The sequence below is a fragment of the Drosophila ficusphila genome, unplaced genomic scaffold (genome assembly GCF_018152265.1).
Source record: "Drosophila ficusphila isolate 14025-0441.05 unplaced genomic scaffold, ASM1815226v1 contig_47, whole genome shotgun sequence".
Lineage (NCBI taxonomy): Eukaryota > Metazoa > Arthropoda > Insecta > Diptera > Drosophilidae > Drosophila > Drosophila ficusphila.
Window position 1 is genome coordinate 386228 of NW_025064388.1, and position 72089 is coordinate 458316.

The window sequence follows — 72089 nt, forward strand, 5'->3', positions numbered from 1 at the left end:
CGAAATTATCTGGGACTCGTTGGTTAGCTCGGTTAAGTGCTATAGAAACTATATTGGATCCATGGGAGTGCTTGAAATTACATTTTGAAATGGCTAGAGTAAATGAACGTGGCGAGACAGGATACAAAGCTGAAACTCTTTATCAAATGTATCGGGACGAAAGGAATAAATTGTACTTATTTTTCCTCCGCTATTCTTTGAAAAAAGTAATTGAGGTTAATAAGTTGTTCCAGTCAGAAACCGTAGAACCATTGAAACTCTTGCGAGATTTGAATGAATTGTATTATTCAACATTACAGAATATCGTCGTTCCATCACAATTGTGTAAAGTTAGCAAAAAAGACTTATCCAAATTTGAATTCGAAAATTTTGTGATGGCAACAAACTGTATCAATTTTGGCTACGATTTCAATCAGATTAACAAAAATTTTAATTGTAATGATATTTGTGAAGTGAAAGAAAGGTGCAAAGCTTTTTTCATCAAACTATGCCAAGAAATGAGAGCCAGAATCCCAGATAATATTTCGATTTTAGAAAAAATCTCTGTATTTTCACCGAAGATTGCGTCTAGGTTAAGCAGGATATATCTGAAGTTGCTACACATTTTAAAGCAATTTGTCTCGACGTCAACGAGACAACGAGACAATGGAATCTTTTACATCGCCTTGAAATAAAAAACGTCGAAAATTCAGATTTTTTCTGGGGAGAAGTTCTTGATGATTGCGAGGCTTCTGAAAAACCTAGATTTGAAAACGTTTCGAAATTAGCTGTTGCATTTTTATCACTGCCACTATCTAATGCTGCGGTTGAGCGAGGATTTTCAATTTTGAATATTGTGAAAGACAAATTGCGCAACAAATTGGCTACAAGAACAGCAGATGCGATAGTGCGTATCAGATTTCTGGGCAATTGTACAAAATTTGAACCATCGACAAAGATGATGACTATGTTTAGAAGCGAGTGCGTTTATGCGAGCGATTTCGTAGATGAAATTCTTGATGCTTTCAAATAAAATTGTTTTGAATAAAATTGTTTCGGTGTTTTACTTGGTGTATAAATGTATACCTTTTTACTAGACTAGAATTTATGCGATAATGTCCATCCTTGGCTGTTACATTTCCCCCTATTGCTTAAAGCCAACCATTCGAGCGTATTACAAAAATTTAGCTTTCATTCAAGTAATATGTCTTTCTTTGTCTTTTGCATTAAGTCTAATAGGTTACGCTTAAATTTAAGCGCGTTTTAAAAAACCCGCTATAATTACAACTGACTTATAGCTTTATTCCAAATTTAGGAGGTTTTGTAGATTTTTAGGAGGAAACACATCTCCATCTAGGAGGAAACCTTGTAGGCCAATTGGCAACACTGGCTTTTTAGTCAGTGCTTTCGTGCTTGTTGAAGGATGAGCACGCGTGCGGACGAATTTTTTCAGAGTATTAACCCTTGTGCAAAGATGTCGTTCTGCCCTTGGCTGCAAACTTTTTTTTTGTTTTTTGACATGCCGTTTCAGATAATTTTAGTATAACAAAAAATGTAAAGGAGAAACCATTAATAGCTACTAAGAAACATTAATTTAGATATTACAAAAATTTACTTTAATATTTACATTTATTTTAAAATTAAGAACCTAAACAAAGAAATAACTATACAAAAATAAAAACAACCTTTAATTTTAAATTCAAAACTATTAAAATAATTTATAAAAAACTTCAACTCCTATTACTATAAATTAGCAATTTAAGACCCATGCACCATCTAAAGGCTAAGCAAAAAGCTCTTTTGTCGTTTCACTCGCACTTACTACGCAGACTGCTCTCACTCGCACTTGTGGTGAGTAATGAATAAGGGAGTGCTTTTTGCCGACGAGACTACCTTGTATAATTGTACCATGGTAATTAGAAGCAGGGTTGCCAACTCGGATTTTAAAAAAAGGCGTAGGTCAGATAAAGAAAGTTATGTAGAAATGTGAAATTGCCATATAAAAATACGTAGATCTACGTACTTTTTTTCTGAGTGAAATTAAGAGAGTAGGGTAGGTAAAACTAAATAAAATAACAATTTATATTACCCTAAAAGTAGTAGACAGCAAACAAACAACAAATTTAAAAATAAAAAAATCTATGAATTATAGATCTACCAAAATCTCATGGCAAATAAGCCAAACTTTACATGCAAATATAAAATCATCTATTTATTTATTACCAGTAAATGATCTGTTTATATAGATATTTATATATTTGCACATAGAGTATGAAATAAATAAGGCTAAATAATGAATGGATTTTAATATATTTGTGTATAAAGTTTGCCTTATTTGCCACGAGATTTTGGTAAACCTATACCACCTGTAGTTAATTTAAACAAGTTAAACAAGAGGCTAGGGGTGTCCGTTAGTAAGAAACGGAACGTTTATGAATTTTTTTTTCGCGAAAATAAAGGTAATTATGCCCATTCAGTCTATTTTGCAAATTTAAACAATTTTGATAGAAAATACGTAGATTCTGGGACTTAAGTTAGTAGGTTTGAAAGAAAGGCTTAAAGTACGTAGATCTACGTAAAAAGACGTAGAGTTGGCAACCCTGATTAGAAGTACATGAGAATGTGTGTGTTCGTCAGAGTTCTGGCATGTTGGCGATTTGTTGTTGTCCATCAGCACTAGGGTTGCCGGGTCTGCTGTTATTCTGTGGCCAGTGACAGGGGTATGTTAACTATGGCATGTTAACTCCGGGTACGCTGTTATCATGTGGCCAGTGAGAGGGGTATGTTAACTAGGGGTACGTTAACTCACGCAAAATAATGAGCGTCGAAGCTCCGTTAACCAAAGAAATGCTTGTTATGCTTATTTCTCAACTCGCGATACAGAAGTGGAGAAAACGTCTACAAAGAGCAACCCGGCCCCATGGTACATTTATACAAGGTAGTCCACTCGGCTTGCCGAAGTCGTTCGGGTTTGGTCCCTTATTTTCAGTGCGTCCCTTTTTGTCAAACTGAAGCACTATGTAGCCGTTTCACTCACACTTACTTGTCAAAGCTAAAATAGGGGACTATGGATTTTGTCGAGTGGACTACCTTGTATAATTGTATCATGCCCGGCCCTACTGGCCGACGAAAACTCGAGAGCTCGCTCTCTATCATCAGCCCTACTCAATCCAACTCTTACATCTTGGAGCTATCAATGCCAGACCCCACCACCACCGGCTTCTATGGGAGACGCACCAACTACAAGCAGTGCTTCAATTTCTGCTACCTCAGCAAAAGTAACGGAAACAACTAAAGCAATGACCAATATTGCGAAAACGGTGTCAACGGCTCCATCGCCAACTCACTATGGGGCAAACGACCAGTTTTTGTGGCATTATTTAATAACTTGAAAACTAATCAACATTTTTGGGATCTGTTTTTTGATTCGAGTTAATAATAAAATAAGGCATTAGAGCTGGAAAAACATCGATGTTCACCTACATCGATGTTTCGATGTTTTTCAGAAAAAAAATCGATGTATCGCGATACATCGAACTTTTTTAGCGTGTACTTAAAAAATTTTTTTTACTAATATCAAATATTAAAATAATATATTTAATATAAATATATATTAAAATAATATATTTATTTAATTTAAATAAATAAGTAAAATGTGAAAAAGTTGTTTTTTATAAAAAATTACTCTTTGGTTGAGATCCATAGTTTTCATTAATATTTTTTCAAATTTCAAAACGAAGCTTAAACACTATTTAATATTAAAAATGAAACTTAAAACTAGTTTTTCATTAACCGCAAAACTTAAAATAAAATAACAATTCAATTAAAACAAAATTTCAAAAACAACTTAAAGTTCTACTCAAAACAAAAACGAAAAAAAATTAAAATTATTTTTTATTTAATTGATAAAAATTTTTGATGCGCTTACCCAATTTGTTTACCAGCCGAGTAGTGATGAGTAAAGAGGAAACATCGAACATCGATGTTTGTATCCGAGTTTTGGAAAACATCGATGTATCGATACATCGTCGATGTTTTCTCCAGCTCTATAAGGCATGTATTTTAGGAAAAATAGGCGTGGCTTCGCCCATTTTTTAGATTTAAAAAAATTTTTTAATGAATAATATTATTGTCCTAACTTTTTTTTTATAATTATATCTACTTTTTTTTTGTATTTTGCGGAACACTTTTTTAGACCCTGTACCAAAAAATAATACAACTTTACTTTTAGTAAATATGTTTATGTTTTTCAGACTTATTTTTGATGGTCCACCTAGTTCTTAGCGTTTTTGGTAGTAAAAAATGTTTACGAGCTTGGCCAAGTGCCATGTCTTCTCTCAAACTGTGTTAAATTTCTATTGCTAGGTTAGCACCTTAAAAGTTAAATTTTGAAGAAAGTACGCAAAAGTGCACTTTTATATTAACTGAGTATACGAAGAATTGATTAATCTACAACAAAAAACAAGTTTTAGAGCTGGACTCACTTTGTTGCTCTATTTAAAAACAAAAATTTACGATTACGCTTCAAATTTTTGAGGTTAGAACTTACACAAGAATATAGGGACGCCACAATCAATTTTTAGAATTCAAGCTCACAAACACATATTACAAACCATTTTGAATCGACTTCCATTCACACATTTTACATAAATTGGTTTTAAATGCGCTTTTTGAACCTTTTAAAGTTTGAACAAATACAAACGATTTTACAGCATGTGCTTCTGTTAAAAAACAGCTGACTTTGACAGCTGATATCTTAACAGTGGTGCGGTCTGTTAAAATTTGAAGTATGAAACATTTTACCTCAATGTTATCTTTACTCATTGCAATTAACAAAAAAAATTTTTAACGACTTTTAAAAAATGGGTTTTGGCCACAAAATGTGGGCAAATGCCCCATAGTGTACTGGTGTATTGTCTTTCAAGGTTAGTCTCTGTTTGTAAAAGTTATTACATGTAATTTTATCGTCTTGTTTAGCAAATATGTCTGTATATTCATTGCACAAATTGTATATTTCTGTTATCACGAATAATGGGAAGTTCTTTTCTAGAGTTGACATAACCCTGCAGTTCCAAAAGTGCCTTGTCGTGGATGACATGGACGACTACCCACTGATGTCAGTGTCCGAAGCACCTGGATCCGCACTGATGTCATTTCATATAAAGTTGTTGTATGGCATTTAAGGATTTGACATGCATGTCGCTCTCGATGACCATTTTGTCCGAGTCATCGAGCAAGGTATCGATGGCTTATACGAATTTTGTATAGAGAAAATTCGTATAAGCTATTGATGCTTTCGTTGCTGACGTGGAGGCGATGTTGTCATCTAGCCCAATGTCTAAAATGTCATCCCCAAATTCATATGAAAAACAATATATATATATATATTTTTTTATTTTATTAATTAATCTTATTTTGAAACATAAGAGATAAGTACATAAATAATATGAAATTAGAAAGTTTTTGTTTACCATTTATGTGGAATATTTGCAGGACATCGGTTGTTTTGCGTCCATTTATGGTAAAAAATTTTTTTTATTATTACATATTATATATGTATTAAAAAGATTTAAATAAGTTTGTAGTAAAAGACATAAAATTTTTGTAATATTAACGACACTTACATGATTTTTAAACAATTCCGCTGCCCGTTGCGCAAATTAAGTAATTTCACAACTTACTGTCAACGCACAACGCAAAAGAATGAGCAGTTCAATTTTATTTTGCACCCTTTTAGTATACCCTTCTTTTTTGGGTATAACCGACCATAAATGACACGCGAGTTATATTATATCTATATTTGCAATCAATGTTATGTTATGGTTATCCTGGTTCAATAATTTAAATAATGTTGTATATATAAAATATATTATATCTGTATATAACTTTATATATATATTATATTTAATATTTTAAGAACTTTAACATCAAAAGAGTATACATAAGTCGAGCGCCCCTTAGCCGTATTTTCCATCGAAAACCAATTTTTTGTTTCTAACGGAGAATGACAACAGTGCAATTAGAAAAACGAAAGAATAGAAGACAAATTTGGAGTCGGGCCGCCGTCGGGTGGAAGCAACGAGATCATATTCGAAGAGTGAGAAAGAGGGGAAAACTTAGGAATATCCCTTTTCCTTTTCTACACATTGATTGCTTGTATGCCAAAAGACGCCAGGTGACAGCCAGAACTGCAGGGAATGTCCTTTTGATGTTGTTTTGTTTGTGTGTGTGCAAGATTGTATAGTTCGTAGTCAGATAGTTGTTCATTCTTAAGTTTTGTCTTCTGTATTTGGACTTCTTTAGAGTTAGTGTTAATAATGCTGACGAAGGGGCTATTATTTGAAATTATTGTATTAGCTATGAATACACCTGGATGGATTTCTTGGTTTGGGATTAATATTTCGTTTTCTTTGTTGTTTATTGTAATTTGTTCTATTATTTCTGTTCTGGCTGGGATTACTAAAATATTATTTTGAGGTTTTATTAGTATTGGGCTTAATGTTTCTTGATTTTGATAAGGTTGGTTAAGGATAAGTATGTTGTTTTTGTAGTCAAGAAGGCAGTTATAATTTTTTATAAAATCTAGGCCTATTAATCCATCGTACGGGATTGGGAAGTCATCTTTTACTATATGAAAGGTGTGTGGTAATGTTGTGTTATGGGTTGTCAGTTTTAGTTGAATTTCTCCTAATGTGTTTACCGTACTTTCCCCTATTCCATGTAAGCTTGTGCGTTTGTTTCTGTTAATTTGGCTTGAGTTTGGTAGTATGATTTTTTGTGTTATTAAAGAAATGTCAGCACCGGTATCAAGTAATAATGTAATGTTTATTCTGTTTATTCTTAATCTAATACAACTATTGAGGTTTTGACTTAGTGTATAAATCTTATGTGTACTTAATTTGAACTCAGGGGACGTACAGAGTTTTCCTGTTGCTCTTCTTCGTTTATGAATCTATTATTATTGTTAGTGTTTTCATTTTCTTCATTTATAAATCTAATGTTATTATTGTTCTCATGGCTTCTACTATTGTTGTTATATCTATTACTACTATAGTTATTGTTGCGATAGCTACCATTATTATTGTAGCTGTTGTAATTTCTATAATTTCTATTAAAATTTTTTGATCTGTCATTTTGGTTTGTAGGACTTCGTTTTGAAAAGAGTATTGTGTTATCTGTTATATTAGTAGAGCTACTAACAAACTTAGCTATTACTTCGTTCATGTTGGTAAATTGACCAGCCTCCATTATTGTTTTTAATTTTTCGTTTGTACAATTTAGTACAATGGCTCTGACAGCTACCCTAGTCGCGTATTCATTTGCTGTTTCAGGCTTTAACTTATCTATGATATATGCACGTTTTAGTGCCTTTGTAATTGTTTCAATTTCGGATGTATATGCGTTAGCTGTTTTCCCGTGTTGTTGCAGATTCATTAATCGGGCTTCTAGTACCTGTACTGATTCTCCCTTTATATTTCTTTTTAGAGTCTCTATAATTTCTACAATGGTTTTTTCTTCTGTAACAAGTAATCGTACATCACCTTTTAGCTTTGTTTTGATTATTCGGATTGCTGTTGACTCGTGTGTACCCTTAATGTCGTCCAAAAGTTCGAGTGAGTCTATAAAACTTTGAAGGTTTTCAGCCTTCCCATCAAACTCTTGGATCAATTTTGATGCTGAATTAAGGAATTCTATATTTGTTTGTGCCATTTTGTAATTTGCTATGAGAGTTTTCTTAACGTCTGTTATTATTTCGAATCTAAATTCAGCTTGTTTTTCTAGAGCAATTGGGATTGAAGCTGTTATTTGATGTTTACTGCAGATATTAACTAAAAAAATTTTGAGTGTTTCTATTATTTCAGTGACTTGAGGCTTTTCATCGGGTGTTCCTAATTCTGAGTTCTCTCTTATTATTTCCTTTATGTTATTAAAGCTATCGAATAGGGTATCTAAATGTTTTTTAATTGTAGATGGTTGAATATATATGTTTTTGTTGAGACACTTGTAGGCTTTATCAAAAATTTTTTTATGTGATTCTATTTTGTCCTTTATGTCTTCCCACTCCATTGACATTTATAATTTAATGATAATGATGGCAAAAATTTTAAATCAATATAACTTCTCGAAATTAAATTATTAAAATTCCTTTTTTTTCTAAGTGTACATTAATTTATTTATTTTACATTTAAATATTTTATTTATTTATTTATTTATTTTATTTTTCATTTTAGCCTTATAAATAACAATTTTAATGTTGTTTGTTTTAAATTTTAAATTCATTTGTTTATATTTTAGTCTTATATATAAATAGGTAATAATTTTAATTTTGTTTGTTGTTTACATTTTAATCTTATATATATACATAGGTAATAATTTTAATTTGGTTTGTTTCAATTCAATTTAAATTCATTCGTTTAGTTTACATAATATTTTTAATATGTACCTATATTTATATATATATATATTTTATTTTTTTTTTAATTTTATAACACCGGCGTTTTCGCCAGGTTGTTTTTATTTTGTTTTTGTTATTGTTGTTGTTGTTGGTGTCGTCTTTGTGCGTCTGCTTCTTGTTGTTGTTCTATGTCGTCAATTCGTTTCCAAATTGCGCAGGCTTCGTCCCAACATGGTGGTGGTTCGTTGTTGACGATCGCTAACAGCGCTGCTCGAAGTCGTCGTAATTTCACAATTTTCCCGCCTCGCTGTCTTTTTGGTGGTGATGCGTTTGGCGTTTCCCTTACCATGCGTGGTTTCGGGCCGGCTGCTGGGTCGAGCATGCCTTATTGTATTGGCTTGGGCTCTTATTATTTTTCTTGCCGATTGTAGGCAGGATCGCCATGTGATAGGCGAAATGCTTGAATGACTTTATTCGAGCTCAAGGCCCGTCTTTTATACGTTTTGGTTTACATTGGTTCTTATGCATAAGCTTAATCCTAACTGTTCTTATGTTCTTATCGTAATCTTACATTAGTTAATATGAAACATATGGTAATTAAAGGAGCTTTGAAGTTTAGTTACATTGATCGGTCAAAGGAGCTTTGAAGCTTTTGAGCGTGGTTTATGTCTGTTATACAAAGGTTGTTATATTTGATGTTTATATATGAAAGGCTGTCATACGAATGTTACAACCTTTTTCTGTGGGGGAGATGGAGTTAAGTTAGTCGCCTGGAGTGACTTGTTGACCCATTATGGGTGATGCGGGGATAATACTTACCAGGCATCCTAGGTTGGGTGGGTACGCAGTGGCTAAGAACACCGATGGCCACCAAAGATCCAAATTTCCGCCGCCTTGTATTTGAATGTTTACGTTTTTTTGGTTGTTTACATTTTGTTAGTGATCGCAGAGAGTTAGTGTTGTGAGACGACCGTAATCGATGTTTGTATTTTATGTTGTCGGACTGCGGGCATTGGGGAGAACTTGGCCCAAATGAGATCGCTGAACTAGCGGCGCTGCCCACGAAAGAAGCAGTTCGTAACATAATGGCGCCCAATTTAAAAAAAAAATATATATACATGGTCGAGGCGACGACGTCTCGCGAGGAGCTGACTTAGTTGGTCAGTCCTTCGGAACGGTGGCTTGCAAGGAAGTTGCAATTGCATCGGGATGGGGGACTGGCGAACTAAGGAGAAGCTGAGGAAGTGGGAGTCTTTTCCAGAGTGCTGGCCAATTGCTCCCTGGTCGCACAATTAAATTTTGAAAATGGTTGAGTCGACGAGCTGGCCTAGTTTCCGGTCACTCTGAACGGTGGCTTGTAGACGTATGCAATTCCATCGGGAAGGGAGACTCGGGAACTAGAGATCAGCTGAGGAAGTGGGAGGCTTGTCCAGAAATATGCTGGCCAATTGCTCCCTGGTCGCAGTATCAAGTTATTGAGCTGTGATACAAATGTAGTCTGTGATAAATAGTCTCATTTGCTTTGAAGTTTTTGTTTGTCACAATAATTTATTTATTTATACATATATTTTTTTTTGTTTGTGTCTGAATTCGAGGTTGGATTCCTGGGTTTTTCTTCCGTCTGTAGGTTTCCAATTTCCTGTCGGTTTGAAAAACTTAATTGGTACTCGTGGCCCGTGGAAGCTCACGCGATGCACGAGTCCCTCGATTTGCGATGGAAACCGCAGTTGAGGAAGAAGACCAACAGCAGTCCAGAAGCAGCTGGAGTTCTTAACTTGCAGCTATCACTTAAAGTGATAGCTAGACCACTTGACGAGCGGCTGGATAGGGGCGGAAATTTGAAGATTTTTGAAGCGATGCGTAGATGTTTAAACGTCGGAAGTCCACCGGCGACAATTAATTCCATCTCCCCACGGTAGACCTGGAAGATAAATAGAATAGAAGAACTAGTTTATCTGGTGGCTCGAAGAGTTAAATATTTAGTGCAATTTTTTTTTTTGGTATTTATGGTTATTTATTTCAGGTTATTTATTCGGTCGTTTCATGATTTATTTATTAATTTATTGTTATTTAATGCATTATTTATTTTGTCATTATTTATTTATTTTTTTATTTGTTAATTTATTTATTACATTATCTATTTCGTTATTTATCTATATATATAAAAATGGAGGCAAATAAAGTGCGCAATCGCATCACATGAAAACGGCTTGACCGATTTGGCTGATTTGGTAGGGAGATAGCTTAGAACCAGAAGAAGGTTTTAGCATAAGAAAATTTTGGGAAAACCTTCTGGAAAAGTCGCTAGCGGCTCAAAAGATGTACACAATGTTGTATGTAAAAAAAAAAAGATCATAGCTCCGTTGATTTTGTGTATCGATGAAGTCGGTAAAAAATATTTAAACAAAAAATAGAGCGAGCTTAAACAATTTGAAATAATGCCTGCTGTTAGACGAATAGGACTTGGACGGCGTTCGCGTAATGCAATAAATAGTCAGAATTTCCGTAATAGTCGGACGCAAGAGGAACGTGCAGAAATAAATGCATCGACACGTGCCCGAATGGCACAGCTTCGCGCTGCACAAACCCCACCTCAAGCCCGACAAAATAATAGAGGAAGACGGACCGCAAATGAAAACTTGAATCGCGCTGCATTCGCATACAATCCGGAAACACCCTACAAAGATCATAGCTGCGTTGTTATTGGTTCATTGTCTGTCGTATGTCAGCATTGCAATGCACTGAAGTTTCGATTGGAAACACCCGGCTTATGCTGTGCAGGTGGCAAAATTAAATTGCCCGTTTTGGCTCATCCACCAGAGCCATTATATTCGCTACTATATGGAAATTCAGCCGAATCAAACAGTTTCCTAAAGCTTGCACAAAAATATAACGGATGCTTTCAAATGACGTCATTTGGAGCCGAGGTTGTTCATCAACCAGGCTAAAATCCAAGTTATAAGGTAATGGCGTCTCTCTTTTATCAATATGAACAACTCCAATTTTTTTAAAATTGCATCCCAACATTCAGATTCAAGGACAAATTCACCACCGAGCGGGCGCTTTGTTACCACCACAAAACAAAGATCATAAATTCCTTCAGATCTTTTTCATTGGTGATTCGGCAATTGAACTAAATCACCGCTGTGCAATTTTTACTGCAACTTAACGTGAAATTATCGAACAATTGCAAAATCCTTTCCATGAGCATAATGAATTGGTCAGATTGTTCAAAACCGCATTGGATATAATGCATTATGATGAACACAAAATCATTATCAGCGCTGACAAAAGACCCACAGGTAGCCATGCAAGACAATTTGATGCTCCCACTATCAATGAAGTCGCAGTGGTGATTGTTGGCGAGAATGTGGAATCACGCGATATTGTTCTTAAGCGTCGGGATGATGGCCAATTGCAGCGAGTTTATGAGACTCATCGGTCATATGATGCTCTTCAATACCCGTTGATGTTCTGTCGTGGAGATGGTTATCACTTCAACATAAAGATGGTTAATCCAATGACAGGTTTGTTTACAAGCTATTACTTCTTTTTGATTCTATAACTAGGTTTGAATTAAAACTTTAGGAGAAGAAACGAATAAGAAGGTCAGCTCTATGAATTTTTATGCGTATCGATTGATGATTCGACTAGATGTTGACAATCATCTGTTAAGATACCGCCGTTTGTTTCAACAGTACTGTGTCGACATTGTTGGCTGAAGCCAGTTTTCGTTTTTTATTTTTTGAATTGTTAGAATAAGTATTGTTGAATTGAATTTGAAGTTTACTGTAAGTTAGTTTAGGGCGAAGGCGGGAGCGCAATAAAGCTTTTGTTCGCTCTCTGCGAGTTCGCTCCGTCTTCGCCAACCTTCGGTAAGCTAGGCTTAAGTATGATTGTGGAGAATAGAGCATTCGTAAAATTTGATTTGAGTCGAGCGCACGCATCTTTTCGTTTTCGTCGTTTGCCAATAAAATTATTAATTAGCCACCCAAGTTCGGAAAATTAAATATTTAGAAAAACGCTTCTAAATTTTCATGGCGCCCCCGGGTGGACAAATTAATTAATTAAATAAAAGGCAACAAATTTTTTAAAAGTGACAGTGACACAAATAACATAAAAATGCAAGTGATTTGTTCTTGTGTTTTTTTTTGATACAGAAAGTTGCACAGAAATCCAAAACTGCGTGTGAAATACAAAGTTGCCCGCGACGTGTGTTTTAAAGAAAATATTAAGCTCCAGTTATTAATTTAATCGTGCCGGTCGCGAAATTAAATACCTAATTCGACGTTTCTGCCACCGACGAGGGATGCCCTGCGATTGTTCGAGTTGCAAAAGGAAAGTGGCAGCTGGATTGAAAGATCCAAACGAAGAACCGAAGGTATTTGTGCAAAAAATTGAAAGCTGAGTTTTGACAAAAAACTAGAAATATTTGTTAATTGTCTAGTGCTGAAAAATTGCACCTCGCTTTCAATTCTTGGCACATATGTACAATATAGTAGAGCTAAATTGCATGCAAAATAAAATTAAAACAATTTTAATAATTTCAAAAAGTAGCAAAATATTAAAGGCATTATATATATATATATATATATATATATATATATATATATATATATATAAATACCTAATATATTTACAAGTGCTAAATTGATGTATACTATTTGAACCAATTTGGATGCAACTTTTTTTTAATTGTGTTAAATTATAGCAATCACTGTCGCCCTCCTTGTTTTTAATTATCGTTAAAACCTCGCAAGTTAATAGTTGGGAAGTTAATCTGAGCCGTTATACACAAATAAATAAGCCTTATATACAAGCACCTGCAGCGGTAAACTTTTTTTCGTTTTCGCTTTCGCTTGGTCGCCGCTAGCAGCGTTGTTGTTGGGTTCTTGTCATTTGGGCGCGCTACAGGTTAACGGACCGTCAAGTGACGCGCTACCCCGCATTCGGTTGGGTATATTGTTTTTCGCCGTCGTTTGCACCCACTATTAATTTTGATACTTCGTGTCTCGATATTCAATTTAAAAATTATTTTCGTTGTTTCTCACTTTTAAATAATTATTTAATAATAATATGTAATTATTTCATATTTTTTTTTTTCGAACAAATTTAATAATTTATAAATTATTATTTTTTTGTGGTTTAATTCGAAAATTAATTTCATTTAAATTTTTCACACTTGGTCCTTTAATAATTTACTTTAATAAATTTGGTTTTTGATAATTTAATTCAAAAATGAGCCAAGAAAAGCCAAAAAGTAACCTTCTTGAAGACTTGAAAGCCAAGTTACAAAATCGAGTTAAAAGCATTCGCCGATTAAGTGATCGACTCGATTCTGGCGCGATCGCGATTAAAGAAGAAGAATTAAAATGTAGATTAGATACTTTAAACGCTGCAATTAATAAGGCAAATCAATTGCAAGAAGAGATAGAAGATATAGATGATGGCGATGAATTTAGAGATGAGTTGGAGGAGCTATCAATTGTGACCAAGGCAAAATTAATGTCGCTTTTGTCGGCCTTGAAGACAGCAAGCGATCCAAAAATTTCCGGATCAGCTTCTGTAGCCCCAACTCGAGCTCGACTTCCGAATTTGGCCTTGCCAAAGTTCAGCGGCAAATATTCGGAGTTTAAAAATTTCATCAGCCTTTTTGAAACTCTCGTTCATCAAGACGACAGCATTCCAGTTATCGAGAAATTTAACCACCTAATTTCGTGTCTCTCCGGTGAAGCCTTAGGGACTATTAAGGCTTATCAAGTCACCGCGAGCAATTATGAGAAGGCTATGGCCAGCCTTAAAAAAGTCTACGATAACGAATGCTTGATTTTTATGAATAATATCTCCACATTGTTCACTCTTCCAAAAATTACGCACCAATCAGCGTCTTCCTTAAGAAGCCTTATTGATACCGTTTCATCAATTTATGGATCATTGCTATCGATAGGAGATGATACAAAAATATCCAATGCAATGTTGATTTATCTCGTCTTGAACAGAGTAGACCCAGTGACTAAACAAAAATGGGAAAAACAGCTCGATTATGAAACTTTGCCGCTTTGGTCCGATTGTGAGAAGATGTTGAATCGCCGATATCAGCATTTATCTGCTGAGGAAACATCAAAACCAAAGCAAGATAAAATAATTCCGATCAAACATAATCGAAGCTCGTTTTCGTGTTCTTCGACCAACTCTAAGTCCGTGCAAGGTTGTAGCTATTGCAATGCTGGAGACCATGTCCTAGCGAACTGCAGTCCGTTTGGTCGGCTGTCAGTAATGCAAGGTTCGATTTTGTTAAATCTGCTTCTTTGTGCATTAATTGTCTGCGAAAGGGTCATACGGTTTCCAAATGCAAGAGTAGTAAATGTCGAGTTTGTGGTCGCTCGCATCACGTTTTACTGCCCAGGTATACCGTCTCCGAGAATAGTTTAGCGTTGCCACCACCCCAAGAGAGTCTGTCTCCCTCTAAAAGTCAGGATCAGCCTTCCACGTCACATGTTATGCATGCGACATCATTGGACAGGGTGATTTTAGCCACGTCGATCGTAAGTGTCCGCACGAAAAGCGGTGAATACATTTTGGCTCGAGCCCTTCTTGACTCTGGGTCTCAAGCCAATTTCGTTACAGAAGACCTTGCTCGCCGCTTACAGATCCGTAAAGAGGAATCGTGTATCAACTTACTTGGTATTGGCGAATCCAATTCTCAAGTTAAGAAAAAGGTACACACAGTGGTGAAGTCGCGAATAAATGGTAGTGAATTTTCGTTCGATTTTTGGATTTTGAAATCGATATCCGGATATCATCCGGACCAGTCTGTGAATATCAGTGACTGGAAAATTCCAAAGAACGTACCATTAGCAGACCCCTATTTCTACAAGCCACAAAGAATAGATATGTTGATAGGAGCAGAATCATTTTTCGAGCTTTTAGCTGTTGGTCAAATTAAGCAAGGTCCTGACTATCCAACTCTTCAAAAGACCCTACTTGGATGGGTTGTTTCAGGCAGATACAAGGCGTCTGCCCCAAGAGATGTTGTAAATAGTTTCAGTTGTAGTGAAGAGCTATTAGTATCGATTGATAGCACGCTACAAAAGTTTTGGTCACTGGAAGAAATGCCATCTATAAAGAAAATTCTATCACCCGAGCATAAGTTGTGTGAAGAACACTATAGAAAGACCACTCAGGTTTTGCCATCAGGTCGGTTTGAAGTTAGATTGCCGTTTAAATCTGATCCCACTGGATTGGGCAACTCATTCGAGGTTGCAAAAAGGAGATTTCTGTCGCTCGAAAGAAGGTTGTCGCGAGATCCTGAATTAAAGAAAATGTATCTCGAATTCATGGAAGAATACCTCGCGTTAGGTCATATGTCTCCAACAGACAATAGAGTTCCTTTGACTCCACATTATGTTATTCCGCATCAGTGTGTCCTTAGGCCCCAGAGTACGTCTACTAAGTTGCGGGTCGTGTTTGACGCCTCTTGCAAAACGTCATCTCAGGTGTCCCTAAATGATATCTTGATGGTAGGCCCAACTATCCAAGATGAGTTATACTCCACACTGCTCCGCTTCCGGCTGCACAGGTTTGCTCTGACAGCCGATGTTAAAAAAATGTATCGTCAAGTAATGGTAAATGAAGCGGATAGGCCATTTCAACTCATAGTGTGGAGAAGAGACCCCTCAGAATCCTTGAGATTATACCAGCTCAACACCGTAACATATGGAACTGGTCCAGCTCCATATCTAGCGATTCGGTGTTTAAAAAGGTTGAGTGAATCTGCCAAACTTTCATTCCGTAGAGCTTCTGAAGTGATTGGATCCGACTTTTACGTCGATGATATGCTAACTGGTGCTGCATGCGTCGAGGAGCTCAGATCTATTAGGTCTGAAGTGTCTCAGGTTCTTCAAACCGCCGGGTTTGAATTGACAAAGTGGTTTTCGAACTCACCTGAGGTCACCGCATCTGAGAGCACAGTTAAATCCATACCGATCTCGGATTCAGAGTCGACGAAGGCGTTAGGCATATCGTGGTTGCCTAACGAAGATTCTTTCAAGTTTGAAATTGACAATTCCGTCATGGGTCTCAGAGCGACAAAGCCGAACATACTATCGGTGCCATCGAAGCTGTTCGACCCCCTCGGCTTGCTTAGTCCTATCGTAATCAGAGGAAAAATCCTATTGCAGGAACTCTGGCTGAACAAGTTGGATTGGGATGAGTCGATTCCTGTGCATTTGGAAACTGCGTGGAATAAATTGAAAAATACATTGTCTCGTTTGGAAGAGATAACAATTCCGCGGTATGTGCACACCGATCCGATGTCACCGGTTCAATTGCATGCCTTTGCCGACGCATCCATGAGAGCTTATGGAGCTTGCGTCTATATTCGTAGCAAAACTGCAGAAGGTATTAAACTGTCATTACTGACGTCAAAATCTAAAGTAGCGCCGCTCAAGACTAAAACGCTCCCAAGGCTTGAGTTATGTGCCGCTCACCTTCTCGCAGATCTCTGTCACAGAATCAAACCCCTATTAAAGGTCCCTATCGAACGAATAGTATATTGGTCGGACTCGGAAGTTACGTTGCATTGGATTCGATCCCATCCGTCTTCTTTGTCGATATTCGTCTCGAATAGGGTAGCGGAGATTCAGGAGTGGTCAGGAGAAGCTACGTGGCGGCATGTCCCAACTAAACAGAACCCAGCAGATATGGTATCAAGAGGATGTGACATAGAGGAAATTAGTGATTCAATCTGGTTTACTGGACCATCCTTTTTAAAGAATGAAGAAGAGACCTGGCCCAAAAATGCACATTTCGTTCTTGATGAAAAGGTCCTAATTGAAGAATCAAGGAAGACTGTGGTAACGATGGCCGCCACGGTACGGAAGTCGGAACTGGTAGATGTCATCGAGGGATTTTCGTCACACCTCAAGCTGCTTAGAGGGTTCGGTTACATGTTCCGCTTTATAAGGAAATGCAGAGACAAGAGTATAGTTTTTGAAAAAACTCTGTCTCCGAATGAGTACAACGAAGCCTTTTTAAAAATTGTCGAGACCATCCAGAAACACGAGTATCACGAAGTTCTAGAAAAAGTTCGGAAGAACTCCAGAGTTGGCCCAAGTCTTCAACGATTGAACCCATTCATTCATGAAGACTCAGGCACTTGGTGTAATTTTTCGTTGTTGCGAGTTGGGGGGCGATTAGCAAATGCTCCTATAACGTACGATGCCAAGTTTCCCCTGCTGTTGACAAAATGCTCCCAATTTGTACAGAGCTATGTCCGGCATTTGCATCTAACCAATTTTCATGTCGGGCCACGAGCACTTGTGAGTCTCCTTCGACAGCGTATTTGGATCGTAAACGCTCAGGAGGTCTGCAGTCAAATAGTTCGATCATGTATTCGCTGCTTTAAATGCAAGCCTCGACTAATGACACAAATTATGGGAAATTTACCCGCAGATCGTCTCCGTGCTCTCCGCCCATTTACTATCTGTGGCGTTGATTTTTGTGGCCCCGTCTATACGACATTGAAAATTCGTGGAAGGCCTCCTTATAAGTCCAACATAGCGCTTTTTGTGTGTTTTGCGTCCAAAGCGGTTCATTTAGAAATTGTGTCAGACTTAACCACTAACTCCTTCTTATTGGCTTTCCAAAGGTTCGTTGGGCGCCGAGGATGCCCTCGCACAGTCCATTGCGACAACGCGACGAACTTCGTAGGAGCCAGTCGCCACTTCCAAGGCCTTCGGGAGCGGATCGAAAAGGAGGCAGACGCCATACGCAAATTCGCATCAAAAAGCGGATGCGAGTTTGCGTTCACACCGCCTCGGGCTCCGCACATGGGCGGTCTTTGGGAGGCAGGTGTGAAGTCTGCCAAGAACCTACTCCTACGAGCGGTAGGCAGCGCGCTCCTAACCGCAGAGGAGCTGGAGACGGTGCTCGTCGGGATCGAGGCGGTGCTGAACTCCCGGCCGCTAGGCGCGCTATCCAACGATCCCAGCGACGGAGAAGCGCTAACACCAGGGCACCTGCTGACAGGCGGGCCACTATTCCCCATCCCAGCACTCCGGACCCCGGACCAGGCGGGTCTCAGTTGCTTGCGGCGATGGCAACTTGTCTCGTCAGCCAGGCAAATGTTCTGGCGGCGATGGTCCCTGGATTATGTGCTGGGCCTGTAAATTCGGGGCAAGTGGCACCAGGAGCAGCCCAACATCCAGGAAGGACAACTGGTCGTCGTCGCCGAGGACAACCTGCCGCCTCAACAATGGCTGATAGGGAGGATCATCGCCACTCACGCAGGAGAGGACGGCATGGTCAGGGTCGTCGAAGTGAGGACCAGCGGAGGAGGGATTTTTAAGCGGGCCATCCATAAATTGGCGCCGCTTCCAATATGTTGAAGCCGGACGGGCCTTCAACGGGGCCGGTGTTGGCTGAAGCCAGTTTTCGTTTTTTATTTTTTGAATTGTTAGAATAAGTATTGTTGAATTGAATTTGAAGTTTACTGTAAGTTAGTTTAGGGCGAAGGCGGGAGCGCAATAAAGCTTTTGTTCGCTCTCTGCGAGTTCGCTCCGTCTTCGCCAACCTTCGGTAAGCTAGGCTTAAGTATGATTGTGGAGAATAGAGCATTCGTAAAATTTGATTTGAGTCGAGCGCACGCATCTTTTCGTTTTCGTCGTTTGCCAATAAAATTATTAATTAACCACCCAAGTTCGGAAAATTAAATATTTAGAAAAACCCTTCAGATCTTTTTCATTGGTGATTCGGCAATTGAACTAAATCACCGCTGTGCAATTTTTACTGCAACTTAACGTGAAATTATCGAACAATTGCAAAATCCTTTCCATGAGCATAATGAATTGGTCAGATTGTTCAAAACCGCATTGGATATAATGCATTATGACGAACACAAAATCATTATCAGCGCTGACAAAAGACCCACAGGTAGCCATGCAAGACAATTTGATGCTCCCACTATCAATGAAGTCGCAGTGGTGATTGTTGGCGAGAATGTGGAATCACGCGATATTGTTCTTAAGCGTCGGGATGATGGCCAATTGCAGCGAGTTTATGAGACTCATCGGTCATATGATGCTCTTCAATACCCGTTGATGTTCTGTCGTGGAGAAGATGGTTATCACTTCAACATAAAGATGGTTAATCCAATGACAGGTTTGTTTACAAGTTATCACTTCTTTTTGATTCTATAACTAGGTTTGAATTAAAACTTTAGGAGAAGAAACGAATAAGAAGGTCAGCTCTATGAATTTTTATGCGTATCGATTGATAGTTCGACTAGATGTTGACAATCATCTGTTAAGATACCGCCGTTTGTTTCAACAGTACTGTGTCGACATGTACGTCAAAGTAGAAACGGAACGTCTCAATTTTATTCGTTTTAATCAGTCGAAGTTGCGCTCAGACGAGTACATCCACTTGCGTGACGCCATCGCTACTGAAGGACACGCGGCCAACATCGGTTGTTTGACCATTCTCCCAGCTTCTTATGTTGGAAGCCCGCGCCATATGCATGAGTATGCTCAAGATGCGATGACGTATGTCCGGAATTACGGGCGCCCGGATTTATTCATCACGTTCACGTGCACTCCGAAATGGCCCGAAATTACCAATCTGTTGCTTCCAGGACAAGCATCCAGTGATCGACCGGACATGGACTGCACGAGTATTCAAGCAAAAGATCACAGTACTTATGGATTACATTGTGAAGCAGAAGGTTTTCGGCGCAGTTCGTTGTTGGATGTACTCGGTTGAGTGGCAGAAGCGTGGTTTACCACATGCGCACATTCTGCTCTGGATGTTCGACAAGATCAGACCAGATCATATTGATTCGATTATTTCAGCTGAAATACCAGATAAACAAACTGATCCCGAGCTGTATTCCATTGTGACAACGAGCATGATCCATGGCCCTTGCGGTGTCCACAACCCAGAATCAGTATGCATGGAAAACGGAAACTGCACAAAACGATTTCCCCGTCCGTTTACGGCTGAAACAATCAGTGGAAACGATGGATATCCATTGTATAGGCGTCGTTCTCCAGATGATAACGGCAAATGGATCGAACTAATGGTGAAACGTAACGAAACAAACGTAACAGTAATCGTGGATAACCGCTGGATCGTTCCATATTTCCCGCTGTTGGGTCAATGAGCTTTTTCAAAGAACATTCCCTTAACGGTGCACAAATAAAATAATAACGCACAAATTTCGAACTAAAATGCACTCATTTATTATTTGGCACCAAGGCCTTAATTATACAAAGTTATTGTTTGTTAGCTTTGGTTAGGCAGGCAGACCGAATTGTCTGTGCCTTTTGCAGTGAAAAGATATGTTGGGCAGGAAGACCGATTTGTCTGTGCCTTTAGCGAAAGTATATATAGGCGCGAGCAAGCGATCAGCGGCGTTCGTGCCTTCTTGTATCCGAGTACGAATTGAATTACATGAAGCTTGCCGTGGACGAAGGGCCAGGCAGCGATAAGCGAAAAGTGCAAAAAAGGTAGTTAGCAATGACAATTAAATCAGTGTTGCCGCGCAGGGCAAATAGCAAAACAAAAGGCAAACATCGAGAAAGTAGTTATACGTTACGATTTGAAATTAGTTATTTTATTTAGTTTGCGGCATGACCGAACATTCTCCCTCCGTTGGAAGACCAAGGCTTTCAACCAGATCCTGCTTCGGCAGCACGCACAGTTTGCGGACAGCTCTTCGAGTGACTCCAGTTGAAGTTCGTATCACTGCCACCCGAGCAACTCCATCGGATCCAGGCACCAATTCCATGACTCTGGCTAATGGCCACTTAAGCGGAGGCAAATTCTCATTCTGGACCAAGACGACATCGTTGATTTGCAGCGCAGGTTTGGGAGTGCGCCACTTTGACCGTTGCTGTAACAGGGTCAAGTACTCTTCACGCCACCGTGACCAGAAAATTTGTTGGAAGTAGGAAATTCTCTGCCAGCGGTCCAAGCGGTTGAAGTTCAGCTTTGTGACGTCAGGCTCTGAGTACAACACCAGAGGAACTGTGCCAAGAAAGTGTGCAGGAGTTAGCGCCTCAAGATCTGCCGGATTCTCTGAAAGAGGAAGTAAAGGTCGTGAGTTTACAATCGCCGCAATGTGGCAAACGAGAGTACGCAATGCATCGAACGATAATAACGATGGGCCAACAGAACGGTAGAAATGAAATTTGGCCGTTTTTACTGCAGCCTCCCAGAGACCTCCAAAGTGAGGTGAACGAGGGGGAATAAAACGCCACTCAATCGAATCTTCCAGGCAGAATTCTTCAATCGCTCGAATGTGGGGGCTCGATAAGAACAGATTCTTCAGCTCAGCTAGCTCGTTCTTGGCTCCAACGAAGTTCGTGGCATTATCCGACCATATTCGGACAGGTTTGCCTCTGGTAAGAATAAACCGCTTCAGTGCTCCCAAAAATGCTTGTGTCGAAAGATCCTGGACAAGCTCCAGATGGATCGCTTTCGTCGCGAAACAGATGAAGACGCAGACGTATGTTTTCACAGGCACCTTGCTTCGAACTCCGGTTTTGTAATAAAATGGACCGCAGAAGTCCAGACCAATAACCATGAACGTAGACGTAGCGTTTACGCGATCCTTGGGCAAGTCAGCCATTATGTGTTGAGAAAGCTGTGGCTTGGCACGAAAGCATATGACGCATTTTGAAGTTGCAGCTGACACTGTTTTCCGGCCACCTATCGGCCAAAACTGAAGGCGCATGTGAGCGAGCAGAGCTCGTGGACCAGAATGCAAGTTCCTCCGATGCAAGTCCAGTATAATGGCACGTGTAACTGGATGCTTGCGTGGCAGTATGACAGGATGCTGCGCATTGTAATCCAAGGACGAATTCTGTAGACGGCCACCAACTCGCATCAGACCGAAGCTATCGATGAATGGCAAAAGAGAGGACAACGGGCTGGATGATGAAATTTGCTGCTTAGAATGCACTCTCCAGTAGTCATCAGCCAGGTTGCTTATCTGGATACATCTGATGAGCATCTGAGTGCCCATTTTGACATCTTCGACGGCAAGACCAGGACGTCTTATACGGTGTGCAAATTTGTATACATATCCAAAGGTGTGGGTCATCTTTTGCCAGGAATTCAAAAACTTGCATTTTAAAGTCAGATCCAATTCGGTAGCGACGCCAACCAAAATGCGCTTTCTGAGCTCGGGCAGAGTCTTCACAGGCAAACAAGATTCAGGCCAATCGTGCTGATTCTTGAGAAGAAACGCTGGGCCTCTGAACCAAAGGGCAGATTCCAGAAGCTCAGTCGGGGAAGCACCTCTTGACAAGATGTCGGCTGGATTGCAGTCAGTCGGTACATAGCGCCAATTCATGCCACTGGATAGCTCTTGAATTAAAGAAATTCGATTAGCAATAAATATTTGGAAACGTGAAGGTTCATCGCTTATCCATGATAAAGCTACAGCGGAATCCGACCAGCAATAAAACGGGCAATCGAAGAGATCCATGTTGCGTACGTCCCGCATCAGCTGGGCCAGTAACACGGCAGCGCACAGCTCCAATTTAGGAACTGTGAGAGTCTTCAAAGGTGCTACACGAGACTTTGAACAAAACAGATGCACTTCTCGCTTGCCCTCAGCTATTGAAACGAGATAAATGCATCCACCGTAGGCGTCGATGCTGGCGTCACAGAATCCGTGAATCTCAATAGCACCATTTGGATGCAGCGCACGTCGAGGAAACTTCATTTGCTGGGTACGACTCATGTCGGATGACAACTTCAGCCACGATGAGTTGAGTGCCTCAGGAAAGCTCTCATCCCACTCCAACTTTTCTCTCCAGACTTGTTGCTGGAAGATTTTGGCCTTGGCAACTACAGGACCAATGAGACCAAGAGGATCGTAAATCCGAGCAATTGTGGACAGCACCAGTCGTTTACAAGGCTTTGGAGAGACCTGTATGGGAGAAAAAGAGAAACGAAACACATCCGCTGCAGGGTCCCAAGCAAGACCCAGTGCCTTGGTAAAGTCGCTGCCATCGTCGAACTTCAGGAATGTTTCCTTTTCCGAGTCAGCAATCTGATCAAGGACATCGCGGTCGTTGGAACACCATTTCCGGAGTTTGAAACCACCTCGTGACAGCAAGTTGGTGGTTTGAGACATGACTTCGAGGACCTCCTGTGCTGATTTTCCTCCTGTGATCAAATCGTCAACGTAGAAGTCTCGCAAGATGGTTTTGGAGCCGATTGGAAATGAACTCTTCTCATCACTCGCCAATTGATGCATCGTTCGAAGGGATAAAAAGGCTGCAGGCTTGGTTCCATAAGTCACGGTATCCAGCTTGAATACCTGCACCTCCTGGTCCAGTGAGTCACGCCAAAGAATACATTGGAAGTAGCTATCGGGTTCAGCCACGCGAACACACCGATACATCTTGCAGACGTCACCAGTCAATGCAACAGGGAAAGTCCGAAACTGTAACAGCGTGTTGAACAGCTTTTGTTGAATGGTAGGCCCTCCCATTAAAACCTCGTTCAGCGAGTATCCACTACGTTTTGGCAGACCCATCAAAAACGACTCGCAATTTAGTCGTGGTGCTATCTTCCTTGAAAACGCAGTGGTTTGGCAGAAAATATTTGCAAAGACTCAAGGAGTCTTTGGGCACAAGAGACATGTGGTTTAAATCCAGATATTCGCGAATGAATGCCGAATATTGGACCTTGACATCTGGCTTGCGCTGTAGCTTGTTCTCTAAATTGAGAAAGCGACGATAGGCTTGATTGTAAGATTCACCCAGCAATTCTAAAGTGTTCTTTGCAGGCAATTTTACGGAATATTCACCTGAGTCCAAGCGACGAAAATTGGTCATGAAATGAGCCTCACACTCTAGTTCTTCTTTGGTGGCTGTGACCACGCCATCTCCACAACTCTCAACCTCCCAGAAGCGACGAACTAGCTCATCCATACGACCTTCGGCAGCAACCAATTCACGCTGGACAGCTTGACCCTGCAACGCAGTTGCCTTGATTGAGGAAGATCCTCCTCCGGTTACGATCCAACCAAGTCTCGTTTTCTGCAATAGGGGTAACCCAGCAGCTAACTTAATCTGCCCTACGGATAATAGTTCAAAGAACATGCTTGCTCCAATCAAAAGATCAATACGCTGAGACTTATAAAATTCAGGATCGGCCAACTGAATATTAGACGGAATTTTCTGCGAATTGCCGGACCCTTTCGCTTACCCATTTCGCGATTCAATCTTATTTTTGCAGATATGACCAGCTCCTCAAAGTCATCTCGAACCATGCTTCCGATTTCGTCAAAGTCCAGCTCCTCAAGTCTGTCATGGATCTGAAGAAATGCGGTCTTGCTCTCGTCCAGGGCTTGAACACGAAGTTGCAGTTCTTCCTCGGTCATATTCTGAAGCATCTCGTTGGTCAGGGTCTTCTCGAAGGCTTTAGCTTTCGAAAGCATTGAGCCAGCCTTCAATTTATAAAATTTTGCTCCCGCAACTGGAGCAGCAACCGCTGTGTCCGTTGACATGTTGTTTGTATGGGGTTTTATAACTTTAAAAATTAGTCACTTGCAAACTGATATAGTCCCACTGTGCACAGATTAGCGCCAAAATTGTGCGTCTATTTGAATATATATATATAGATATATATATAGGCACTGAACCCGCGAACAAAAACGTTTGTCGCCGCTGTAAAAACGTTTAAAGCGGGAACGACGGCACAAAGAGGACACGAAAATTCACTTGCGATGCGCGGGGGCGGGTGTGTGCAAGGGTCTAGGTTACAGCTTGCGCTTATGTGCACAGAGCAACGAAACTATGTATAGGCGCGATCACCAACTTTAAACCGAACGAAAATAATAAGATTATTTGTTCGATTTTCGAATTTCTATTGTTTAACGATTACGTCGGGGTCACCAAAATGTTGGGTCAATGAGCTTTTTCAAAGACCATTCCCTTAACGGTGCACAAATAAAATAATAACGCACAAATTTCGAACTAAAATGCACTCATTTATTATTTGGCACCAAGGCCTTAATTATACAAAGTTATTGTTTGTTAGCTTTGGTTAGGCAGGCAGACCGAATTGTCTGTGCCTTTTGCAGCGGAAAGATATGTTGGGCAGGCAGACCGATTTGTCTGTGCCTTTAGCGAAAGTATATATAGGCGCGAGCAAGCGATCAGCGGCGTTAGTGCCTTCTTGTATCCGAGTACGAATTGAATTACATGAAGCTTGCCGTGGACGAAGGGCCAGGCAGCGATAAGCGAAAAGTGCAAAAAAGGTAGTTAGCAATGACAATTAAATCAGTGTTGCCGCGCAGGGCAAATAGCAAAACAAAAGGCAAACATCGAGAAAGTAGTTATACGTTACGATTTGAAATTAGTTATTTTATTTAGTTTGCGGCATGACCGAACACCCGCTTTTATCGAAAACGTTCTCAACGCATTGCAATGTTGAGTACTGCAACTCTATCAAATCCATCAAATACGTTTGCAAATATGTGAACAAAAGGCGCGACATGGCGGTGTTCGGCATTGCTGATCCGAATGCAAACGACGAGGTGACGAAATTTCAACTTGGACGCTACGTTAGTTGTAACGAGGCCATTTGGCGGATATTTTCATTTCCGATTCATGAACGTCACCCGACTGTCGTGCACTTATCTGTTCACTTGGAGAACGGCCAGCGTGTCTACTTTACGGAAGTGAACGCAGCGCAAAGAGCAGAACGGCCACCAGCGACAACGTTGACAAATTTCTTTTCGACATGCGAAAGCGATCCGTTCGCAAGGACTTTACTCTATTCTGAGATGCCACGCTATTATACATGGAACGCTGCATCGAAGAAGTTTCAGCGCCGGAAGAGAGGTGATACTGTTGCTGGCTTCGCTGATTTCTATTCGACAGATGCGCTCGGACGAATATACACAGTTCATCCACGTCAAGATGAATGCTTCTATCTTCGCTTGCTTTTGGTGAACATTAGAGGCCCAACATCCTTCGAGTCGCTGCGTACTGTGGATGGTGTGCTGTGCGCCACTTTTCGGGAGGCTTGCCAACGTTTGAAATTGCTCAAAAACGACGCTCATTGGGACTCAACGATCGCCGATGCCACGGTTTCTGCGTCAATGAATCAAATCCACACATTATTCGCAACAATCATAGCTATGTGTCATCCGTCGAACCCGACCGCATTGTGGGACAAATACAAGGACCAAATGGTGGACGATATTTTGAACAGAGTACGCAGGACAAGTTCTAATTTTAATCTTGGCATTAACGAAGATATGTACAACGAAGCATTAGTACGGATCGAAGACATGTGCATGCTCATGTGCGGCAGTCTACTATCGACATTGGGAATGCCAGCGCCAAATCGTTCAGTGTACGATACTTTCAATCGCGAATTTCAACGGGAGCAACACTACAATCACAATAACCTGGCCGAAAGAGTTCGAACAAATGTGCCGCTTTTGAATGCCGAGCAGAAGAAAGTGTACGATTCGATAATGAAGGTTGTTGACGATGAAACGGGAGGCTTATACTTTATCGAAGGCGCAGGAGGCGGGAGTAAGCCAGTCATTGCGAGATGAGATACGCCAAGGTTTCCTCGAGATGATGAAGCTCTTAAATGAGGCTCTCAGGCCAGCAGATCCACGGCCGTCGCCCGCGGCCAGAGAGCAGACAGATCGGCAACAACTGCCAGCAGCAGCTGAATCCAAATGGGCGTCGTATCAGAGGCAGGGGACCATCCCGAAGGGAAGCAGACCATGTCGGCCACCGCCGAAGCCCCAGCGAAGGATGGACGCATCATCGGATTGGGCCAACAGCAGTCCAGGTTTTCCTCCCGAGGCCGAGCAGCTCAGACGGCAGGATGGATATGGCCGAACCTGGCGCGTGGAAGACCACAGAGCTGGCGAGTTTACCACGCCAAAAACATCCGGCTGTAAGATGAAAAGGATACACAAAGGATACGAGCGCACAGAGATAGATCTATATACTTCAAGCGTGGGCCCCGCGTAGGGCGCCGTACGAACTTCTCGGATTCCTGGTCTCCTCCACAGCTACCAAGCATTTCATCGTTCCGCCAAACCTCGTTGTAGCACCTCTCGAAATCCTTGGTTGATGTTGCAGTTGGAGACGATTCCAGGAGGAGCTATCGATAGGTTAGTTCAGGTAGTTATGATTAGGGCAGCGCCACCTTTTGGGTTATGGGCGAATCATCTAACATGTAAAATGTTAGCATGTAATCTCGGCTTAGGGGATTCTCTTAGATGGCCTTGGAGACGTCCATTGACCCATCGTCGAAAGAGCCTAAGAAAGATGGTAGGATGGTAATATGGCGTGATAAAACGGATCACCGGTTAGTAGTGCCCGGAGAGTAAAGAAGTAATTGTGTGTAAATTCGTTGAAGTGAGTTAGTTTTTTGTCTTGGTTAATTTTTGAAAATGTAAAATATCATTTTTTTTTGTTTAGTGAAACCGGGGTGCCGATATAAGGGGCCTCGGGATTTATTACTGGAGAGGACACGAATTGTTTTTTTGAGGAACAAAAATTTCTTTGGAAGACATCCACATGTTTTTTTGAAGAAACACAAATATATTTTGCTGGAGGAAACCCACATTTTTTGAGGAACCAAAATTTCTTTAGGAATTCATATTTTTTCGTTGAAGACGATATAACCTTTTTTGAAGATTGCCATATTGTGGAAAATCCACATTTTTTTGAGCAACACGTTTAACTTTTGAAGAACACCATATTTCTGGAGGAGGCACCAATCGTTTATTGGAAAATATAGTATTTCTGGAGGAGGCACAATTTGTTTCAAGGAGAATATACATACATTCGGAGGAGAACCAATTTTGGATGTTCTCCAATTGGCTTACATAGGCTTACATAACCCGCCATCAACGACCAAATCCTCGCTACCCGCTAGAGATCTCCGGTGAGTCCATTCCGTGTTGGGGTGCTTCCAAATTAGTGGCCAATTTCCGTCGCGTGCGGTTGGAGCCACGAGGTTGGCCAGCCAGTCTATATACGCCTCCAAGTTTCTTGTGGTGCGATAATCTGGTGGGCTGGGCCCAGCCACCACTTCCTGAAACTGAGAAAAAAAAATTTATGAGATGTATAGTCATTAAGAATTAAAATACCTGATTGTCCAATTTAGTTGTGAATTAGTTCAAAGCTTATCACTTGATCGGCAGTTTGCTAAAAAGGAAAGGTCGCGATTATTTAAGATGAAGGATTTGTTTGTGTAAATCTCCCATACCTTTCGGCGTCCTTTCTATTCCCACGGAGCTCCTTAGGATTAGGTGACCAAACAACTCAGCCGTATTAGTAAAGTGAGTTCTGCCAATACAAGGGGGCAGAACATTTTTGTCGGTGAGTGTCCATTCCTTGTTCTTAAATTTAGCTTTGACCGCTAAATATATTTATCCGGCGGTTGATTGACGATTCCGAGGCCTAATAAACAAATAGATTTTTGATGAAACTTATTAGAGGTGAAATGTTAAATATACATGAACTTACCTGAAGTATTAAGGGTGTTGGGTCAGTAAGCTTTTTTACTAACCATTACCTTTGGCGGTGCCCAAGTAAATAAACCGTACAAATTTCGCTTAAATAATGCACTTATTTATTAACTGGCACCAAGGCCTTAAATTTACAGAGTTATTGTTTATGTAGGTTTGAATTAGGAATTAGGCAGGCAGACCGATTTGTCTGTGCCTTTTAAATAGCCGAAAGTATGATGGGCAGGCAGACCGATTTGTCTGTGCTTTAGACGAAAGTATATAAGCCGAGAGTTGGCAGGCGATCAGCGATCGTGCCTTGTGCAAGCGAGTACCAAAATCGAACTGGGCTGAAGCTTGCCGTGGACTAAGGCCAGGAAGCGATAAGCGAAAGAGTGCAAAAGTAGTTAGAAATGACAATTAGAACAGTGTTGCCGCGCAGGGCAAATAGCAAAATAAAAGGCAAACATCGAGAATTTGAATTACGTTAGGATTTTAATTTAGTGATTGGATTTAGGCTGCGGCATGACCAAACAAAGGGGTTACATGAGTTTCCTCGGGTAAAAAACGGCCTTTTTTCAAACATTTTTTTTGCATATAAAAAATGAAATATTTCAATTAAACTTTTTATTATTTAAAAGATACATATTTAATAAAGATTTTGTGAAATTTTCAAAAAAAAAAAATATCAAAATGTCGGCCATTACGACGCCATTTCCGGCAGTCCCTCGGAGAAAAGGTGCCTCCGCGTTGTCAGCAGAACTTCTTTCAGGATCATCTAAAGTAAAAAAAAAAAAAACGTGTTTCAGTATAGACAATAAACTAGGTATTGGACGAAGAAAAAAAAAAAAATGAAAATTGGATTTTTGGCAGACGTTTTTACAAAAAAATGCAAATTTCGATGAAAATTTCTCGACATTTTTTTTTTAAATAGTTGTAATTGAAAAAAAAAAAATCCTTCGTTCAATACCTTGTAAATGATATCTCGAATACTTGTGTAAAATTTCATTAAGATCGGTTGAGTAGTTCGCGAGAAATTTTGACAACCGACTTTGAAAACATAGTTTTGAGAAAAACGCGTTTAAAGTTTTAAGAGACAATAAAAGTGATCTCAAGCGTCCACCTTCTCAAGGCTGTATCTCCGAGACTATTACTCGGATCAACTTGAAAATGTAAGACAATATTCTAGAAATGTTATAGAATTTAATAAGACAAAAAAAAAAATCGATTTTTTGAAACCGTGAAACCCATGTAACCCCTTAAAGACCAGTTTATAATGATGATGAATTGCTAGACCTTTTTCTGTGGGGGAGATGGAGTTAAGTTAGTTGCATGGAGTGACTTGTTGACCCATTATGGATGATGCGTGGATAATACTTACCAGGCATCCTAGGTTGGGTGGGTACGCAGTGGCCAAGAACACCGATGGCCACCAAAGATCCAAATTTCCGCCGCCTTGTATTTGAATGTTTACGTTTTTTTGGTTGTTTACATTTTGTTAGTGGTCGCAGAGAGTTAGTATTGTGAGACGACCGTAATCGATGTTTGTATTTTATGTTGTCGGACTGCGGGCATTGGGGAGAACTTGGCCCAAATGAGATCGCTGAGCTAGCGGCGCTGCCCGCGAAGGAAGCAGTTCGTAACACATATAGCTGCCATATGAACAATAGTCGAAAACATAGATAATATTTGATGACTACAAGGGTATATAAGCTTCGGCTTGCCGATATAAGCTCGCTTCTTTTGTTGTTTTTTTATACAGTGACTCGCAGCTTATTTCGTGCAGTCACCTAAAAAAAGTTCAAATCGTTATTCCTGCTAAACTAAGAAAGATATCAGAAAAATTTAAATGCAGTATTTTAATATGGAATATTAACTTATTTATTGAACGAAAACGATTTTCTTTTTTCACAGGAGCACATACTTTCACCGATTTTGTTTTGGGATGACTTTATTTTTGGTGACTAGTCAAAATGTGACATTTTTGGTTCAGATGGACGACAGTTTGTGTGGCGGCGACCAAATACAGAGTTGGAAAATAAGCACCTGAAACCTACGGTCAAACATGGCGGGGGTCACGTCATTGTTTGGGCCTGTATGGCATCCTCTGGCGTGGACAACCTCATTTTCATTGATGGCATCATGGATGCCACAATGTACCTTAACATTTTAACGGATAACCTACTCCAAACTGGTGAAAAACTGGGCAAACGCGATCGTTTTCGATTTTACGAAGACAACGATCCGAAGCATTCAGCAGGAATTGTGAAGTCTTGGGTATCTGGAACTGCCCTCATGTCGTTATAACGACAGCACAGTCTCCAGATTTAAATGTGATCGAAAATTTATGGGATATATTGGAAACAGCTATAAGGAAGAGGAAGTTTTTGCCAAAAACGATCTGAAAACTGTTCTTATGGAAGAATGGCTAAAAATTCCAGTGGAAACCACTAAAAAGTTAGTTTGCTCCATGGAAAATCGTCTCAAAGCTGTCCTGAACCAGAAAGAAGGACATACAAAATTGTAGCTGTTAAATTACTAATAATAAGTTAAGTAGAATCTGCTGCACGAAATAAACTGCGGCATGGAAAAAGCCTCTAAACACGAAAAATGCCAATTTGCAGGGTTGTAGGACAAAAATAATTTTTTTATTTTTATGATTAAGAAAATCGATTTCGTTCAATAAATAAGTTAATATTCCATATTAAAATACTGCATTTACATTTTTCTGATATCTTTCTTAGTTTAGCAGGAATAACGATTTTAACTTTTTTTAAGTAACTGCACGAAATAAGCTGCGAGCCACTGTAGATCGATGTGTGAATGAAAATGCAGGGTAAATTTTGTCTGGCTCCATTCTTCTAATAAACACTGGTTAAATAGCATATATGACATCAAAGAGAATAATTACACAAATACAAACCAGTGGAAATACGAAATCTAAATTATTTTGTCATGTTTACTGTATCACCATATTATCTTCACCAAGTAGTTTTTTTTTGTTATTGGAGCTGGGAAACTAGCGATTTTCGATATTTTTGGCGTTTCAGAGCGAAATATTGATTGTATATTTGTTTGCAATATGCTTTATAAATCTATCACTATGATATTTAAAATATCAGGAACTTAAACAAAATTCAAAAATTGACTGAGTAATAAAAAAATATTATTCTGTCCATGCATTTCTTTGCAAAATAGCAATTTGTCTACATTGTTCGCCTTGTATTAAAAGATTAGCCTTGCTGAAAATACGCACAGACTCTGAAGGTGTGGCTGGAACCAGTGATGTGGAAAATGCCCAGCACCATCGCCCATACCACATTGATGGTGGTTCCGAAAGGTGAAAATTCGATACTTCGAACGTGTCATCGATATTTTCCCAGTTCTAGTTGTTATGTCATAAAGCCAACTGTGATCTAAATTAAAAATTAAAAATGAAAGCGGCTCAAAAAGCGATTAGATGGTTCACGAATATGAGTTTAAATATAAGGCCTATCGCATTGACTCGATCACATTTTACCTACTATCCCTCTGTTTTAGGAACTGGAGTAAAAATGAATATGTTCAACGCCATAAATAATGCATTGGACTTGGCCCTAAGCGTTGACAAATCGGCATTGTTGTTTGGCGAGGATGTTGGTTTCGGTGGAGTATTTCGGTTAGTAAAACTAGCAAACTTTATCAAACAGTAACAAATTTTTTTTATTAAATAGGTGTTCAGTTAATCTTCGTGAAAAATATGGTAAAGAGCGTGTTTTTAATTCTCCGCTATGTGAGCAAGGCATCGCAGGGTATGTACATTACATGTATTTTAAGTGACCATCGCCGCTGTTTATTGCTTTAGAAACTTTATAGAAAAATCAACATATGTAGCTTCGATGTTTATTTTTTTTCGACATATTTGAGGTCTGCAAGGGTGTAAATGCATGTGATGTGCCGATTATTGCAGCCGTCTGGTGGCGGATTATTGCAAATATGTATGTACGTTCACTCAGATCCGAATTTGTACTACAAATTGAATTGAATCTTTAATTGTTAATAACAAAAAAACGGTGCAAAATTTTCACTCTCCGCCAACGGATTTCGAAGTTTTAGAAAAAAAACACATCGTTTCCATACTTTACTAAATTTTTTTAAGCTGTATTTACCGTGCACCGCACTTGTAAACAATTACCATATTTTGAGTAATTGGCCCAAAATAAATACTTTTTATTAAACAAAATTTTTTGATATCTCGCACCGTTTACGAGATATCGAGCCTTAAATATCGGCTTATAGTGCGGCCGTTACACTGGGAAAAAAAATTTTTTTTAAAGAAATTAACTCAAAGTGCGCGCGCACTTATGCATTGATACATATGCTATATTATTTTTTGAGGTAATTGTTATAAAAAAACTAAGCTAAAAACTGAAAATTGGCCAAAATTTTATTTTTATAAAAATTATCTCAAAAAAGAATATAGCATATGTATCAATGCATAAGTGCGCGCGCTAAAAACTGAACAAATAAATTTAAGTGTTCGTCTTCGACCGAAAGTACCGCAAATCTTGAAAGTTCCACGAAAAATATGTGCAATAAGTAATTTCGCCTGCTACCAGCCCTCACTATAATCCGTAATTTAGGGCTCGATTTCTCGTAAGCGGTGCGAGAAATCGAAAAATTTTATTTAGTAAAAGTGTTTATTTTGGGCCAATTACCCAAAATATGTCCTCAAATCTTGGCGCCCCGGAAACTAAAATCTCCCCCATTAACGTACATACATATATCATTTACATTTTTTATTTATTTTGTATGTTTACATATACCCTTGCAGAGGGTATTGTAATATCAATCAGAAGCTTGCAACGCAGAGAAGGAGACACATTAGACCCCATAAAGTATTTATATTCTTGATCAGCATCACGATCAGAATCAAAATACGTCTGTCCGTTTGTCCGTCTGTCCCCCTGTCGGTTTCTATGTAAACTAGTCTCTCAGTTTTAAAACTATCTTTATGAAAATTCACCAAATTTTGTGTAGTTATTGCACGCAGTATACAGTGTGCGCCATATATTATGGACCGATTTAAACATTGAAAACCTTTAAAGAAAAACAAAACAAACATATTTTTGAGAATCATTTAACATCGATAAATACAATTCATTTAGACCAATTTAAAAAACAATATCAATTAAAGGCCACCTTGATTGGCCACGGCAAATTATGCTCTTTTTGTCGCATTTTTCATCACTCTCGAGCATATCGGTCGGTATGGCCTTCATTTCGGCACGGATGCTGTCGTTTAGCTCGTCGAGGGTTTGAGGATTATAGGCATAAACTTTGCTTTTCATATAACCCCACAGAAAGAAGTCTGGAGGAGTTAAATCAACAGATCTGGGTGGCCAGTCGATATCGCCATTTTCGACATTAAACGTCCAGAGAAATCTCGTTGCAAATAACCCATTGTATCATTTGCAGTGTGATATGGAGCGCCATCTTGTTGGAACCAAAAGTCTTCCATACCATTTTGACGAATAATCAGTCATGAAAATTTGATTCCAAAATTTAGTATTGCCTGCGACGTTGATTATCCCTGGGCAAAAGTTTTTGTGTTACTTGCACTTTATACATTTTAAAGAATGATATACATTTGTATCATTCTTTAAAATGCATCGCAAAGTGGTTCCACTAACATTGAATTGCTCAGCACGGTGTCGATACGACTCTCCTGGGCTTTCGGCAACATTCTCTCACTGCCTCAACCAAATCAGCTGAGCATCTTCGACGTTCATAAATTGCATGTGGACGGTCTGCCACAGTAACAAATTTAGAAAAATTGGCCATAAGACGATAAATAGTGTCTTTTTTGGAGCAAAACGCAACGATATTTTTGAAGATTGACCGTTCAGTTAACACAATTGACTTGTTATTTTCAATATAGATTTGCACTATTTTAGCGCGTTGTTTCAGTGTGTACCGAACCATAGCACAGTGGATGTTATAAAAATGGGACATATCGTACGTCTATATAATATAGCTGCTATAGGAACGATCGTTTATTAATAAAAACTAGTATGCAAATTTTGTTTATTTATTGAGGTATATTATCTAAACTCACAGACTATAAGATCGGTGTAGTTTTACATATGCTTAGCCAATTTTATTGAAATCGGACATAGGAAAGATCAACTATTTTGGGTTTTTATTATATTTCAGTTAAATCTTATACTTTTAAAACTCTTTCCCCATCTAATCCCCAAGCTATACACCTACTAAAATAATATCATATCAAAAAATCATAAATTAAACAATCATGTTGTAAACCAATTTATTAAGTTGATATTTCCACAGCCATCAACGAAATAATATAAATATAACAAAAATGTATAATGTTTCTTCTAATAAAGTGAACACAGATGCAAGTAACGTTGATTTATCCTTCTTTCCATGTTTTCTTTGTCCAGTTATAAATGGGTCCGACCGTAAAATGAGTGTGTTCAATATGTCTGTGTTTGTTGCAATGCGTGAAATTTTTCGGCTGTGATACAGAATAAATTTTTTTAGTTCCTTATTATTCGACTCAGCAGCTTCCTCCGAAAGCTCTCCGATTGATACGAGTGCATGCTCAATCACAGAAGATCCATGAACTAACACCTTATGGACTGTAGCTGGCAAATAGTACCATGGATACTCCTTTATCAATTCCTTAGCAGTATCGATGGCATATTCATTAAATTTTTCCAAATTTATTTTGTACCCCGAGGCGATAGCTTGAAGTAGTGTGGCAAAACGCTGGATAAGGTTTTCATTAAGCCCTGTGATTTCAGAAGCCAATTTGGGATTTGAGAAAAACTTTCGAGCCACATTTCCATCGTTGGACGATCCTCTACGTCTCTGGGTTTGTCCACTATTATTCCCATTTTTTCACGAAACGCCGCTTGAATTTTGTGCTTTTGGTCTAAAACTATTGATTTTTGCTCTGGACCTCTAGCTTGCCACGTTTTGATAACAGACTTATAGGAAAGATGTAAAAAGTATTCAAAGAAACGTATTTTCGCATGAAGTGGGGATAAACCGAATTCGAAATATTCTCTGTGCACGTCTTTCTTTAAACATTTATCCGAGTTATTCATTTTTTTTTTGGAATTGCTCCACATATAAAACATTTTGTTGAGGATGACTCAGCGTTGCATACTTTTCCGTCTACCATAGTCAGTTGTAAACTATGCTCAACATTTATCAGGCAAGCTCCGGTTTTCACTTTCACAAGATTCTCTCGTTTTCGTTTTCAAAAACGAGAATTGGTGCTCCCGTTTTCACTTTCACAAGATTTTTTCGTTTTCAAAAACGGGCAAGTTTTTTGACGTGAAACGTCTTTAAAATCGCGCCGAAACATACGGGTACCAGGTTTAAAAACTGGACCGTAACGAAATGGTCTATATCATCGTACCTTAATAATTAAAAAACTATTAGTCTTAGAAACAAAAATGTGGTGTAAATATTTCCCTTATATAGTCAGCTTGCTGTTATGACATTGAGTTCGTGTCGGGGTCAAGCGGGGCGGCGGGGGTGGTATACTGCGATAACTGTGCGAAACCGGCGCTCACGCGTGTTTCTATTCAGTGTAACTCGTGACTCCGACTTTATAGCGTGGTGATTCTTTCGTGTGTTTGTCAAGTTTATTTAAACCGATTGATTTACACAAAAATAAGTGTAATTTGGACAGTATTTATATTTAAAATAACCAGAAAGTGACAATAAATATACAAACATTTGCCATGTCGGCCTCAGCGCGTGCAAGAGCCAGCCAGAAATATAAATTAAGGCTGGCGTTACAAAGAGGGGGCTATGGGCCACGCACAGGTACCCCAATGTCTGGCGCCGAGCGAGCGAGACGGTTACGGGAACGTCGCAAAGCCGACCTCGCGAGTACCACTGGAACACCTATACTTATGGACATAACGAATGAACAGACAATCGATATATCTATTGGATCTGCCACGGAACTGAGAGATGTCAATATCAGTAGAAGTGAAACAATGCAAAATCATTGGCGTTCAGCGGACAAACGCTTCAAAACGGTATTTGAAGCCAATTCGTTTGGTTTATCTTGCAGTGTTTGTGATCGTCTTTGGTTCGAAAAAGACTTAAAGAAAGTGAAACATCGCAACATTTCTTTCCTTCAAACAAAATTCCCCGATGAAAATGTGACGGAATTTCGCTTATGCAGTACCTGTAGCAATTTGATAGATGCCAATAAAATCCCAACGCTGCACTGTGGGCGATTTGGTCTCGCTAGCGGCATTTAATTAATAACTTCTAAACTAAAATAGATATCTTCAGTCGGTTTTTTTAACCGATCAAAGAAAAATCATACAATTTTTTAAGTTAAAAAAAGTTTTTTTTAATACTTTTTTATTTTTTTTTTTTTAATTTAAAAAAAATATTTTTTAATTTTAAATTTTGATTTATTTTTATGTTTTTTAAACTTCAATTAATATATTCCATAAACAAACATAATTTAAAAATGGCTAGAATTTTATTCAGAATCATCGGAATCAGACGGCGGCATAGTAAAAATACTAAAATATACTAAAAAAGATCCCTTTTTGCTACTGACATTGTGCCTTAAAAGTACCATAGATTGAAGGCTAGCAGGTACTAGCAGTTCATATTACACACATTGGACGCCACTGATTCACACTTTCGGCTAATAAAGGAGTTAGACTGAATCCACTTGAATCAGGTAAGTTCTTCTCCACGAAAGACAGGTGTACGCTAATCCGGGCTCGTTGTTAATACACTGAATTGCCACTACGTTTTATGAGCTACACATTTATAGACCGGTCACAAACATTAATTTTTTTGTAATGCATACCTTGAAATTAATAAAAAACCAAACTTTTAATAAATTCACTAAAAATTGTAAATTTCCGAGGAATTTGAATTTGATGCGCGCAAACAGGTAAAATTTTGTAAAGTTCTTTGCAAAACCATTTTCTGTGTTTGTCCGTTCACAGCTGATGATCAGCTCATCGTAGAGCTTTTAAAATGCTTGGATAAATCTAATCAAAGTATCTATTATCGAATTGTGAAAAAAAATCATCGCTTTTTGAAAGTTGAAATTTGAATTAAATGCCGCTAGCGAGACCAAATCGCCCACTGTGCGCTGTCGCTCTCAAACGGTTTTCGTTATCCTCCAAAGCCGAGCGGGCTGCCGCTGCTTGACCCGATCAGCATTCGATTGATTTCGCCGCGGTTACCATTTATGCAAATTCGTCGATTACGCTACGAAGGTAACTATGGTATAGTCGGCCAGGTAATCAATGTACATGTCGATGTAAACAACATGGTGCAGCAATTACCGAGGCGGATAGGCGACGATTTTGCTTTTAATGTCAACATAAAAAGTTAGTTTCTATTAAGTACCTGTTCTATTTTATTAAAATACTTAAAACAGCGTCCATCTTGTTTTCATTTCAATCTTTTACTTTAAAGCGATTCGCTAACATAGACGTTTCACGTTAAAACCAACGGCCGTGTGCCCCGACACAGCCCCACCCGATTTTTTGTTTAAATGAAAAGTAAATGCCTTTTTCTACATCAAATCGGTTCTTAATTACAAAAGGTAAAAAATAGTTGACTCCTTGGTCTATTGATGTTCATTTCACACCATCAGTAGATCAGTCTAATTCGTATTTATTTTTTAAATAATTTTTTTCTGACCCCATCATGATTTCATAAATAAAATATTTGCCGTCGGCAACAACAACTTTCGTTTTGCTAAGGGGTCGATAAATCTTTTAACTTTTGGCAATAAAGTTATCGTCAATGCTGCCGTACTTGTAGTGGAACAAAACAACCACTTAAAACTACTTATAAAATGAAATTATGAAATGTCAGACATATTAAAAACACATGTGTTGCATCTAAGATGTGTTAATTTTCTTAAATCAATCAATTTCTGCTTTCTTTTATCTTCAAAACAGGCAATTGAAAATATAAATGCAAACAAGTCAGCTGTTTGAACAGTGAGAAACGATAAAAAAATGAAACGTTCCGATAATGAAACGATGACAAAAAAATTGTGAAAACCGGAGCACCTAAAACGAAAACGTACGTTTTCGCCCAAAAACGAAAACGAAAAAAAAGTAAAAACCGGAGCCTGCCTGTATGTATCTTTTTATTACAAATCAAAAATTCTGTTGGCTTGAGTTGATGTATTTTTTCCCTAAAGTATTTTTCCTCTTCGGTTGACAGTTCAGTTGTCTCCTTTTTGAACTGAAAACGAACTGGCTTGCAGTAACGTGTCGATGAAGGCCGCGGATTCTTCCAAATTATTGAATGGCTACTTTTTGAAATTAGTTGGAGAGGTACATAAAATAATTTAAAAAAAGTGCGTGCGAACAGTACTGTGCAAAATTATAAGACCACCCCTGTTTGAAACATTTTTTTGCGTTTATAGCGTTTGTCTGAAGTTGTATCCCAAAGTTGATATTTTTTTCGTAAAGAGCACCAAAATTTACTTTAGAAAACATGTTTTGCGTGTTTCAGAAGCACTCTTAATATAAAGTTAAAAAATAATAACACTTTTTGCGATTTGCATGAAATCAAACATATTTTATATTCTGTAAAACATTAAAAAAATTATTGACTTTCGTAAGCCTAGTTATTATACGTAAAAAACCATCCGAAAAAAAATAGTACGGCTCGATAAATTCATCTGTTTTCAAGCGACAGCTAAAAAACTGACATTTTTTCCTCATCGCCGATCTTCGTCTGAACACGTCGGATCCCATCGGGGTCTTGAACGTGTACCTGTAATGCAGTGGAGTGTTAAAATGCCGTTTGAATGTACTCCAGTAGCATCGTTTGTAATGAAACTCACCATCTCAGTATCTTGTGGCTCCTCCTTTCGCCTTGATGAGGGCCTCGACTCGTTCCGGCATCGAGTTCACGAGATTTTTAAAAAGCTTGCGATCTGCTCTCAATCCCATCCACTCTTCTGTGAGTCTTCGTTTAAGCTCATCCAAACTGCGAATAATGTGTTTGCGGATTCTTCTATCCAGAAGGTCCCATAATTCTTCAATGGGGCTCATATCTGGTGATCGCGCAGGCCATTTTAATAGTGGAACGCGGCGATTCAGAAACCACGCAATAGCCTTTTTCGATACATGACATGGTGCGTTGTCTTGTTGATATTTCCACTCTTTCCGGCGTCCAAAGAGTTTCTTCTTCGACGGAAACATATAATCATCCATATGTTGGAGATATTTTTCCGTGTTCATAGTTCCGTCCACAAACGCAAGTTCTCCTGGACCTTTTGCATACATACAGCCCCAGACCATGACCGAGCCTCCTCCTTTCTGAACTCGTGGAACGATGCACTGCGGGCTAAATTTTTCATTAGCCTTTCTGTACACACGGCAGGGGCGGTTGCTGAAGAGCTGAAAGCTGGATTCATCCGAAAACAGCACCGTGGCCCATTTTTCTGCAGTCCATGAGCGGTGCTCCAATGCCCAGTTATAGCGAGCCTCTCTGTTTTGCTTGGTCAGCAAGGGCTTGGACGCCGCCACCTTAATTTTTCTCCGTTTTTTGGCTGTGGCTTGAAAACAGATAAACTTATCGAGCCGTACTATTTTTTTTCGGATTCTTCATTGTTTTTTTACGTATAATAACTAGGCTTACAAAAGTCAACAATTTTTTTAATGTTTTACAGAATATAAAATATGTTTGATTTCATGCAAATCGCAAAAAGTGTTATTATTTTTTAACTTTATATTAAGAGTGCTTCTGAAACACGCAAAACATGTTTTCTAAAGTAAATTTTGGTGCTCTTTACGAAAAAAATATCAACTTTGGGATAAAACTTCAGACAAACGCTATAAACGCAAAAAAATGTTTCAAACAGGGGTGGTCTTATAATTTTGCACAGTACTGTACAAACATGTGTAATGTCAGAAGTGAAACTTCTTTGGTGAACTAAAGTATCAGTCTTATCTATATTTATAGAAATCTAAAACTTTAGATTTCCGAGACTTAAAGAAAGGGAAAAAGGAAGATATGTTAGGAATTTAATTGTCATTAATATATTAAAAATGTTGAAAATATATATAAATTATAAATTTAATTTTTATACCCTTGGAGCAGAGGCTAGTAAGGCAGGTTCTCACCTTGTGGCAAAAAAAAATGGATTTTTTTTTTGTTTTGGCTTATCGTATTGATATATGTTCCGAAAATGTTCTCAAAAAATTTCAGATCCAAATTTGAAATATGTATTACAAAAGTTACAGGCCCTTACATGGAGCACATGTCGAGCACCGGCCATTGAAAGCCAAAACTTTAAACGCGTTTATCTCGGAACCACGTTTTCGGACCTTACGGAAGTAATTGAAGGCGTTGGGGTTAACCAATCGTCATCAAATTTTTTTTTAAATGTTCCCAATTGTTTCCTTTAACTAATGAACTAAGATTATCCAAAAATATTCAAAACTGTTTAATTGAGAAAATAATTAGTGAGAAAAAAGCGTGAAAATCGAAATTTTTTTCAAAAGCTAATAACTTTTGCAATTTTCATTTTTTTTCTGATCCTAGTTCATTTTATGCACAGTACTGTACACTTTAACCCTTTACATGGTGGTGATGCATATCTGCATCATGCCGTTCAAATTCAATTATTTTGTCTGAAATCTTTTAATGCAGTTCAGAAACTTTCGTTTTTTATATAACAAGTGTTAGTCAGTCAGAATTCTGTCCAATACTCAAGAGCTGATTACTTTTCTCGCCAATTTGGTGAATGTGGAAATCTGAATTGGTTGTGCAGTTTCTCATCCAAATATAAATAACAAAAAAAAAATGTGTAGTTGATTTAATTTATATTTTTAAACAAGTAAATATTATATTTAATTATATCTTGTCGAGTTTTTGTGTTTGTTGCATTATAATACGAATAAATCAACAATTTCGCTTTGTTGCAGATATGCATCAGATATGCATTAAAAAATACTGCAAATATACGAACTTCACTGGATTCTCCCAAACGGAGTGCGAAAAATGTGAAGTTTTTTTTATGTTTTAATAAAAGAAATAATTGCTTTAAAAAATTTAATTTAAATTGACATATTTAAAATATAAATTACTATATACATATCAATATTGAATGAATGTTATTATCTTTCTAAAACACATATTAAAAAAATTTTCCTTTTAAGACCATTTGATGCAGAAATGCATACCACCCCTTTTTGTAAAAAAAAATAAGGTAAAAACAAAAAAAAATAAAAAACTAAAAAGAAGTGTATTTTTTATTTTCACTTATCTACCAAACAAAAAAAAATCAAGAAAATCGGAGTTATTGCCATGTAAAGGGTTAAGAATCTTTTCGGTTTTTGTGTTTCCGACTACCCGTTTTGGCTGAATCACTTCCGTAAGCGGGACACCTTTTTGCCAAAATGTTGCAACTGAGGAACGCCCCCTTCCGCCCCTTTTTGGATATTTCAATTTTGAAATTTTTTTCGCAAAATAAATATGTTTTCAAATAAAGTTACAAATTTCAGATTTTTATCTTTAACCGTTTTCTCAAAACAATTTTTTTTTACAAAATGTCCATTTTTCGGCCCTACAAGGTGAGAACCTGCCTTAAGCCTATTAAGGAGAGACCTCAGACCCCACAAAGTATATATATTCTCTTGATCAGTATCACGATCAGAATCGAAATGTACGTCTGTCCGTTTCAGCAAGCTATCTTGCTGAAACATTCCCAAAACTTGATTTCTTCAAGATGGCGTTTTCGAACAGTTATTGAAGAGGCCAACTACAGAGACACCTGTTTCAAATGTGGCGAATTTGCCACAAAGCCAAGGACTGTAAGAAGAGTCCAAAATGCATATTATGCGCCAGGAAGGGAGAAAAGGAGACGGACCACACTGCTACTAGTGGCAGGTGTCCATACCTTAAAAAGGCGCTGACCGAAATCCGACAACGATGATCCGCATCTACCAGCTAAACATGAATCACTGTGAAGCTGCGCAAGACCTGCTAGCACAGAGTCTCCGGGAGGAAAGGTCTGACATTGCCATCCTGAGAGAACCTTATCGCACAAAACCCTCCAATACGTGGGCAGGGGACAAACTGCGAAAGGCAGCAACGTGGAGCTGTGGACAACACGCCACTCCACTTACAGACATCATGTCAGAAAAGGGTTTTATAAGAGCTAAAGTAGGCTGGCTATACGTATATAGCTGCTACCTCCCTCCATCGCTAAGCCTGGAGGAGTTCACAGGTATACTTGACTTACTGGTCAGAGACGCGAGAGACAAGTCACGACTGGGGTAGCGTCAGTACAAACTCGAGTCCCAGAAGGGGTTGGGCGGCCGTCGAATTCGCGCTCCCTCGTCGCTTTCGGTCGTCGCTCCTGGGGCTCCATTTCGGGTCGACTCGAGTTGTTTGATACTCTCGTACTCGGTAGCAATCCAGGTTAACTGTTTCAGCGTCGTGAACTCGCTGCGCTTGATATACAGTCGATACTCTGGGGCCATGTTTTCATACGCTCGGTATAACTCCTCCCCTTCTCGGTATCCAGCCTGCTGCATCTTCGTCCTGAGCTCGATCAAGAATGTTTTGAAAGGCTCTCCTTTCCTCTGCACGTACGTCCGTATCTCGTCCTCCAATCTTTCGAAGTATCGGGGTGTAGGACGAAATCTAGGAATTCCTTCCGGAAAGTTCCCCAAGAGGCGGACTGTAGATGGCTAGTGCGAAACCACCGTACCGCCGGGTCCTCAAGGATTTCGGACATAGTCCGAGGAATCTCTTCCGGGTTTATCCTGTACGTCGTCATCTTCTCCTCGAGTGCGGCTATGAGCGTCAATGGGTCTGTGCTGCCGTCGAACCGCAGGTTCCACTTAAGGATCTTCTCGGGAAGCAAATACTGGGCGGGAGTCGTATTACTTCGGGCCTCCCGTCCCTGTGGATCCGTGACCACGCGGAGATATGTCGGCGGCGCCCAGAGACCTTGCGATGTTCCGGGGTGTACCCCTCGATGACGGGCTGGAATCTCGATCGGCACGGGGTCGGAGATGGTCGGGACCCGGAGGGACACCGTAAATTGGTCGATCTCGTTCTTCTTCCATGCTGGGACAGGACTCGGGGCCCGACTGCTATACTGTTCCTGCAGCTCGGCCAGTCGATTCCACACCCGTTTAGGAAAGGATCCTGAGCTGACCAGGTTGGCGAACGCCTTCCTGGCCTCTTCGACTGTGCCACCAGCTTTAAAGCCGAAGGCAAGGGAGTTGAGTTCGTCTCTTTGACGAACGTAAATCCAGCGAACTCCTACACCCGGATTTTTGACGAAGTCGGCTTCTTCGTACTCACCGTCTGATCCCTTAGGAGTGCTCATCGTGTTGTCTTCCAGGGCGTACCTCTTACTTATATCCTCCTCTTTCCTCTTGGCGCTGCGCAAAGCGGGTCGTCGCGTCTCGACCCTCCGGGTGACTCTTCCTACTTTTCTTTCTCAGTGGGTCTTTAGGCCACTTGGGTAAATCCCTAGCTAGTCTCGGTTACCCTGTTCGGGCGCCACTTGTAAGGATGTTTTCTCGGCCGGGGTACAAATCTCAGTCGAGTACCAGAGTCCTTTACAAGAATATTTATAAATCACCGAAACACCGGACTAGGGGTTCCGCTCCGCGAGGGAACGGGTGATTTCGAGTGGGAGTCTTCTTCGGAGGTGGGAGTAGAGGAATACGCGGACGACTTTAATAACGCAGGATCCTGTTCCTGGGCTGCGATTCCTTTGTGTTTCGCGTCGGGGGCGAAAATTCACCGGGCTGGACCTTCGGGAGAGGCCAAGCCGGGAGAATACTCTGCGGATGTGGAAGCGGAGTGGCTAGGTTGGCGAGTCCGGCGGGAATGGTGCCCACGCTCGAATCCCCAAGACTACGGAGGAGGAAAGGGGTTAGTGGGCAGATCCGGCGGAAAGGGTGTCCTTACTCGAATCCCCGAACTACGGAGGAGGCGGGAGAGTTAGTAGGCAGATCCGGTGGGAAGGGTGTCCACGCTCGAATCCCCAGAACAACGGAGGAGGCGGGAGAGTTAGTAGGCAGATCCGGCGGGTGTCCACGCTCGAATCCCCGAACTACGGAGGAGGCGGGAGAGTTAGTAGGCAGATCCGGCGGGAAGGGTGTCCACGCTCGAATCCCCAGAACTACGGAGGAGTCGGGAAGTTAGGTGAGGTTAGGTTTGATCCTGGTCTAAGCAAGGAAAAACGCACGCTTCGAATATATTTCACAATTTATTCCGTATCACTTCAATAGAGTCCGCTACACCGGTAAACACGTATGAGCCTGGTCGTACTAACCTCGACTATCTTGCTTTCAAAATGCTCAAAGCCTCGTTTACAAACACCTGCGAAACACCGTGTGGGTCTTGACTAACCCTCACAGTCGGAACGAATTCTACCAGTAGCCCGAGGACGGTCGCGTTAGGCGTCGAAGATGGCCTATCCCGCAATCCTCCGCCGGCGAGGAAGAAAAACTCGAGGAGCGCACGTCTGCTCCGTACCACGATCCCGGAAAAAGAGATTGAGCCAACCACGCTCTCTCTCTGCGTGACCCTCTTCCCCCTTTTTCCCGCATTCGGGATTTCTAGTATTTTTCTCCTGCCGAAATCCTAACTCCTTTGCTTATCTAGTATTTAAGGTGTCTCGGCCAAATATAGGTTGGCGTTGCTACCCCGGGTCTGGATCTTGGATGTAACTTAATATATATGGTTCAAACTTAATATTTATTGGACTTCATATGATTTCTCTCGAGGCTAGCTTAATATAATATATGTATAATAAACTTCATGATGTGTCTCTTAAGGCTAACTCGATTATTATATATATGATTAGGGTTGTGGCGTACGCGCCCTCTAGGCGGGTTCGTCACACTTCCCCGGCGCGACGAAGAGGCGTCCGTCGCTCTTAACGGTGACGGTGTACCGGTGGACACCTGCTCCAACTGCTATCCGCATCCGACGCCCGCGTCCGGTCCGGGTTGCCACCTTCTGCCGTATTTGCCCTACGACGTGTCGAGGTAGACGGAGTAGGCCGTTACCCCCGATCCAACTTTCCGGCAGCGGGCACAGGTCGTTCCCCGTTTCCGCCGACAGATCCACCTCTGCCGCGGAGGCGCATGACGTTTTCATGTCACTTGTTTCCAGAGCGCACATGAAAGCCAGATTGGTGGTAGCTTTGGGGCCTCCGACTCCCTCATCTGGTTCTCCCAGTCGGTGAGCGGTTCACCAGGCGGGGCACAACTGGGGAATCGCTGTGGGTTCCCATCCTCCCGCGACGCGGTCCGATAAGTGGCCCCTTGGTCCTGGTGAGGCGACACCAGAAAGGAACGGCGAAACAGGGGCTTGTCTTCTTCGTCGTCCTCGGAGTTCGTGTTTAACTCGAAGCCCGCCAGGTACTCGGACCACGAGGCGTCCAGTACGGGGACCCCAGCATCCCGCACAGGACTGTCGTGAGACGCCCGCCTCTCGGTTGACTTGGTCGAGCGGTGCGAGTCCTGCCGATTGGGCGGCGAGGTTTGGGTTCCCTGTGGACAGTCCTTTCCAAGCGCGGGAGACGCCTGAACCCCTAGGGTGACCGTCGCGGGGGCCGCCGAAACTGGCCGGGGTGGGGTGATCGGATGGCCCGCCCCCTTGGTGACTGCCCGTTCTGAGGGGGCCAGGACATCATGCGGAGACCGGTCGGCCTGGAGGTCGACTCCAACGCTGGGTAGGGAGGTGGGGACGGTGGAACATATGGGCCTTGAGCGGGTAGCCCGGGTATTTTGATGAGGACCTCGCGGACGTCTATACGCATGAGGGACACGTGTCTGGCATATCGACCTCGGTCGTGTGGTGGTAATAGTGTTCCACGTCTGGAAATCGCGGTCGTCCAGACCCTGAGTACCTCGGATGGTCGGCCCGGGGATCACGCCTGGTCCACGGACAGTCCTCCTCAGAGCCGGACCGCTGTGACTCGGTGTAATACGCATTCGCGGAAATGCGTCGATATAGTCGTGCGGTTTTTACGAAATTTACTTCTGTTCGTCTGACCGTTTCTATATAAACTGGTCTCTCAGCTTTAAAGCTTTCTTGCTCATACTTTACCAAATGTTGTGTAGTTATTGCACGCAGTATATAATTCAGAACGGGTGGATCGGGAGACTATATCGAATAGCTGGGATGTTGTTTGCCCTTATTCAAAGGTACTTGAGCTCGCCGAAGCTAGCTTCCTTTCTTGTTTGAGTATAATTATGCCCTTGCAGAGCAAAGGGTATTATAATTTCAGTCAGAAGTTTGCAACGCAGTGAAGGAGACACCTCAGACCCCATAAAGTATATATATTCTTGATCAGCATCACGATCAGAATCCAAATACGTCTGTACGTCTGTTCGTCTGTCTATTTGTCTTTAAACAAGTCTCTCAGTTTTAAAGCTATCTTGCTGAAACTTTCCCAAAAGGTGTGTATTTATTGCACGCAGTATATAAGCGGATCGGCCGATTATATCGGATAGCTCCCATTCAAGAGAATGAAATAAAAAATTCTCACGCCGTTGTTTTTGATTAGATCGACTTAGTTTCTTTCAGATGTCCTTTCCTAACTACTACTAAAATTCGGATTAAATTTTTATCAAAATCGGATAACTCTATCATATAGTTGCCATAGGAAAGATCTAAAAAAATATATATAAATTATGGAAAAAAAAATTAAAACATCGTGGTTTTTATTCCCACGAGAATGCTTTTCAAAACATGGATTTTTTTAATAACCCTTGAATCGAGAAAAAATTTCATTAAAATCCGACAACGTTATCATATATCGGTATTATATCGTATACATATATTATTCTTATTTAAACTCAATTACGTTTCATGGTGAAAGAACAAAAAGTAATAATAGGGAAGTATTTTCAAAACGATAACTATTGCAAACTAAAACTATCGACTATTCATTAATGTGATTCCTTTAACTTAATATTATACATAACATTACTTCTCCCTCTTAGGGTGATGATGAGAATATAATTCTGGTTGTCGTATGCGGGATGATCGTCGTAGGGTTGGTTTGTGTCCACCTCCACCTGTGCACTATGGGAAAAAAGTCGATTTTTTTGGCATTAATTAATAACTTGAGAACTAATCAACATTTTATTGATCTGTTTTTTGATTCCAGTTAATAATAAAATAAGGAATGTATTTTAAGAAAATGGGGTGTGGCCTCGCCCATTTTTTAAGATTTAAAAAATTTTTTTTAATGAATAATATAATGAAAATATTAAAAGAATAATAAAAAATTTTTTTTATTTTTGGAATAAAATTGTTAAACAAAACAATTTAAAAAAAAGTTCGTTGTCCTAACTTTTTTTTTAATAATTATATAGATTTTTTTGCATTTTGCGGAACACTTTTTTAGAGCCTGTAACAAAAAAGTATAAAACTTTGATTTTAGTTAATATGTTTATGTTTTTCAGACTTTTTTTCCATGGTCCACCTGGTTCTTAGCGTTTTTTATAGAAAAAAATGTTTTCGAGCATAGCCAAGTGTCATGTCTTCTCTCAAGCTGTGTTAAATTTGTATTGCTAGGTTAGCACCTTAAAAGTTCAATTTTGAAGAAACGTGCAAAAAGTTGCAAAAATGATTAGTTTTGCGATATTAGGGATACATTTGGTAATAACTTTGCGTTTTTACCTTTTTGCAACGTTGTGCCATTTATAAGTTATACACCACGGAACACAAACAAACTTGTTAGTTTTAAGCTAAAAAGATACACATATAAAACAGTTCACAGTTGGACAACAAGTCATAATAATCAAAACATGTAATCTAAGATACATTCATAAATACCTTTGCTACGATTTGCCATAATCAGAAATAATAAATCAATTTGTTGCTCCACAAAATAAACAATGAAAGTTTGCAAAGATTTTTCACTAATTTAAGCACACAACAAAGTCAATCGAACATCTGACTTTGTTCGTTTATCAACATTATAGTGTTGTTAGTAAAAAATCTTAGATAACGGTTCTTGGCTAATTAGGGTATGTAAATTCAAAAAATATATTTTATTTTTGAAAATAATTTGATTTTATGCCAAAAAAAATCGACTTTTTTCCCATAGTGCTGTGGTGTAGATGAATCCATTTGTGGTGCTTGTTGAGTTTGCTCCAGTGCATCCCTATGGTCCAGTAAACGCGAAGTTATTGGAGTGCTGAAAATGTCATCATTATCTTCTTCATTGGTGGTACTGTCAATATCTCGGTGGGCTGTATCACTTGAAGATCCCGAAACTGCGTCTTTGTCTTCGGAAGAGTATCCCAGTAATTTTCTCTCCCTCTCGCGAATGAATCCTATCGTACCTTTTGAGATGCAACCCCGCATTTGGTTGATATGTCTTTTGAAGAATTTTTCGTTGTATAGTATTTCATAATGAAGATCTCCGAGACGCTTTGTAATTTTTCCTTGCACCCATTTGTCTATTCGAAGGTTTCCGGATAAAAAGTAAACTTTATCGTGAGAATTAAACTGTCTATAAGAAGGGTTGAAGTTCATGACTCGTTTTGCTGAAACTTTCTCTGTTACATTTTCTGGACGGATTAAATTAAGTCGGGTACGCAATTTTCTGCCGAAAAACAATTTTGCCGGAGGGTCTCCGATAGTGCAGTGTGGAGCATTTCGGTATTGTTGTAAGAATTCGTTCAGGTCTCTTCTCATTGTTTCCTAAGATGTTCTCATTGCTTTTAATGCCTGTTTTACTGTTTGCACATTTCGTTCGGCTTGTCCGTTTGTTGCACGATGATATGGCGCCGTTAATTTGTGATATCTGATTCCTGCAGATGTAAGGTGATTTTAAATTCTTTTGACGTGTAGTTTGTTCAAATATCCGTAACTAGCATCAGTGGGACTCCGTAAGTGGCAAATAATTCGTCTAAGATGGCGATCGTTGCACCTGCCGTAATTGTTTTTGTTACCTTCACCTCTAACCATTTTGAGTAGGCATCAGTAATAATTAATAACATCTTGCCATGAATTGGCCCCGCATAGTCTATATGAATGCGCTCCCATGGGGTTTTAGGGTATTCCCAGTAGTGGTCGGAGCATTTCGGCGGTAGTTTAGCATTTTTGGCACAGGACTCGCATGCTTTTCCTCAATTTTCTATGTCTTTATCTATTCCGGGCCAATACACAAAGGATCGAGCGATTCCCTTCATTATTACTACACCTAGGTGTGCTCTGTGTGATTCATCCAGAATTGTGTGTCGTAATTTCATGGGAATAACAATTCGGTGTTCAAACGTAAGGCAGCCATATGAAAGGCCGTATATGCATTCTGGGCTTTTATATCTATTCTTGGCCAAACACTGACCATTCTCGAGTAGTTGCAGAATCTTTCCTAAGTTTTGGTCCTTTCCTGTTTCTTGCGATATTCCCTTGGCTGTCACTGGAAGTTGCTTAATTTGTCGTATAATAAAATTGTCTAATTCATGAAGCGTAGAACTGTCTTCTATTTCTTTTATAATGCCCGCTTTGATTGGTAGTCGAGAAAAATAGTCTGCATTACTGTTTTCTTTAGATTTTTTCCTAATTGAATCAAAATCAAAATTACTTATGAAGTCTGCATAATTAGCCATTCGAGAGATGCACAAAGTTGGAAGTGATTTACTTGGGTGCAAAATTTGTGCGAGGGGTTTATTATCCGTTATTAATGTCCAGTGCCTAGCGTATAAATATTTTAAGAATCTTTGGGTCGCCCAAGTATGAGTATTTGAGTTCTACTTGGCTTAACGTGCGGCTCGCATATGCAATTGGTCGTTCATTGCCGTTGGTTGGTCGATGAGATAGGACTGCGCCTATTCCTGTGTTGCTTGCATCTGTTGCTAGTAGTAGAGATAGAGACGGATCATAGGGCATCAGTACCTGTGGGATATCAGAATTAATTTAAATTAAATTAATCAGAATATGGTGCAGCAAACATTCCAGCTATTTGGCAAAGAACGATGGAAACAGCATTACAAGACATTCCAAATGTACTTAATTTTTTCGATGACATATTTATATGCGCTGGAAATATGGAAGAATTGCTAAAAACGTTAGAGAGGACTGTAGAAAAGCTGAAGAATTTCGGATTAAAACTAAATAAATCAAATGTATATTTGCGGCATCTTCTATAGAATTTCTGGGCCACAAGATCGACGCACAAGGAATACACAAATCAACGAAACACATTGAAGCCATAATACATGCACCGAGACCAGCAACAATAGAGCAGTTACAGTTGTTTTTGGGAAAAGCAACATAATATTCGAATTTCATTCCAAACTTATTGACACTAGAAAGACCGCTCCGCAACGTTTTGAAGACAGGAAAATTCTACTGGTCTCAGGAAATAGAATCTGCATACAATCAAATTAATACAGCGCGCGTTGGTCGAATGAGCCCGAGAGTATTCAGTGTAAGAGTGTGAGCGAACTCGTCGTCAATTCGTAAATGTGAATATGCATCAGTAATATCTAATTGTGCGAATATTGGAGCTCCTTTCATCTGGTTGAATAAATCTTCAGCTCGTGGTATACGATGTTCATCGATAATCATTTGGGAGTTTAAAGTAGGTTTATAGTTGCCAGTTGTTCGAATGCCCCCGGTCTTTTTAGTAACTACGTGTGTTTTTGAAGCCCATTCGGAATAATCTACCTTCTTATAGAATCCTGCAGACATTTTCTTGTCGATCTTTTTCGCGTAGGCGTCACGCAATGCATCCCAATTTGCATGTAGGTTCTACCTCTGTTATTGTCTTTTCGCTCACCGTGTTTGCACACCTCAAAAGTAGTTCTCATATGCTTCTGCAAAAGTAGCTGTCTTTTTTGCGATCAACTCATCACATATACTGCGACCCTCCATTCCGAAAAGCATTTGTCCTGTAAGCATTCTGGAACGAACCAAATTCGCAAAAAGATCCTGCTTGTTTTAAGCGAAGTACGAACGTGACCAGTGTTTCCTCTGGCTCTTGTCGAAGTTGACGAAATTTAAAACTTTCTGCATATATGTTTCGTTTGCCATCAAAGTGATTATTTAGCACCTCCTTGATCTCCCTGTACTGTAATTCTTCGGGACACTTTGGATTGATCAGTATACGTAAGGCTGTATTCAATTCTGAGCCCATTGTGGTGCTCCTCCTCTGGCACCTTGCTGAGTTGTAGTGCCCACTCAAATCGACTGAAGTAATCTTAAACTGTAGAATCTTCTCCGCTCTTGTAGCTTGGCATTGCAAACTGCGGCATCTTTGTAGTTCCTGGAATTCCTGCATTTTGGCTACCTTGTGCCACTGCTATGCGAATTGCATCAGCCAGCGACTCAATGATCCCGGTTAGATAATTATTTGAGGTCGATGTAGCCCTTTCTGAATTAGTAGAAGCCATTCCTTTTGACTTCTGACGTTGTATGTATGATGTATTTTCAAAACGATAACTATCGCAAACTAAAACTATCGACTATTCATTAATATGAATTATTTAACTTAATACATAACAAACGGCCATAGAAAAATTGAAAAATCTATTTAGAAATAAGGGAAATAAAATTATAACATCGTTGTTATTCATCAGACAATCATGATTTTTGGAATATAGAGTTTCCTAACGACTCTTGAATACAGAATCAAATTTTATCAAAATCGGACGACTATATCATATAGCCGTCATATGAACAATAGTCGAAAATATGGGAAATTAATAGAAAAATCGTCATAGCTTCGATGCTGTTTAGCCTTTATGTATTAAGTTCCACATATTTGATGACTGCAAGGGTATATAAGCTTCGGCTTGCCGAAGCTAGCTTCCTTTCTTGTTTTTCTTATAAAATATTTACGTAAAGTCAACTCCGTTTTTTTTTTTTTTTTAACAGTTTTGCAATTGGTGTGGCTAATACTGGAGCTACCGCAATAGCTGAAATTCAATTTGCGGACTACATATTTCCGAGTTTTGACCAGATAGTTAATGAAGCAGCCAAATATCGATACCGAAGCGGAGGCCTCTTCGACTGTGGATCATTAACTTTTAGAGTTCCTTGTGGTGCTGTGGGTCACGGAGCACTCTACCATTCCCAAAGTCCAGAAGCATACTTCGCTCACACCCCAGGTCTTCGCGTTGTAGTAATGCCAAAGAAATAAAAGCTGGAAATTGTACTTTTTATTAAGCATACAAATTAAAATAGGTTCCCCGCGGACCGATAAAAGCGAAAGGTCTTCTCCTTGCATGCATTCGGGATCCAAACCCTTGCATCGTTTTTGAGCCCAAAACTTTGTATCGAGCAGCTGTTGAGGAAGTGCCAACGAAATACTACACATCGGAACTCGGCAAAGCTGACATACTGCGGAAAGGAAAAGATGTCACACTCATTGGCTGGGGAACACAAGTACATGTGCTTTTAGAAGTACGTCTATTTTTATAAATTTAAAGCTTATTTATAAACACATTTGGTCTTATAGGTTGCTGAACTGGCAAAGAGATACTTTAATATAGATTGTGAAGTTATAGATTTAGTCTCTATTTTGCCATGGGACACTAATGCTATATGTACAGTAAGTAATTTTGTTGCCATTACATCTTAACTTGCCTCGGATAATAACTATTACAAATATTTTAGTCTGCAAAAAAAACTGGACGAGTAATAATTGCGCATGAAGCTCCACTAACTCAAGGATTTGGCTCAGAACTGGCATCATATATTCAAGAAAAGTGTTTTTTGAACTTGGAAGCACCCGTTATGAGAGTGACCGGCTGGGATACTCCATTTCCTCATGTTTTTGAGCCCTTTTATTTGCCTGATAAACACAGATGCCTATCAGCTATAACAGAAATTTTTAACTATTAACACTACAAGTTACACTACTGGGGTTATTTGTATCGTTAATAACCTGATTTAAAACTGTTTAATTTGGAACGTTTTCTCTGTTCGAAACTTGTAATTTTAGACTTTTGTTCAAAATCGTTGGTAGTAATGTTAAATGAGGCTGAATAAAATGCATTTATTTACAAAATTGTCCTTTACAAGTTCTGCAACTAAAAAAGCTTAATTACAACTAGGTTTATGAAACAATTGATAAATTATATTGTATTGGTATCGAGGGACCTAATACTCAATAAAATGTATATTCTTTTTTTGAAATATATGTTATTTTTTGGGAAAGTGTATACAGATATACAAACAAGAAACGCCATAGTACAGCGCGTCGAACTTTATGCTGCGGTTGACTTCATGAGTATTTCAATAGTGAACTTGGCAATTTACCAATACACACACGTTTTCGACTGGACTACCGGCCTAAGTTGATACTGCAAAAAAGTTTTCGGAACCTAAGAAAGAAATTTGTTTAATAAGGACATTAAACAAAATGTATTAGTATAAAAGGTTGTAAAAAAATATATAACTGGTCCGCATTTTACGGGCTTAAACCTCGATATATTCAAAACTATTAAATTAAACATATAAAAGTTGTAACGCCTATTGAAATTGTCGATAATCTCAATTGTAGCGTTCTCTTTTATTATAGCAAGATTCTATAGGCTTATTAAAAATAAAGCTGTAAACAGGCAGGCAGGACCTTTAAGGGGGGGTAAGGTTTTAAAAATTTTTTTTTTACATTTTTTTTTTTATTTTTTTTCTTAATGACCAATATGTCGAGAACATTGTGTACAAATTTTGAGTCAATTTAAGTCAAACTAACGGAGTTACAGCGTTTTAAAGAACCGTATTTGGACGTATTTTCACGTATAAAAATACTTTGAATCGATTTTACCAAAGACGCTATTTTGAAAGTCGGTGAACATCAGAACTCAAAATCTACTGAACCGATCCTTTTCAAATTTTTAACACAAATTCTCAACATAAATACGCAGGTAATCAGGAAGAGCTTTTTTTAATTTTTAATTTTTTTCTATTTTTAAAAAATAAATTAACAGCGATTTTTTAAGCTAAAATTGCACTTTTCACTTTCAAGTGCTCCCAAAAATAGACAAAAAATAAATTTAAAAAAAACTCTTCCTGATTACCTCGGGAAATTCATTATCTTTACAACGCATATCACATTTTATTTTTAAGATGATCCATTAACGCCCTACGATGTTCACCGCAAAACAACTTTTTCTTTGGGCGCTTCGGAAGATTAACCGCCACAGGCGTATTTCTTAGAATTTTTTAATAATTTTTTTTTCTAATACTCTTTAAAAGTTAAACAATAACATGTAATTAAGCTCAATAAAATAAACTTACTCATTTCGCCGCAAAAAAAAATCAAACATGGCCCTTTTTTTGGCCTTTAAAACCTTACCCCCCCCTTAAACAATAGAAACGCCGAAGGCAATTCGGACGAGACACTTATTGATCAATTGATAGCTCAGCGGTTGACAGCATTACTCGAACAAATGAACCTTAACATTAAAACTACGGAATTTTCTGAAGCTGCAGCCTGTACAATATATCCAGAGCATCGCGCTAACGTTTCTGTTTTGGATCAGGACTAGACGAGTTCAGCTCGTAGAAAAAGAGTGTGAACAGAATTCTAGAGGCATATGCAGACACAAACGGAACACCTAAGTACTTCGGTATCCTGCAGACAATCCACGGCAAGATAACCAGACATTCGTATAATGTGCCCTTAAACTGGGAAGGGCTAGATGCCTAACACTTCATTTTGCGGACAAACGAGACCTCAGTACTTTAGAATATCAACTGACCAGAATGACGCAGAACGGACAACAAATGGTAGAAGCTTTTTAGCAGTGCATTTATAAACATCTCTCCCTCATTTTAAATAGAGTTAGTTGCATGAATTTATGCAAACAGACGGAAATAACCATGACCAAATAATATAGAGATAGAATCATCAGATCGACATTAGATACTTTTATAAGGGGTCTACGTGGAGACTTACTACGACTTTCTGGGTATGAAAAAGAGCCAACAGACTTGTACACTTGAGTCTAAAATTGGAAAACCGGAAATTCAGGACAAAGTATGCCACTAGCAGACCACATAACCCCGCATTTCGGAACTCAGACCAAAGGCAGTTTCAGATATCAATCCAGGCATCACGTACACAGATACCAGTACATCCCAACAATGTAATGTTAAAGTAATGTTTAATTATTTGAATTTAAACTGAGAAACTACATATGTATTTAAACATATGGTGCTATTATTATTAATTTCAGTCAGAAGTTTGCAACGCAGTGAAGGAGACACCTCAGACCCCATAAAGTATATATATTCTTGATCAGCATCACGAGCAGAGTCGGAATACGTCTGTACGTCTGTCCGTTTCCGTGCAAACTAATCTCTCAGTTTTAAAGCTATCTTGATGAAACTTTCCCAAAAGGTGTGTAGTTATTGCACGCAGTATATAAGTCGGAACGGGCCGGATTGGCCGACTATATCGGATAGCTCCCATACGAGGGAATGAAATGAAAAATTCTCACGCCGTTGTTTTTCATCAGATCGACTTGAATTCTGCAAGATGGCGTTTTCTTACTGTTATTGAATTTCGGATTAAATTTGATTAAAATCGGATAACTCTTTCATATAGCTGCCATAGGAGAGATCGAAAAATATATATAGAATTAATGGAAACAAATTAATAACATCGTTGTTTTTTATCCCATGAGCACGATTTTTTTAATATTAAGTTTTTTAACAACCCTTATATTGAGAAAAAAGTTTCATAAAAATCGGACAACTATATCTTATAGCTGCCATAGGAGAGATCGAAAATTCTATATAGAAATAACGGAAATAAAATTATAACATCGTTGGTTTTTATTAGATAAGCATGATTTTTGGAATATAAAGTTTTGTAACGACTCTTGAATTACGAATTAAATTTGATCAAAATCGGACAACTATATCATATAGCTCCCATATGATCTATAGTCGAAAATATGGCAAATGAATAGAAAAATCGTCTTAGCTTCGATGTTGTTTAGACTTTATTTATTTTTTTCGACAAATTTTAAGACTGCAAGGGTATATAAGCTTCGGCTTGCCGAAGCTAGCTTCCTTTCTTGTTTTTTGTTTGCTTTTAAGCACCGGGCACACTTCTTTTACCGATCCGGCCATCCTGGCACTTCTTCTGACGCCTCAATTATCAAGCCTACTGAATAAATTGCTATTTACTTTAAACGGTGTTTTAACTTGAGCGAATAAAACTTTATTAGGTTATGGAACCAGTTTACGCGAGTAACTCAAGTAAATAGTAAAGGCAATAGTGCGCGAAAAGAGGAAAAGCTTTTCTTCCGCACAGTTGTAGTTAAAGTCTTTCGCTTGGTGTGGAGTCTCGTCAACGCAGCATTATTGAAGATGGATTTGGCGAAACACATCAAACACTTGGCTGGGGAAGCGGATTGGCCGATTTGGCGGAGAAAATTGAGAGATATGCTGGACTACCACGAAGGTGCCGTGGACGTCATTGAGGGAGGTTAAAGAAACCCGAGCCCTTATCAGATGATGCTACGGATGATGAAACCAAAGAGAACAAAAAGGCGTGTGATTTTTTCTGTAAGGCAAACAGCTATGCTAAGTCAATGACCTCGAGTTCAGTTACAGACACAGTTTATCAAAAGATCTATCTGTTTCCCAAACTTGTCGGGACCGCGACCCATCTACACAAAAATTGCAAGATCTATATGGCAATTAGTACCCACCAAAAATCTACCCGCGACCCACCAGTGGGCCTAAGTTCGACGGGAAGTATGGTGACTACATGAAGTTTATTACTGCATTTACTAGCATGGTATATGATGACGCTTCTATATCAGCTGTTGACAAATTTAACTACTTGCTTAGCTGTTTGTCTGGACCCGCGCTGAGTGTTGTGGCCCCCTTTCAAGTGTCCGAAGTCAATTATCCAAAGGCGTTAAAGCAGTTAAAGGAGCGCTACGATAAAAAGGTTTTGATTTTCACAGAGCTTATTCGACATTCAAATTATGAAAAGATCTGATCCCGCAGCTTTTCGCTGTATCTTGGATACCGTCTCCGCGCTGCGTGAATCGTTGTTGTCGTTAGGAACAGAAGCAGATGTAATGAACGCAATATTAATTCATCTTGTTTTATCTAAAATTGATGCAGATTCGAAATTATCGTACGATCGGTGTCAAGAATACGAGGTGTTGCCTACTTGGGAGGATTGTTATCGCAGTTTAAGCCGTCATTGTCGATTTTTGGAGAGCAACGTTAAACGAACATCTGATGAGAAGCCAAAGGAAAGGCCCACGCAGAATAGAAGAGCCTTTGTTACGGCACAGGGTGGTTGTAAAAAATGTTCTGCTACTGATCACTCTCTCACTCAGTGCCCTTCATTTGGTTTACTAGACTGGCAGGATAAATTGAATTTCGTTAAGCAATCCGCTCTGTGCATAAATTGTTTGCGCACCGGCCATTTGGCGAGCAGATGTCCACATAGATCTCGATGCCGCGTTTGTCAAGGGTTACATCATACTATTCTGCATAGATCTGCTCATCCAGAGCAACCAACACAAATTGTTTCCAACACATCTCAGCAGCAGCGGGAACCCACACATGCTGTTTCCATGCTTTCGCGTCATTCGAGGCGCGCTTTAATTCCTACAGCAATAGTATTGATTAGGGATAAGTTCGGAATATTTCAGCCATTTCTGAAATAAATTTCATCTCTGAAGAGTTGGCCAAGCTCCTTCAGCTCAGATTCGAGAGACAGAAGTATGACATTTCTGGCATAGGCGATGTCAGAACGCAGATGAGATTCTCGGTCTCAACAACTATTCGATCACGATTGTCTGTAAATGAATGGCATTTACAATTCGCTGTAGCCAAGACAATATCGCTTAATCAGCCAGAGCGATTCGTTGATACTTCACAATGGAACATACCCTCAGAGATTGACCTTGCAGATCCAGGCTTCTACATGCCTCACCGAATTGACCTACTCATCAGCACACAAGAGTTTTTTGACTTACTTTCAAATGGTAGGTTGAGCCGCAACCCGTTGTTGAAGGAGATGTACGTACAATTCATGAGGGAGTACATAGATTTGAATCATATGCAATTGGCATCTAATTTCGAATCTCAGAAGACACATTATGTAATCCCGCATCATGGAGTCCTTAGATCTGAAAGCACAACTACCAAGCTGCGTGTTGTGTTTGATGCATCGTGCAAAACAAAGTCGAATCTTTCTCTGAATGAGTTGTTGATGATTGGCCCAAGCATCCAGCTGAATCTTATCCTAACTCTTCTTGCCTTTCGCTTACATCGTCATGCACTCGTAGCTGATATCTGCAAGATGTATCGCCAGTTTGAAGTATCACCAGATGATCGTATATATCAACTTGTTCTCTGGAGAGAATCCTCAGCTGCGCCTTTAGAATTGTTTCAGCTCAACACTGTCACGTACGGCATGTCCTGTGCACCATTTCTAGCAATCAGGAGCTTGAAATATATTGCGGATAACTTCTCCAATCAGTTTCCCATCGGAGCATCTGTACTGAAAGAAGATATGTACGTCGATGACCTCCTTACTGGAGCAGACAGTGTCGAAGAACTTCATCTTAAGGCTGCAGAGGTCACCAGCATACTTTCTAAGGCTGGATTAGAGCTTGCAAAGTGGAACACAAGCAAAATAGAAGGCGATGGAGCAGAGTTCCAATTCAAAGTTGATACCAAGGATGTGACGAAGACGTTGGGCATGTCATGGCAACCAAAACTCGATGTGTTCTGTTTCAGGTATACCCTACCTACAATATCTGTCATCACCAAGCAGAGCATCGTTTCACTTGTAGCTCACCTGTACCTGGATTTTCAGATGCATCGCAGCGAGCTTATGGATGTTGCCTATATCTACGAACATACATAGATGGAGAGTTTAAATCAATGCTAATCATCGCCAAGTCTAAAGTGGCCCCAATAAAAGCAATTTCATTGCCGCGGCTAGAATTGTGCGCCGCATATTTATTGTGTCAAACATGGACCAAGATTAAGCATAAATTCGAAAATTACATTGATAATATTTTCTTTTGGACAGATTCGAGAATCGTTCTCCAGTGGCTTACCATGCACTCGTCCACGCTAAACTGTTTCGTCGCCAACCGGATTTCTGAGATGCAAGCAACCACGTCAAACATCACTTGGAGGCACGTTCCGGGCAAGGAGAATCCAGCGGACATAGTGTCAAGAGGCTGCGCAGCGTCCGAGCTTATGGAAACTATATGGTTTCGTGGACCAAGCTTCTTACGTCAAGACTCATCTGGATGGCCTCAACCAGTACCAAATTCTTAGGACACCAGTGAAGAGTTGGAGCTGCGGAAAGCAACAGTCCTCACATGTACCGATAGTGGTAGCAAGGAAGATTGACGTTATGACGTTATCAACAAATTCTCATCCTATCGGCGCATTTTGCGAGTCATGGCTTTTGTGTTGCGCGTCTTCAATAAAATCAAGGTCAACAGGAAGGTGAACTTAGTCGATGTAATTCATACACCAGCAACTGAATTGCAATACGCGTTCAAGCACATCGTATCGCATATTCAGCAGAAGGCCTTTTTCAACGAAATCCAGCAGCTGAAGGGAAACAAGATTTTGAAGCCCGAATTTCAAAAGCTAAATCCGTTCCTAGCAGTGACGGACGGATCAAACGGTTCGATAACACTATTACGTGTAGGAGGCCGCTTAGCCAAGGCGCCCATTTCACTCGATGCCAAATTTCCTGTTCTTCTACCAAAAAATCATTCCTTCACATTGAAATTCGTTGAATATCTCCACCAGCAGCACATGCATGCAGGACCAAAGGCTCTCATTGGAATCCTGCGACTTCAGGCTTGGATTGTAAACGCCCGAGAAATCGTTCGAAAGATTGTACGGCGCTGCACTCACTGTTACCATTACAAGCCTCGTTTAATGGAACAAATGATGGGATCACTTCCAGTTGATCGGTTTCATTCACAACGACCTTTTTTTGTATCTGGAGTCGACCTATGTGGACCATTTTCCACATCATACCGCATTCGAAGCAAGGTGCCATATAAAACATACATGGCGGTGTTTATATGCTTTTCTTCAAAAGCAATCCACATAGAACTCATTTCCGATCTATCCACTAATAATTTTATTCTCTGTTTAAAGCGCTTCGTCAGTCGCAGAGGCATCCCACTACGCATTTTTTGTGACAATGCAACTAATTTCGTCGGTGCACGATCGCAGCTCGAGGATTTTAAGCAGCAGCTGTTCGACGAAGCCAACACATCGAATTTGCAGAAGTTCAGCAGCATCGTGGGATTTGAGTTCAAGTTCATTCCTCCGCGTGCTCCCCACTTTGGCGGCTTGTGGGAGGCCGCAGTGAAGTCCATGAAGAGCCTTATGATGAAAAATTTGGGCAACACTGGGCTAACGTACGAGGAGCTTCAAACGATTGCAATCGAGTCGGAGGCAATCTTGAACTCAAGACCAATGGCACCCCTCTCCGAAGACCCAAACGAGGAGAGGCGCTTAGCCCAGCGCACTTGCTAATTGGGTCCTCTTTGATGTCCGTACCGGAGCCTTCAATTGATGATAGCAGACCATCTTATCTTACGCGGTGGCAGCGCGTAACGTACTTGAAGCAGCAGTTCTGGGAGATATGGAGGCGTGATTATTTACACACGCTTCAGGAGCGCTCCAAATGGCTCAAACCCAATGCCAATATTCAAATTGGCCAAATGGTGATTGTTCACGAGGATAATACACCTCCCCAGGAATGGATCCTTGGTCGCATCACCAACACGCATGTCGGAGCTGATGGACGAGTACGAGTGGCCGAGATCAAGGTGAAAAATGGAACCATTCGAAGACCCATCTGTAAGATAGCGCCCCTGCCTGAGCAAATTGGTGCTTGAATACTCCTTGGATCATTCAACGGGCGGAGAATGTTCGATGACATCATAAGTCAACATAAATTTTGATTTCATTATTATTATTTGTATGAATAACATATTTAATTTGCTTAATATTTTGAAGTCTTTGCCAACTTGTTCTATTTTACTACCTCACACTGTAATCATATGCTTATGTTTTGAATTCGCCTTACGCTCTTTTATACAAGCAACTCACACATGTACATACATACATACATATCTCTCTTTTGTTATCTCGAAATCGAACATTAAAATCAGTGCATATTAGAGGCCGAAACAAGTCGAACGTTTTATTCTATTCTAATAACTCTGCATTCGGCAGAGTCCGCACATTAGGGATCCGTAAGAAAATTGCAATATTGTCGCATATGAACTGAGTTGCTACCCCATCACACTGACAAACACGCTACCATAGCATTTTAACTCAATTTTTGTGGTTTTAATTTATCATTTCCAAGTGAATTAAATTTGTTCACATAATTTGCAAACCTTAGTGTTCTCTGCTCAGATAATTTCATGGACAAACGGGTAATGTGTTCACTGTAAAATTGTGAAAAAAAAAAATTTTTATTCAATTTAAGTTGAGCTGTGAAAATTATGTGGTTCGTGCATTTGAGGATAAATTCACCACTCAGTCCATCGTCCAAAATGCTTAGAGGACGGCGTGCAAACATTGGCCGCAGACATCCAAGCCAGCAACAAGCATATTCATAAAACTTAAGCGAAGAAAGACACATGAGCACATGGAGATCATTGGCATCATTCAATCGCTTGGCATTCCAATATGACCCCACTGCGAACTACAGTGATAATGAAAATTTAGATATTGGACCAATGGCGACTATTTATCGATATTGTAGTGCGTTAAAGTTTAAAAGAGAAACGGCTGGATTGTTCTGCGCAAGTGGAAAAGTCAAGCTGGAAAAGTGTTAAATCACCATCTTTCTATACTTTCATATATTTGAAAAATGTTGCAACATTGACTTTTCTGTTGTTAAATTGTGTTGACCAGCGAAGCGGACACAGGACCTCTAGTAATAGATAAAGAGACAGCGTTTAAAGCATGGGAAGCATTAAAGTCGAATTTTGAAGCATCGTCCTAGGATAAGCTGTTCAAAATTTGTACCGAGTTTTTTGCATCAATTGGATCAATGGAGAGGATGTTTCTACACATGTAGACCATTCTACTCCGTTGACCGATATTTGGTATGTTCCAAAAATTTCGAAGAACTTATTCTCTGTTTAGCAGCCAGCAAGACAAGAACGGAAACAGCAGATTTTATTTAACAGCAACCAAGGAAGTAGTGGCTGGAAGTAGAGGGAAGAACAGTACTGTGCGGAAGGCGGGTTCCTGTACAAGGCATCGATTGAACCGGTCATTCCTGACAAAGAAGAAAGAGTCATTGTCGCAGAAGCAGAAAGTTCTACACTGCAGTTGTACCACGAAAGATGGGGTCACCAAGACAAGAGACACGTGAGAGAGATGCTTAAAAAGGAGTTGGGCATTAACATGAAGCTGGTTAAAGAAACTTGTGAGCCCTGTATTTTCGGAAAGGCGCATCGATTACCTTTTGGCTGAAGAGCAAAGACAACAAAACCAGGAAAACTTGACTCCACTGATGTTGTAGGTCCTTTTTGTGAATCCTTCAGCAAAAAACGATTTCTAGTTGTTTTTAAAGACAGTTTCACAAAGTTTCGTTATGGCTTCGTAATCAAACATAAGTCAGATGTCAAAGTCGTTTTAAAACAATTTTTAGCACATTCGAAGACACTTGGACACAATATTAAAGAGCTACTCAACGACAACGGCGGGGAATTTGACTGCAAAGAAGTCAAAAGCATTCTAGCAGAGAGTGGAATCGTTCAGAGACTGACAGTGTCATACACTCCAGAACAAAATGGTGGCGGTGAACGCGAAAATCGTACGATTGTGGAAATGGCAAGGACATTAAAGTACTCGAGCTGCGAAGTTGATTTTCCAGAAAAATCCTGATGGCCACAGTGATAAGTTCAAAGCAAGACTCGTTATCAAGGAATTTAGTCAACGTTATGGCATTAACTACAATGAAACTCTCAGTCCAGTGGCAAAGATGGGAACAATTAGATCGATACTCAGCATCTCAGCGAGTGAGAAGCCGCATTTTATACAGTTTGATGTATCACCAGCCTTCTTGTATGGACAACTCGAAGAAACCGTATTCATGAGACAACCACCAAATTATGTAGATGGATCCAGCAAGGTCTGCAAGTTGAAGAAAAGTCTTTACGGCCTGAAGCAAGCACCCAGGTGCTGGAAAAAGCGTCTTACAGTCTTTCTTCAACAACATGGATTCAAGGCCAACGATGCTGATCCATGCCTGTATATCCGAGAGAAGAATGGACAGAAACTCATACTTGTGGTCAACGTGGATGATGGTCTTCTAGCAGCAACAGATCTCAGCAAGATGGAAACTTTTATTGGAGAGTTGAAATCGGAATTCAAAATCGTCTCAAAGAAAGCAGATTATTTTTTGGGACTTGAAATTGCACAAGAAGAAAAGTGCATTAAGGATTGTCAAAAATGTTACGCACAGAAAATTTTAAAACGTTTTAATTTTTCAGAGTGCCAGTTTCAACTCCAATGTTAAAGGACACAGAAACTTCAACACCAGGGAAACCTGACGAGCCAACCAAATTCCCCCACAGGCAGGCAGTTGGAGCACTGATGTACTTGATGCTTGGCACGAGACCAGATCTGGCATACAGTGTGGGGTTCATTTCGAGAACACTGGAAAATCCTACTCAAGAGGATGTCGTGCGAGTCAAAAGAGTCTTCCGATTTATAGCAGGGACTCTGGACCTGGAAATCGTTCCTGGAGTCGTCATGAAGTATGCAGGAGGCGCAGTTTCCTGGACTAGCCAACGGCAAGCAGTTGTTGCGACCTCAACTACCAAAGCAGAGATTATCGCAGCGAACGAGGGAGCCAAAGAAGCATTTTGGTTAAGCAGACTCTTCAGAGGGATCGTCAAACTTAAAGACGTTTCCATAATACAAGTTGACAATTCTGCAGCAGTCAGACTGGCTCAAAACCGGGGTTTCACCGCAGAACCAAACATTTTTCCATCAAACAAATTATAAGAGAAAAAGTGACAGAAGGGAAACATGGCGTTCAACAAATCTCCACAGAAGATCAATTAGCGGAAATCCTTATGAAGCCGTTGCAGAGAACATGCTTGAAGATTCTATTGATGAAGATAGGACTCGTGTAGATAGAGGGAGAGACTCAGAAATTCAACTCTAATTAACAAGGGAAAGTGTCAAAGTGAAGAAAACAACAAAAGCAATGTCATTGACCGCTTCCGAGAGAGCGCGCTCTAAGCTCAAGCAGCGCTACCATGACCCAGTCGTGGAGCTCTCAATGCCCATCTCCCCATCAGCTCTTGCGCTGACTAGCACGGTGCCCTCTCCTACAACTGTTGTTTCGACGACGACAACAACAAATTCAACGTCGGTGGCAAATCTGTGGCCGATATTATCATCGCAATTGAAATGTGTCTCTGCTGCCTCTCTCCCACAAACTACGCTTGTACAGACCGGGATCGATCGGTATGTACAAATAAAAAGAAAGCTTAGCCCACAAAAAACTAATGCAAACCTGCCGAAGGTATCGAAAACTTCAGGCAACAACAACAAGGCAACTTTTGAAAATAGATTTGCTATACTTGGTGACCTTGGAGAAGATGAGGGTCAACCGCAACCCACCAAAGATATAAAGCCACCCCCTATCTACATTAGGGAACACAATTGCTCGGAGCTTATTAACAATCTTAAACAAAAAATGGGGCCAAATAACTTTTATATTACCAACTTAAAAAGAGGTAATATAATATATCAGAAAACAAACTCCAAATAAAAAACGAAAGGAACTACCGCACTATAACGAGTTTCCTCGACCATGTGCCGGTAAATTACTACACCTACCAGCTCAAAAGTAGCAAAAGACTACAAGTTGTACTAAAAGGCATAGAATCAACCGTCCCAATAGCTGACATAGCCGAGGGACTAAAAGAACAAGGTTTTGACCAATATAATCAACAGGGCAAAAATCCCTCAGCCACTATTTAAGATTGAACTGGCGCCAGAGACTGCACCTCTTAAGAAAAATGCAGTCCACCCTATTTACAAGTTACAATATCTTCTCCACCGAAGAATTGCCGTAGAGGAGCCACGCAAGCGAAACGGCCCGGTACAGTGTACTAACTGTCAGGAGTTTGGGCACACAAGGAGCTACTGCACCTTGCGATCCGTCTGCGTCGCCTGTGGTGATTTGCACTGCATAGATGCATGTCTGAGAAACAAAGAAGACCATGCATCGAGGAAATGTAGTGACTGTGGTGGAAACCACACAGCCAACTATAGGGGCTGCCCTATCTATAAAGAACTCCAGACACTTCTGACCCAGAGGCGCAGCAAACCAACTACCGTTCAACATGTTGCTCAACCAAACAACTTCGCGCCATCAGAAACAACACCCGGAGTCTCCTTTGCCAGAGCTCTTCGATACCCTGGAGCATCGCCAGTGCCAGTAAATTATACTCAGCCTAAAGTTGTTCATTCCCTCCAGCCCATACCAAATCGAAAAGATGACTTGCTGCCAGAGCGAAATACCCATTGAACAACTCAACCCGCTACTCAGCAAAACCAGCATCAACCAGCATCATGCTTCTCTCGGAAACTCATCTAACCAATAAAAACAATTTTTATCTCACCGGCTATGTATTTCGCGCGACCAACCACCCAGATGGCAAAGCGCATGGAGGCACCGGCATTCTTGTCAAACAGCACTGTTGGGGGGTTTACCTGTGGCTATAGATTAGTATCCAGATCGAACGACCAAAAATAACACTCAGATTTTAATTTTTATTTCTTGTCGCTTTCGCTGCTTGCTGTCGCTAGTCCACACATTACTTAACACTACTTTTTTTAGAGTTACCCTTCTTCATTTTTTATATTTTTTTTTAGCACTTAATTTTTAAGGAATTTATAACACTGAGTTGTTTTTCGTTGTGGATTTGAAATTTAAAATAAACAAAAATAAGAATACAACATCCTCCTCCCAAGTATTGCCTTGTAATATAATTCAGTTTTTGGCAATACTTCCTTTCTTTTACATAGTTTTCTTAACATCTAATTTAATTAACTTAACAATTGGTCTTTTATAAATGTTACCTTTTATCTTAACGTCTACGATTCGAACAAAGTTGTCTTTGGCAGGATAAGTTTTAACAATAATGCCTTTCGGCCAAACATTTCTTGGCAAATCTGCATCCATCACCAGCACAATATCACCCTCTTTCAAATTATCAAATTTTTTAACCCACTTGCGGCTACACAAAAGATATTGTCTGTATTCTTTTCTCCACTTTATCCAAAAAATATCTGCAAGTCTCTGAGAAGCCTTCCACATGTTTAACAATTTCATGTCTTCATCTGATACATCACAGTGGAAAGATTCTCTATAGTTTGGTCCGATCAACAAATCATTTGGCGTAAATAAGTCTGAATCTGGTAATTCGGAAGACATAAACAAAAGAGGACGACTATTTATCATGAATTCAATTTCACAAAACAAGGTTTTAAGGGTATACTCTTTTGGAAATCGTTCCTTAAGTAAAAAACATAAATATTTCTTAATCGATTGAATTAATCTTTCCCATGCTCCTCCCATATGAGGCGACAAAGGCGGGTTGAATGTCCAGGTGCAATTTTTGTGTGCCAAAAATTGAGTCATTTCGTTTTTTGACCAATTATCTATAATCAATTTAAGATCCTTACTGGCTCGCTTGAAATTGGTCCCATTGTCTGAATATAGTTCTATCGGAAAACCACGACGGCAACCAAACTGACGAAAAACATGCATAAATGCATTGCAAGACAAGTCCTCTGCTATTTCTAGATGAACAGCCCGGGTGACCATACAAGTGAAAATTACTCCATATCGTTTTACATGACTCCTATTTACCAACACCTCGATAGGCCCAAAATAGTCCAGTCCAACTTTTAAAAAAGCCCTTTCAGTTGGTTCAATTCTACATTTGGGAAGCTGTCCTATTAAGGCAGTCTGTGGTTTGGCACGTCTATTCTTACAAAATTGGCAGTTACGAATTATTTTCTTGACGGTATTTCTGCATCTCACTATCCAATATTTCATTCGCAAATTAGAAATGACTGTTTCGGTACAAATGTGACAGTATTGTTGATGATAGAAATATATTAGAAGTGTAGTTATTGGGTGATCATTACTCAGTAGAATCGGATTTTTGGCATTCAAGTCATACTCATCATCATTTAAATTATCCAATCTACCTTTCAATCTTAGTAACCCATCAGTGGATAACTGCAGTGGCAATGATTTTAGGCGACTTGAACTCCCTATGGCTTCTCCTCTTTGTACACTTTGAATTTCAACTTGAAAGGAATCCGATTGCATTTTTTTATAAATTACGTTTTCGGCCTCCATTAATTCCTTTGCCGTTAGTTCGCCACAAGTTCGGTGTTCTTTATTAGTTTTAACATTGTTTATAAATCGTAATAACCAAGCTGTTGTTCGTAAATATCTCATCCAACTAGAAAATCTGTTTACATCAGGTAGGATAGGTATATGTTTTGCGTCAGTCATTACATTTACATATTCGTTTGAGTCTTCTTCCAAGGTTATTTTATTTGTTGGCCACTCGACAATCTCTTTGTAGAGGAATTCCGGTCCATTTATCCATGAATTGTTTGTATTAAAGTCAACCTTTGTGACCTTCGTTGCTTCATCAGCAGGATTCATTTTAGAAGGAACGTATCTCCAATTGCCGACATTCGTTATTTCTTGTATTTCACCTAAACGCTGAGCTACAAAGGTTTTAAATCGCTTGCTGCTAGACTTTAGCCAATACAACACAATTTGAGAGTCCGTCCATAAATATGTCTTACTAATTGGTAATTGTAGCGATTCCAAAAGTGATTTGCTCATTCTGGCTCCTAGCAAGGCGCCCTGTAACTCCAGCCTTGGGATTGACATAGGCTTAAGGGGAGCGACTCGTGACTTGGCTGTTATCAACATGCAGTCAATGGTATCATCTTTTTTGAAACGAATGTATGCACATGCGGCGTATGCATTTTTGGAGGCGTCAGAAAATATGTGTAGTTGAATGTCACAATCATTTATGGGTAATTTTGTCATAAGTCTTGGTATTGTAAAATTTTTGATTTTTAGGAATGATTCGCAAAGAGTTTTCCAAATGGCAAAATGTTCGTCTATTATTTCCTCGTCCCAGCCAATACCACTGTCCCATATGGCTTGTAAAAGTATCTTATTTGTTATAAGAAGGTTTGACAAGAAACCCAATGGATCGAAGATAGACATTGTAATCTTTAGGACCTCGCGCTTAGTTGGACGTCTGCATGTGCTTATTATCTCATTATGTGACTTGGTAAATTGCAGATTATAGGTAAATGTATCGTTGTCGTGATTCCACATTAACCCTAAAACACGTTCTTCTGTTAGTGTTTTTATTTTGGGCGAAGCCTGAGCTTTGTGACAATTGACAGGATCAATTTGGTTCAGAACCTCTGCTGAATTCGATATCCAGTTACACATCTGGAATCCGCCTTGTTGGTGAACAAAGGATACGTCTTCAATCAGTTGAACGGCGCTGTCAATGTCATCTGCTCCGCCTAAATAGTCGTCCATATAATGATTTGTTAATATGTCCTTACAGGCTTTGGGATACTTTTCCTTAAACTCGTTAGCGTTATGATTTCTTACTTGTTGTGCAATACTCGGACTACATTTGGCTCCAAAAAACAGCACTTGGATTTCATATACGTCCGGAGGATCATGTCTTTTATTTCCTCTCCATAGAATTCTTTGAGCCTGTCTATCTTTTTCTGGTATTTTAATTTGTAGAAACATTTCTTTGATATCTCCTACAAAGGCAATTTTATGTTTTCTAAAATTCATGAGAACTGAAGATAGTTGAGTATAGAGGTCAGGTCCGGGTAATAAGAAGTCATTCAAGCAGTAGTTATGAGTTTTAGAAGCGGCATCGAACACTATTCGCAATTTTTCTGGTTTATTGCTATTTTGCACACCGAAATGAGGCAGATAAAAGGTCAGTTTTGTTTCGTGTCTGGCTTCGGTGGGATTTAATTTTTTTAAATACCCTTTCGAAATATAAGATTGCATTACTTCGTAATATTTTTGACCATACTCAGGATTTTTGTCAATCTTGCGTTCACATGTCAATAGCCTAGAGAAAGCGTTCTTATAGCTCTCAGGAAGCTGAGTGTTATCTTTTCTCCAGAAAAGACCGCATTCGAAGCTGTTGCCAACTCGTTTTAATGTATTATTAACAATACTTATACATCGTTTGTCGTCTACAGACATTGGAAAGTCTTTTTGAGTTGCAAAGTCGTTTTCAATTGACCAATAAGACTTAACTAGATTATGTAGTTCATCTAGATCGTCCTTTTCGTGAAAATGCTCGTGTACATGAAAGGTATGATTTGTCTCAGCTAGAAGTCTTTTAGGTTGTGTTAAACCATGTACGACCCAGCCTAACAATGTTTTGCTAGCGACTGGGCCGCTAAAGGTTTCGTACTTTAGCTTGCGGGACACTATAAGAGACCAGTTATCTTGTCCTATAAGTATTCTTGGCTGTGCCTGATTGTAAGAGCAATGTGTAAAATTCTTTAAAAACTTAAAGTTGTCTGTCATCTGGTCTACGCTTAAAGTTTGTTCTGGCAAATTAAGGTTGGAGACAGTCCTAGCTCTTCTCATCATGTGTGTCTTAGTATTCACGTCATTACCTTTAATGCGTATGCTAACTACTTTAGAATCTTCCTGCTCGTAAACTTCATTGTTAGTCCATTGCATTTTTAATGGCTTTGTTGGACCGTCAAGACCTAGATTGTTAGCCAAGTTCTCGTCAATCAATGATATGGTTGAAGCCTCATCAAGAAGAGCATATGTGTCAATAGTATTTTTTGGTCCTATAAGGGTGACCTGTACCACTTTTAACAAAACCTTGTTTGCACCCAAATTTACGTTACAGTTTTTCTCAATGTTGTTGAAAACTGATTGATCACCATCGTCAGACTTGTTTGTTATTATGTTTTCAGATTTGTCTTTATGCAAAAGGTTGTTATGATTGAAGCTACAATTGTTAATATTGCATTGCATTTTACGTTTGCAGTCTTTAAGTAAATGATTTTTACCCAGGCACGAGATACACAAGCTATTTTGAGAAACATGTTCCCAGCGCTTGTCAGTAGGTAAATCTTTAAATTTGGAACAAGTTGTAACATAATGATCACTCAGCTTGCAATAATTACAAAAACCTTTGTTTTTACCTTTGTATGTGTCATCCCTAACACCTGAAACTGTCAGTGTGCAATCTTTTGATTTGTTGATATTTTGGCCAAATCCTAAAACTGTGGCAGCTTTAACTGTCTCGCCTAGCCATGATTGAAATACAATTATTTTTGGCTCAGAAGGTTTCAGCTTTTGACAATGTTTGATGAAAGCGATACGTTGAGGTACGGGTAGTTTGTCTAAAATTTCATCAAAGATTAATGGGTTTCTTAATTGATCCACATCTCCTACATTTAACAAAGTGTGGATAAGATTGTTGATTATGTCGTAGAATGCAAAAAGCTTCTCGTATTTGTCGTCCCTAACTACAGGTAGTTGTTTGATCTTGTCAAGAAGCAATCTTATTATGTAAGATGGATCCCCATAGCGCTCTTTTAGAATATCGATAATTGAGTCGACATTCTCTGGTAAAACCAATAGAGCCTGAACACATTCTTTGGCACGTCCTACTAGAGCCTTTCTAAGTCTACTTAGGTTTTCATAGTTAGTAAAGTTACAAGTTTTTGTGCTATTTTCAAACTCAGCATAGAATATGGGCCACTCTAATGGGTCCCCTGAGAATGATGGAAGATCTTGTTTAATTGTCTGTCTGGCCATAAACGTTTCGATGTTGTAATGGTTATTGACTTCGTTGTAGGACACATTATCGCTTTCAAACTTAAGTCTACGTTGAGCCCCATCTACCCACTCACGCGTGCGGACATCTTTGTTGTCGTCGTCATCGATTTCGTCCATGTTGTCTCCAATTCTGCTACCTGCGGCTGATCCTAATTGTGCCAGTTGTAACTTCTGCTCGAGCTCCAATTGTTCCTGTTCAAACTCAAGGCGTGCTCGCTCCTGTTCCTGTCGTGCCTGCTGATCTCGAAGTTTCTGCTGCTTTTTCAAGTACT

At 39.6% G+C, this 72089-nt stretch overlaps 4 protein-coding genes and 1 long non-coding RNA gene across 8 annotated transcripts; 3 read left to right on the plus strand and 2 right to left on the minus strand.

The window, feature by feature from the left end:
* The first annotated feature begins 11563 nt into the window (after positions 1–11563).
* Positions 11564–18085, plus strand: LOC122320282. Its single transcript, XM_043208445.1, has 2 exons — positions 11564–11901; positions 18024–18085. The coding sequence occupies exons 1-2, from the start codon at positions 11625–11627 to the stop codon at positions 18083–18085; spliced, it is 339 nt and encodes a 112-aa protein (XP_043064380.1). The 5' UTR covers positions 11564–11624.
* A 1632-nt stretch (positions 18086–19717) lies between these two features.
* Positions 19718–20534, plus strand: LOC122320283. Its single transcript, XM_043208446.1, has 2 exons — positions 19718–19870; positions 20007–20534. The coding sequence occupies exons 1-2, from the start codon at positions 19718–19720 to the stop codon at positions 20532–20534; spliced, it is 681 nt and encodes a 226-aa protein (XP_043064381.1).
* A 453-nt stretch (positions 20535–20987) lies between these two features.
* LOC122320284 lies at positions 20988–23789 on the minus strand. The gene has a single exon (XM_043208447.1). It carries the CDS (start codon positions 23787–23789, stop codon positions 20988–20990), a length of 2802 nt encoding a protein of 933 aa, XP_043064382.1.
* Positions 23790–29358: 5569 nt separating this feature from the next.
* On the minus strand, positions 29359–32193 carry LOC108101520. 3 transcript variants are annotated; one of them, XR_006245619.1, is made up of 3 exons: positions 32137–32193; positions 30262–30532; positions 29359–29658 (listed from the first exon to the last, which is right to left on the minus strand). It is a non-coding gene; the product is annotated as an uncharacterized LOC108101520 (long non-coding RNA). The 3 variants fall into 3 exon arrangements; XR_006245618.1 differs by lacking the exon at positions 32137–32193 and adding an exon at positions 31804–32061; XR_001772093.2 differs by lacking the exons at positions 29359–29658; positions 32137–32193 and adding exons at positions 30140–30182; positions 31804–32061.
* LOC108094419 (2-oxoisovalerate dehydrogenase subunit beta, mitochondrial) lies at positions 32160–54047 on the plus strand. 2 transcript variants are annotated; one of them, XM_043208458.1, is made up of 7 exons: positions 32160–32220; positions 32421–32538; positions 32594–32671; positions 52785–53031; positions 53094–53312; positions 53368–53460; positions 53526–54047. In XM_043208458.1, the coding sequence occupies exons 1-7, from the start codon at positions 32166–32168 to the stop codon at positions 53751–53753; spliced, it is 1038 nt and encodes a 345-aa protein (XP_043064393.1). In that variant the 5' UTR covers positions 32160–32165; the 3' UTR covers positions 53754–54047. The 2 variants fall into 2 exon arrangements, with proteins under 2 accessions (XP_043064393.1, XP_043064392.1); XM_043208457.1 differs by lacking the exon at positions 32160–32220 and having other exon boundaries at positions 32251–32538.
* The last annotated feature ends 18042 nt before the right edge of the window (positions 54048–72089 follow it).

Coding starts and splice junctions, on each gene's coding strand:
- LOC108094419 (XM_043208457.1), top strand. CDS start 32,315: ATGAAAGCGGCTCAAAAAGCGATTAGATGGTTCACGAATATGAGTTTA. Junction 32,672..52,784: donor TGTGAGCAAGGCATCGCAGG/GTATGTACATTA, acceptor TTTTTTTAACAG/TTTTGCAATTGGTGTGGCTA. Junction 53,461..53,525: donor ACACTAATGCTATATGTACA/GTAAGTAATTTT, acceptor CAAATATTTTAG/TCTGCAAAAAAAACTGGACG.
- LOC122320283 (XM_043208446.1), top strand. CDS start 19,718: ATGTACGTCAAAGTAGAAACGGAACGTCTCAATTTTATTCGTTTTAAT. Junction 19,871..20,006: donor CCATTCTCCCAGCTTCTTAT/GTTGGAAGCCCG, acceptor TGTTGCTTCCAG/GACAAGCATCCAGTGATCGA.
- LOC122320284 (XM_043208447.1), bottom strand. CDS start 23,789: ATGTATCGGTGTGTTCGCGTGGCTGAACCCGATAGCTACTTCCAATGT.
- LOC122320282 (XM_043208445.1), top strand. CDS start 11,625: ATGCATTATGATGAACACAAAATCATTATCAGCGCTGACAAAAGACCC. Junction 11,902..18,023: donor GATGGTTAATCCAATGACAG/GTTTGTTTACAA, acceptor GGCTTTCCAAAG/GTTCGTTGGGCGCCGAGGAT.